Source organism: Manis javanica, chromosome 10, assembly GCF_040802235.1.
Source record: "Manis javanica isolate MJ-LG chromosome 10, MJ_LKY, whole genome shotgun sequence".
Lineage (NCBI taxonomy): Eukaryota > Metazoa > Chordata > Mammalia > Pholidota > Manidae > Manis > Manis javanica.
In genome coordinates, this window is record NC_133165.1 from 30,665,188 (window position 1) to 30,737,276 (window position 72,089).

General features: G+C 47.5%; 2 long non-coding RNA genes across 2 annotated transcripts in view; both read right to left on the reverse strand.

Annotated features, from left to right (window-relative positions):
- Positions 1 to 352: 352 nt before the first annotated feature.
- LOC140843725 (uncharacterized) lies at positions 353 to 26,672 on the reverse strand. Its single transcript, XR_012121725.1, has 3 exons — positions 26,554 to 26,672; positions 25,355 to 25,434; positions 353 to 2,460 (listed from the first exon to the last, which is right to left on the reverse strand). It is a non-coding gene; the product is annotated as an uncharacterized lncRNA (long non-coding RNA).
- A 38,435-nt stretch (positions 26,673 to 65,107) lies between these two features.
- Positions 65,108 to 72,089, reverse strand: part of LOC140843726 (uncharacterized) — an 8,366-nt gene continuing 1,384 nt past the window's right edge. Inside the window, exon 3 of the long non-coding RNA XR_012121726.1 lies at positions 65,108 to 65,700. This is a non-coding gene — a long non-coding RNA (uncharacterized lncRNA). The remainder of the gene's footprint in view (positions 65,701 to 72,089) is intronic.

Here is a 72,089-nt window from a genome sequence, read left to right on the forward strand (position 1 = left end):
GATCCCCTAGGAATAAGGGAAGGAATCACTAGGAGAAATACTTTTGAGACTATCAAAGAAATATTTGTTTTGAATATCCAGGTTCTAGAAATTTGGAGTCAAGAGGGAACAAAATCATTGACCAAAGAAAAAATGTACCTTTCTCATTATTGAAATTTTTTTTTGAAAAAAGCACCTCTACTTTCCCTTATTATAGAAATTCCTGCTCAAGTAGAATATCTGGAAAACATAGACAAGATAAAAGAAAATAAAAATCACCCACCATGTACAACATCAAGATAAAATAAACAGTTAGAATTTATTGTTTATAATAATTTAAGGTCAAATAAAATGTTGATTTCTACATAACGGCTGCTACTGTGAATATACAGTTATATATCATGCTTTGTACCTTTGGTGAAATTTTTCCACATATCATTGAAACTTGCTGAAATTTTAATTTTAAAAAATAGTTGGCCATCAGCTTATGGAGAATGGCTCCCACAAGTCAGAAAGACCAGCTTCCCTGTACAAACAGGGCTTGAAGGAAGTGTGCACCCACCTGCTAAGTGCAGAAGGCCCTCACTGGCATCACATTCTGACAAAAGGTTGGGTGGTTTTGAAGAGAGGAGTCTTGTGGGTTCTAACCCAGTGCTGATTTCTAATCTTATTTCTGCCGTAAACTGAATGCCATTGTTTCCCCTCTCTGAACCCCAGCCCTTCATCTTCCATTTGAATATTGCCAGGTACTTTCAACTCTAGAATATTATGTCTCTAGACTTAGTATCTTAGTGACCCTGGAATATACATTCATTTTTATTATTAGTAATATTATGTTTTCATTCTTTCAATGCCTTTTCATTATGTTGTTGCTATATTCCAGACACTGACATGTTTTCCCACGTAATGTTTACAATCACTGTGAGAAACAGGTGCTGCTAGTATCTTCATGTTGTAGGCAAGGTGAGTGAAGCTCAGAGGGGTGAAGGAATGAGGGTGGGTGTGCGGCCTGCACTTCCACTCTGCCTATGAGAAGGACCCTGAAAACAGACTGCTTCCTACCTACTGAGTGGTCATTACCCAGAGCTGGACCCTTCTGCCGGCAGTCTACCGGCCTAGTGTGCTGGTCACCCAGTTACTCACTTGGCTCACTGGTCATGGTAGACAGAATAAGATGTCCATGTCTTAATCCTCAGAATTCATGAATACATTATGTGGCAAAGGGAAATTACAGTTGCAGGTGGAATTAAGGTTGCAATCAGCAACCCTTAAAATAGGAATGTAGATGAAATGAAGGTTCCTGTGGCCGAGATTCTCACTTGGCCCTGGTCGGCTAGCTCACCACACACAGGTGGGCAATGCATTGTTATTGACTCTATATAAAGAGCCCTGCCCAGTGCTCTGGGTGGCACAGTGGCAGGGCTGCTGCAGGGCTGCAGGAGAGCAGAGCAGAGGCTGGAGTGGTGGCAGCATGGAGGACAGAGCCAGAGGATGGCTGTGCAGGCAGAGAGGCCCAGAGGACGGCTGTGCGGGCAGAGGGTCCCAGAGGCAAAGACCTACTTGCTGCCTGCAGACTTGCTCTGAGTGGATGGGATTTTAGTGACTGACCTGCCACCGTGGGAATACAGTTGGGTATAAACCTTTTCACCCCAAGAACATTTTACTGTCATTTCTTTGGTCTCATTGAATCCATAGTGAACTTGCCCAGGGCTGAAAACCCATAGGCAAGACAAGGCATGTATGTAGGTCCAGTATAATCACAAGGGTCTTTAAAAGTGGAAGCAGGTGAAGAAGAGTTGGTTTAGAGAGACTTGCTGTGAGAGAGACTCAACCCACTGCTCTGGCCTTGCAGATGAAGGGGGCGAGAGCCAGGAAGTGCAGGTGGCCTCCAGAAGCTGAAAAGGCGAGGCAACAGAGTCCCAAGGAAGAAGGACAGCACCCCCCGCATCCCCCCAACTTCTTGATCGTAGCCAGGTGAGTCTGTCATCAAACATCCGACCTCCAGATGGTAAGATAATAAGTCTGTGTTGTTTTATGCCACTAAGTTTACAGTGATTTCTTGTGGCAGCACAGGAAACTAATACATAGGGTGTATGCCGGCAGAATTATCAGAACCCGGAGTGTTGGGGTGCACTGCCCAGAGGCTCTGTGCCGTTGCAGGTAGGGCAGCAGGGGATTCTAACAGGTGGGACAATTTGGAGCAGGTCAGCAGCAGCCCCAAGGTTCTGTGTAGTTGCCTGATTTAGAACCAGATCTAGCCAGGCTTCGGGGCTCTGGTTGGGACCAGCCCCTAGAAAATGATTGTGCAGGGTCTCCAAAGAAGAATCAGGCAGATTCAAAGGGGAGTAGAATAATGGGGTCCAGAGCTGTGAAATCTAGAACAGTGTTGTCCGGTAGAAACATAACAGTCTATGCAAGTCAGTTTTCAGTCTTTAGAGCATACGTCTTGCACTTTTTCTCTGTCTTCCAAAGTTCAAACTTCTAAAAAAGAAAAGAGTCGTTTAAGTGTTGCTCAAGAAACATTTATTAATTGTTAGTGTGGTTGTTCACCTCAAGTTTTATTTGAGCATTTATTTAACCATATCTTTTTCAAAGACATGTTAGAATGGGTCACAGATAAGACCCAAAATATAACGCATTCATGGGAATTGTTAAACCTTCTGGTGTTTTGTTAGTTATATATAAAATTTTAGAAGGACTTTTTCAAATGGGAATTGTATTGGTGTGTTGGCTGGGGGAAAATAAGACAATTGAAATACACATTGTTTGTTTCAAGATGATGGAAACAGAAAACAATTCTCGACAATAAAACATCACCCAAAAGCAAGTTTCCAAAAGAACAATAGTGGCTAATAGGCTAACATAATAAATCTAGTCTAAATCCCTTTTGTTACATTTAAACAAAAAGGCAATAATTCTATTTCATAAGATTATCCCTGGGAGTTACAGATGAAGATTTTTCTTTTCTAGACAGTATCTGGATTTTCCTATTCTGTCATCTATTTTTGAAACAATGTAATATCTCATAATATCTACTTGATCTGCACAATCTGTATTTCATACTCAGAGTAGAACATGTGGCAGCATATAAGAACACAGTGCCACTGTCATTAAGGATTCTTTTATTTATTAACTGTACTTATAACTTTCTACTTTCCCCAAAAGAACAAAATCCAATAAAATTAAAATAAGAAGTTGGGGTAAGGAAAGGAAAGGAAATTGAGAAAGGATTCTATATAACTCCATGGATTAATATATTTGCTGTGACTGATCTTCTATCTTGGCTCTGAGCTTCCTAGCAGCAAAAGCAAAATGAAAAAGTGGAATTTATGATATATAAGGTTCCCAGTAGCAGAGAGTTAGAATAAACACTATTTTATTAGGGATTTACTCCACAACTACATAGTTTTTCTTGTATTTTTAGGTCATAAAAAGTACTTTCTTATTGCAACCAAATCTAACAATAAACAACCCATCATTATATTCTAAAGTAATAGTTTTCAAATTCTAGCACACATTGGAAATTCCTGGAGGGCCTATTAAAGAGATATCCGAGGAGGCGGAGCCAACATGGCAGCGTGAGTAGGACAGTGGGAATTTCCTCCCAAAAACATACATATTTTTGAAAATACAACAAATACAACTAATCCTGAAAGAGAGACCAGAAGATACAGGACAACAGCCAGACTACATCCACACGTGTGAGAGCCCAGAGCCTGGTGAAAGGGGTAAGATAAAACCCCCGGCCCTGCGGGACCCGGGCACACCTCCTCCCAGCTCCCAGCGGGAGGGAGAGGAAGCTCAGGACTGCTAAACACCCAGCCCCAGCCACCCGCACCAGAGCACAGACACAGTGCATGTGTGGAGGGCTGGAAACTAGGGAATAGGGCAGCAAGACCTCTGAGCGGGTTCCAAAGCTGATGCCCCTGTGACAAAGAAAAGCAAGTGCTTTTTGAAAGTCTTAAAGGGACAGGGACATAACAGCTGGACGGATACAACACAGGTCACAACCCAGTGGCTGGAAATTACAGGGAAAACCGGGCACACTAACCCCCTGGGCAACAGCTCTGAGACCCCTCACAGAGGTAAGCAGCCAAACAGCCCCCCAGGTCCATTACCCCTCCAGGAGCTGCGAAAGCAGAGAAGCACCCTAAGGCAGGCGCTGCCCACAGAAAGGGAAATTCCTCCATATCAGCCGGGCAAGACACAAAGACCCAGTCTACACGCAATTACCCAACACAAGCCACTAGGCGTCGCAGTTGTCCCAGTAAAGAAAGGCCAGTAACAAGTGAAAAGTTTGGCCCTCCCAGCTGACAGTCAATAGCACCTGTCAACATGAAAAGGCAAAAAAATATGATCCAGACAAGACTAACCCAGACAGCTTCGGCATCTGCCACATCTTCCCCTGAGAAGGAACCTGGGGAGATAGATTTAACCAGTCTTCCTGAAAAAGAATTCAAAATAAAAGTCATAACCATGCTGATGGACTTGCAGAGAAATATGCAAGAACTAAGGAGGGAGAATACAGAAATAAAACAAGCTCTGGAAGGACTTCAAAACAGAATGGACGAGATGCAAGAGACCATTAATGGACTAGAAAACAGAGAACAGGAACGCAGAGAAGCTGATGCAGAGAGAGATAAAAGGATCTCCAGGAATGAAAGAATTCTAAGAGAGCTGAGTGACCAATCGAAACGGAACAATATACGCATTATAGGGGTACCAGAAGAAGACGAGAGAGAAAAAGGGATAGAAAGTGTCTTTGAAGAAATAAGTGCCAAAAACTTCCCCAAACTAGGGGAAGAAATGGCCTCTCAGACCACAGAGGCACACAGAACTCCCATGACAAGGGATCCAAGGAGGGCAACACCAAGACACATAATAATTAAAATGGCAAAGATCAAAGACAAGGACAAAGTATTAAAGGCAGCCAGAGAGGAAAAAAAAGGTTACCTACAAAGGAAAACCCATCAAGCTATCATCAGACTTCTCAACAGAAACCCTACAGGCCAGAAGAGAATGGCATGATATACTTAATGCAATGAAACAGAAGGGCCTCGAACCAAGACTACTGTATCCAGCACGAATATCATTTAAATATGAAGGAGGGATTAAGCAATTCCCAGACAAGCAAAAGTTGAGGGAATTTGCCTCCCACAAACCACCTCTACAGGGCATCCTACAGGGACTGCTCTAGATGGGAGCACTCCTAAAAAGAGCACAGAACAAAACACACAACATATGAAGAAGGGAGGAGGAGAAATAAGAAGGGAGAGAAATAAAGAATCATCAGACCGCGTTTATAATAGCTCAACAAGTGTGTTAAGTTAGACAGTAAGATAGTAAAGAAGTGAACCCTGAACCTTTGGTAACCACAAACTTAAAGCCTGCAATGGCAATAAGTTCATACCTCTCAATAATCACCCTAAAAGTAAATGGACTGAATGCACCAATCAAAAGACACAGAGTAATAGAATGGATAAAAAAGCAAGATTCATCCATATGCTGCTTACAAGAGACTCACCTCAAACCCAAAGACATGCACAGATTTAAAGTCAAGGGATGGAAAAAGATATTTCATGCAAACAACAGAGAGAAGAAAGCAGGTGTTGTAATTCTGATATCAGACAAAACAGACTTCAAAATAAAGAAAGTAACAAAAGACAAAGAAGGACATTACATAATGATAAAGGGCTCAGTCCAACAAGAGGATATAACCATTATAAATATATATGCACCCAATATAGGAGCACCAACATATGTGAAACAAATACTAGCAGAACTAAAGGAGGAAATAGAATGCAATGCATTCATTCTAGGAGACTTCAACACACCACTCACTCCAAAGGACAGATCCACCAGACAGAAAATAAGTAAGGACACAGAGGCACTGAACAACACAGTAGAACAGATGGACCTAATAGACATCTACAGAACTCTACATCCAAAAGCAACAGGATACACATTCTTCTCAAGTACACATGGAACATTCTTCAGAATAGACCACATACTAGGCCACAAAAAGGGCCTCAGTATTTTCCAAAAGATTGAAATCCTACCAACCAACTTTTCAGACCACAAAGGCATAAAACTAGAAATAAACTGTACAAAGAAAGCAAAAAGGCTCACAAACACATGGAGGCTTCACAACACGCTCCTAAATAATCAGTGGATCAATGACCAAATCAAAATGGAGATCCAGCAATATATGGAAAAAACGACAACAACAACACTAAGCCCCAACTAGTGTGGGACACAGTAAAAGCAGTCTTAAGAGGAAAGTATATAGCAATCCAGGCATATTTAAAAAAGGAAGAACAATCCCAAATAAATGGTCTAATGTCACAATTATCGAAATTGGAAAAAGAAGAACAAATGAGGCCTAAGGTCAGCAGAAGGAGGGACATAATAAAGATCAGAGAAGAAATAAATAAAATTGAGAAGAATAAAACAATAGCAAAAATCAATGAAACCAAGAGATGGTTCTTCGAGAAAATAAACAAAATAGATAAGCCTCTAGCCAGACTTATTAAGAGGAAAAGAGAGTCAACACAAATCAACAGTATCAGAAACGAGAAAGGAAAAATCACAACGGACCTCACAGAAATACAAAGAATTATTAGTGAGTACTATGAAAACCCATATGCTAACACGCTGGGAAACCTAGGAGAAATGGACAACTTCCTAGAAAAATACAACCTTCCAAGACTGACCCAGAAAGAAACAGAAAATCTAAATAGACCAATTACCAGCAACGAAATTGAAGCAGTAATAAAAAAACTACCAAAGAACAAAACCCCTGGGCCAGATGGATTTACCTCAGAATTTTATCAGACATACAGGGAAGACATAATACCCATTCTCCTTAAAGTTTTCCAAAAAATAGAAGAGGAGGGGACACTCCCAAACTCATTCTATGAAGCTAACATCACCCTTATACAAAAACCAGGCAAAGACCCCACCAAAAAAGAAAACTACAGACTAATATCCCTGATGAATGTAGATGCAAAAATACTCAACAAAATATTAGCAAACCGAATTCAAAAATACATCAAAAGGATCATACACCATGACCAAGTGGGATTCATCCCAGGGATGCAAGGATGGTACAACATTCGAAAGTCCATCAACATCATCCACCACATCAACAAAAAGAAAGACAAAAACCACATGATCATCTCCATAGATGCTGAAAAAGCATTTGACAAAGTTCAACATCCATTCATGATAAAAACTCTCAGCAAAATGGGAATAGAGGGCAAGTACCTCAACATAATAAAGGCCATCTATGATAAACCCACAGCCAGCATTATATTGAACAGCGAGAAGCTGAAAGCTTTTCCTCTGAGATCAGGAACTAGACAGGGATGCCCACTCTCCCCACTGTTATTCAACATAGTACTGGAGGTCCTAGCCACGGCATTCAGACAAAACAAAGAAATACAAGGAATCCAGATTGGTAAAGAAGTTAAACTGTCACTATTTGCAGATGATATGATACTATACATTAAAAACCCTAAAGACCCCACCCCAAAACTACTAGGACTGATATCGGAATACGGCAAAGTTGCAGGATACAAAATCAACACACAGAAATCTGTGGCTTTCCTATACAATGAACCAACAGAAAGAGAAATCAGGAAAACAACTCCATTCATAATTGCATCAAAAAAAATAAAATACCTAGGAATAAACCTAACCAAAGAAGTGAAAGACTTATACTCTGAAAACTACAAGTCACTCTTAAGAGAAATTAAAGAGGTCACTAACAAATGGAAACTCATTCCATGCTCCTGGCTAGGAAGAATTAATATTGTCAAAATGGCCATCCTGCCCAAACCAATATACAGATTCGATGCAATCCCTATCAAATTACCAACAGCATTCTTCAATGAACTGGAACAAATAGTTCAGAAATTCATATGGAAACACCAAAGACCCCGAATAGCCAAAGCAATCCTGAGAAAGAAGAATAAAGTAGCGGGGATCTCACTCCCCAACTTCAAGCTCTACTACAAAGCCATAGTAATCAAGACAATTTGGTACTGGCACAAGAACAGAGCCACAGACCAATGGAACAGACTAGAGAATCCAGACATTAACCCAGCATATATGGTCAATTAATATTTGATAAAGGAGCCATGGACATACAATGGCAAAATGACAGTCTCTTCAACAGATGGTGCTGGCAAAACTGGACAGCTACATGTAGGAGAATGAAACTGGACCATTGTCTAACCCCATATACAAAAGTAAACTCAAAATGGATCAAAGACCTGAATGTAAGTCATGAAACCATTAAACTCTTGGAAAAAAACATAGGCAAAAAACTCTTAGACATAAACATGAGTGACCTCTTCTTGAACATATCTCCCTGGGCAAGGAAAGCAACAGCAAAAATGAACAAGTGAGACTATATTAAGCTGAAAAGCTTCTATACAGCAAAAGACACCATCAATAGAACGAAAAGGAACCCTACAGTATGAGAGAATATATTTGAAAATGACAGATCTGATAAAGGCTTGACATCCAGAATATATAAAGAGCTCACATGCCTCAACAAACAAAAAGCAAATAACCCAATTAAAAAATGGGCAGAGGAACTGAACAGACAGTTCTCTAAAAAAGAAATACAGATGGCCAACAGACACATGAAAAGATGCTCCACATCGCTAATTATCAGAGAAATGCAAATTAAAACTACAATGAGGTATCACCTCACACCAGTAAGGATGGCTGCCATCCAAAAGACAAACAACAACAAATGTTGGCGAGGCTGTGGAGAAAGGGGAACCCTGCTACACTGCTGGTGGGAATGTAAATTAGTTCAACCATTGTGGAAAGCAGTATGGAGGTACATCAAAATGCTCAAAACAGACTTACCATTTGACCCAGGAATTCCACTCCTAGGAATTTACCCTAAGAATGCAGCAATCAAGTTTGAGAAAGAAAGATGCACCCCTATGTTTATCGCAGCACTATTTGCAATAGGCAAGAATTGGAAGCAACTTAAATGTCCATTGGTAGATGAATGGATAAAGAAGATGTGGTACATATACACAATGGAATACTACTCAGCCATAAGAAGTGGAAAAATCCAACCATTTGCAGCAACATGGATGGAGCTGGAGAGTATTATGCTCAGTGAAATAAGCCAAGCGGAGAAAGAGAAATACCAAATGATTTCACTCATCTGAGGAGTATAAGAACAAAGGAAAAATTGAAGGAACAAAACAGCAGCGGAATTACAGAACCCAAAAATGGACTAACAGGTACCAAAGGGAAAGGAACTGGGGAGGATGGGAGGGCAGGGAGGGATAAGTGGGGGAGAAGTAAGGGGGTATTAAGATTAGCATGCATGGGGGGGGAGAAAGGGGAGGGCTGTACAACACAGAGAAGATAAGTAGTGATTCTACAACATTTTGCTATGCTGATGGACAGTGACTGTAAAGGGGTTTATAGGAGGGACCTGGTTATACAGAGGATCAAAGCCTAAGTTGGCTACCCCAAAAATGAACTGAGATACAATATGAAAAAGAACTTCCAACATCAGCACTCTCTGGAAGACTCATGCCAGAAGATGATCATCAAAAAACCCCAATAAAGATCCACGCGCTGCTACAGGTGTAGGTGCACTCATCCCACCGGTTCCTGGACTTGCCATGGGAATGAAGAAGGAGATATCTAAGCTGGCCTGTGCATACAGTAAAACAGATTTGACTGGATCTATACTGTTGGAACTCAACCAAGAATTAGGAGAAGTGCAAATTGTAGTGCTCCAAAATCTTACAACTACAGACTATTTACTGTTAAAAGAACATATGGGATGTGAACAGTCCCCAGGAATGGGCTGTTTTAATTTGTCCGATTTCTCTCAGACTGTTCAAGTTCAGTTGGACAATATCCACCGTATCATAGATAAGTTTTCATAAATGCCTAAGGTGCCTAACTGGTTTTCTTGGTTTCACTGGAGATGGCTGGTAATTATATATCTGCTTTGGTTATGTAACTGTACTCCTATTATGTTAATGTGTGTGTGCAATTTAATTAGTAGTTTAAAACCTCTACATGCTTATGTTACTCTACAAGAAGATATGTCAAAGAAATAATCAATCTTCCCATGTTTTCTTCCGCCTGCTACTTCTATAGCTTTTCTTCTTCTTTCCTAATTACAACCCTTAAATAGAATTCGTGCCTCATATCGAATTTACCGTGTATCATAATTCTCCCAAGTGGTAAAGATACCTCAAGACAAATGCTGGGCATAGAAGCCACAGGGCATAAATATGCAAAGAAGTAAAAAACTAACCTTTTCAAACAATAAGGCTTCTCTCTCACTTACCAACTTTACATTTCCCTGTATGGCCCCAGAAGATGACTGGTTAGCCAGAGACAGGTAAGATTCCTCAAGGGAGGAACAACCTAAGACAGGCACAGTCGCAGGGGGGCCATCAGGTGAGAAATTGGGGATCAACAGAGGTGAGGCCTAGAACCTCTCCCCCCCTGTTCTGAAAGAAATCTGCTGTATCCGTAGATGTTTTATTGCCCTTGTCTAGCTTGTATTAACACATAGTCTACAGGCACACACCTGATCAATCTACATTTGCTCTCTTACAACACTAAACTATTTTTTCTACCTTTATCTTGTATCTACCTACCACTTCAGCATTTTATTAAAAATAATAATAATAAAGAGAGAAATGTGGTATCCACATATAAATCAAGTATAAAAAAAAAAGTATGTAGTAAAGTCCAATATAGGGGACCAATTTGCAGTCATACAAAAGTATCATATTTTTCTTTAACATTCTGGATGTTGTATTTGCATCTTGTATATAATCTTATTAAAACAGATGTTATAGTTAAAAAAAAAAAAGATATCCAAGTCCCATCTGCAGAGTTTTTGAATCACTGTGACCTGGAAATTTTTATTTCTAACAGATTTCCAGGTGATACTGACACTGTTGGACTGGGACCACACTTTGAGAGCCACTGCACTAGAAATAATAGATAGATACACTTTAGGGGAGACGTTAAGTAAGTGATGGGAAAATATCTTTAAAAGAAGTTTCATTGCCATTTTGATATGGACATTTCCTAGGGAAGATCTTCAACAAACGTTAAGGATGCAATTCTGAAGGGCAATTTTACAAATGCTCAGATAACAGGGTCCAACAATACCCAACACATTTCTGATGTGCCATCTCATTTCAAGGGTAGGGCTTAAAATCCCTAAGGATTTCTAAAAGGAGGTTACTTTCTTTCCCTAACATGGTCCTAAATGTAGGCTACTTTCTTTAAATCTTGTTCTTTTTAAGCTGGGCTTTTGATTGAAGCTCCACTTTCTGACCCCTCATGTTTCTCTTAATTCAAAAGATGTATGCATGGTTTCCTAGTCAGGGTTGCTGTCTGTACACACTTGAGCACAGGAGTTCGTTTCCTCTACCTCCAGAAATCCCATTGACATGATTATAGAAGGAATGAAACCCTATTTGCCTAAGAATGGCAGAGGCCACTCTCAGTGGGTCATGAATATCTGGAGGTGGGAATGAAGGTGGAATCTCAGTGACCCCAGTTAAAAATTTTTTTTTTGTTTTGAAATAATTAGATTCATGAGAAGTTGCAAATAAAAAATGTTCAGGGAGATTCCATACAGGATCAGAGAAGGGAGTTACCCTTCACCCAGTGTCGTCCAGTGGTAACATCTTGCATAACTAGCACAACATCAAAGCCAGGAAATTGACATTGGTCTAATCCACAGAGTTTATTCAAACTTAACGAGTTTTACATGTACTCTGAGTTTGTATGTAGATGTCTAGCTTTATCATGTGTGTATCTTCAGGTAACCACTACTACAATCAAGACACAGGTGTATACATTATCACAAAGATCTTCCTCGTGCTACCTTTTGTAATCACACCCATGTCATGCTACCCCCTCCATCCCTGGCATCTGCTTATCTGTTCTCTATGTCTGTAATTTTGTCATGGAATCATACAGTATGTAGACATTGCTGGGGATTTTCTGCTTAGCGTAATTCCCTGAGATCCCTGAGTGGTTTCAGGCATCAGTAGTTTATTCCTTTTTTGTGCTGTGTAATATTCCATGACACAGATGTACCACAAGTTTATCATTTACCTATAAAAGGAGAGTTGGAGGAAGGGGCCCAGAGCACACCTAGGACAAAACAGTAACAGTTGGGTTAAATTTGGGACTTAGTCTTTCCCAGAACATCAGCGACATCCCTGGCTTGGGCTCACTAGGTTACAGAGGAAGAAGGGGTTGGAGGAGAAGCAGGAATCAGGGTGAGCACTGGAAGACCTTTACAGAGATTTGGTTTGGGTGTTAGTTCCCCTGAGTAAAGCATGTGATGATCTCCCAGTGGCTGGGAGTTCCCCAAAGAGAGAGCAGAGACCAAGGAAAGAGGATGCAATCAAAGAAGTAATAGAAAACAATTTTCTAGTGCTGAGTAAAGACACCAGGTAAAAAGCAGGATGAAAGAATAAAGACCTATAACTAGATACAATCCAGTTACATTTTAAAGCACTAAGGAGAAAGAGACTATTAAAATATTAGGAGAAATTGGGTGAGGTATATGGAAAGTCAGTTTTTGCAATTTTTCTTTAAGTCTGAATTAGTTTAAAATGAGTAATTCCAAAAAATTTCCAGTTGGTTTCCAGTTTTCTCTTTATTACAGTTAACTCCATGGAGTACAACCTTGGTAGGTTAGGTCTTGATAGCAGACAGTTTGGTTATGGATGTTTTAGCCTTTATTAATCTGATGCCATTTTATTACTCATGCCTCCGCTGACTGAAGAATTAGTGCCCAAACCCTGCTCCTTCCTTCACTGTCCCCTTAGTTGTCATGGAAAGGCATCTTAGTGATTATCTAGAGGAAGAAGCCAAGTTCCACAAAGTACAAGTTAACAATCCAAGGTCACAGAGTCAGGAAGTCTGATTCTCAAATGATGAGCATTTCACACAGTACCTGAGTCACAACAAGCCCATGGGGTGCTTGCATTTTGTCTGAATCATGCCTCTGTTAATCACGTGATGGTGCTTAAATCCATGAAGTCTTTCCTGATTTTTTTCTGTGCTCTCTCAATAAATATTTTTTTGTGCTCTGAATGCCCTTGTAGTTTTCCTGAGCATTAGAGTTATTAATGTGCATTGCAATCTAGTGAAGAATAACTTCTCATGTTGCATAGCACAACTGCACAGAGCAAATACTACAGTGCCTTATACCTCATTGGATTTGAATTAATGTTAATTCACCCAACAGGTATTTAATGAGTGCCTACTGTGTACCAGGTGCTAATTAAAGGGGTATACATTGAGCAAGATAAAGTCTTTGCCTTCAGGGAGAGACAGACAATGAACTAAAAAAGATAACTATCAGACAGGTAGAAATGCACAGAGAAAATTAAATTTGAGCAGAAGGTGATTAGCTTGCTATTTTAGATAGGGCAGGCGAGCAAGACACGGCATATCTGGCAAGAAAATCTGTGGTCGTCTTATCACCTGTGGGCCCCCTTTGCCATGAAGATTCAGAAATGTGTAATCAGTTCTCCTTACTTTATCCCTTTTAGCACTCCCTTCGGGAAAGGTAATCAGACTTGTAGAATTCCAAGACCTCTTTCAGGGCTGGAGACCCAGGACGGGTGACACTGCAGAGCGGCAGCGAGTCTTACGGGAGATGTTAGGGGCTCCTGGGAGGACTCGGATTCTCAGATAGAAAATTACCATTCTCAGGAAAGCGTCTCCATAAACTCGTTCCTTCACTCCCACTGTGGCACAGTGTGTGGGTTTGTGCATTTAGACGTTAACTGTGTGTCAAAGGTGGGGCCTGAAGGTTGGCTCACTGATTCCTATCATTTCTGGCTCAGTTTTCACCCCATGACCTTGGCTGATAAGGTCATGGGAGGAGAAGCAGTGGAAAGGAAGGAGGCAAAAGGCAGCTAGACAGTTGCTTGGGCTTTGCAGCTTGGTTTTCATTGTTTTAAAAAATGAGATGCAGGTATTCGTATCTTTCCATTCCCTTCCCTCTCCTTAGCCTGTTGATGTCTTTCCTCCCCATTGCACGTTGTTACTCGGGAGACGCTCTAAGACGTCAGCCAGCATCCCAGTAGAGTTTCCAGATGTCACCAGCCCCAACTGCCATCAGCAATGGCATGAAAGACCAGCAGAACCACCACCCTAGCCAAGCCAAGCCAACCCAACCCACAGAATCCTGAGAAAGACTACAGGAGCCATTTTAAGCTACTCAGTTTTGGAGTGACTTGTTACGTAGCCATAGGTTACCAGAATAAGCTATAAACTTCGTTTTCCCACTCCATGAGCTGCTGAGATGGAATTGTGCTTTACAGTGTTGTTCTGAAAACAACAGCAAAAGTGGTACCAGTGCTTTGTGCTGGATGTCAGCTGGCATCAGAAAGCCACAGGGCAGCCTGCAAAGGGGAGGATGCAAGGACTGCCCTTTGCCACGAGCAGGATACTCTGATGGATGTTGAAGCTAAAGCCAGTTCCAGGATGGCATATTTAGACAGCTAAGAAACCTTGTCTGGTTTGAGGAGCACCTGGGGAGAGTTGCTGGACAATGGGGCATGACTGCTTCTGCTAGAGGAAGGGTGGGGGGCAGAATACTGTCCTAGACACCATAATTAGAGGATATTGTTCCGGGAATCAGTATACCCAAATAGAGGCTAAAGAGAGTTGAGCATTCTTTGCTGAGCCCAGCTGCTACCAGGGCATTTGGCTCATAGCCTGGGACACCCCCAACCCCCATTTTCATGCTTTTTCTCTCTTCAATGTTAGATTCCTTCAGTGCAACAGCTATGCATTCTTCTTGTCTCCTTCAAATCCAAGCTGAATCATGCCTTTTTTGATGGAGCCCTGAGGTGTCAAGATTGTTATGGGATCTAATTAACTGGGAGTTGCTAGCAATGTGATCCTCCACACAGAGAAAATAGCCACCACATAACACATAACCACAGCTTTAACGAGCTATCACATGTATGATGAAATAATCTGAGGTGCTTGGGGGCATAACTCACCTCCACAGGAAAGCATGAGGCATGAGTTTCTATTTCCTCAAGTATTATCTCCCTTTGTTCTCATAATAACATCACAGGCCAACAGAGAGAGTAGAAGTCACCCTCCCTCCCTCTTTCTCTACTCACCGCTTACCAGCTTCCCCCGGTGCGTCTGGGTCTGTGCATGCACACGCCTTCATTCCCTTCATCCACACGTGTGCAGTATGCTCTCATTCATATGTATGCAACATACATGTTGTTGACTTGTCCAGCTCTCCTTTTTGGGCTCAGTGTGTTCATCCCCGCCAACTGCTGTGGATTTCGTTGCTAAGGGCTCATGGCTGGCCTCCTCCCCAGAATTATCATCACCTAAGAATGGCCTCTTTACCCAGGAGAAATCACTGCTTCCCTCCTGTATGCAGCCCAATGCCTAATAAGGGGTTTAAAACAAAAACACTGACCTTGTCTCAAGGTGGGGACTATTCTGACATACAAATCTGTGTGTTGTACTCCTGGTCTGTTTATTCTTTGGTCATGAGTCAGGCTAAGGCTAGATTTTCCTTGGACTGTATTCTTGTTCAACATTTTTCCCTTTTCTCTCTTGCTTACCAGTTTGTCTCAAAGAGAACCCCTCAGTTAATCCCATGCCTGTCACACCCTGTCTCAGGCTTTGCTTCTAGAGAACCTGATCTTTACACACACACACACACACACACACACATACACTCTCTCACTCATGCACACACCTGCACCCACAGTACACATGTCTACACACCATGACCTGGCTTTGCTTCTAGAGAACCTGATCTTTACACACACACACACACACACACACACACACACACATACACTCTCTCACTCATGCACACACCCGCACCCACAGTACACATGTCTACACACCATGACTATTTTGCAGATAAAATAAAATTGAAGCCACTGAAGGTAAAAATTACTTGACCAAGTTCACACAAAGCACTAATGTCAAAACTACAACTAGGAACCTTTTATTCTGAAGTCAAATCTTGCCTTTGTTTCAAACTAGATTGGCAGTAGCGTCTAATAGTCATCATTCATTGATTCATGGCTTTTTGGAGTTGATTGTGTATAGGGGAACCGTAGTTTAGTTTTTCAGCTCTGCCAGGTGTGTTTTAAGTAAAGAAACCTTACTCTGGTGGCTTCAGTGGGAAAGTGAATATAGGTAACCTACCCAAATGATGGGTCATAGTTTTAAGTAAACTTTGCTCTGTGGAGTGAAGTGAGAAATGTGCTGGCAAAGAGAGATGCTATCTGTCCCCAAGGTCAGACATCTCTGAACCTGCAATGCATGGAAATTGTGGAATGGGGCTGTTGGAAATCTTACACATTCATAAATATGGATAGGCTGACAAAGAATTTTAATTTTGAGATGTCTGTGTCTGATTATTTCTGAAACATATACACCTTTTAATTCTCCCCGCAGGCCAAAGATCAAGCTTTGGCTGTCACCTTTCAGATAAGGCACCTGACTGTTGGATGTAATCCGAATTTGTCCACATTTCTGCCCAGGGAAGCTGACCACTCAGCTGTCAGAGGAATGAGACACCGGCTCTTGCCTGGGGGCTTCTTGTTTATTCGGCTGTGTTATCCTCAGCCCAACCCTGGGGAGGGGGGTCTGCTCTGCCCAGGAATCTCCCACTTGGGTTGAGGTAGGTGGGGTTCTCCTGAGGAACCCTTTCCTGTCCTTTTTTGGATGAATTCTAATATTCATTTCTTTTTTTTTTCACTAAATTTTCTTTATTGTATTGTGATAAGAGCACTTAACATGAGAACTACCTTTGACAGATTTATACAGTAGTAGAATATGCTTAGCCACAGGCGCAGTGTTGTACAATAGACCTCTAGAACTTTGTCACCTTGCATTACTGAAGCTTTAAAGAGTCCCGTTCTGCTCTTTGCTTCTATGAGTTTGACTACGTTAGACGCCTCATAAAAGAGGACTCATGTTTATCAAAACAAAACAGAAGACAAGCGCCGGTGAGGATGTGGACCAATTGGAGCCCTTGTACACTGTTTATGGACATGCGAAGGGCTGCAGCTGCTGAGGAATACAACACGGAGGCGCCTCAAAAAACCAGCAGAACTCTGCTTCTCCGACACAGCACCTGAGCAGCTTCTCGCTGCGCTTGGAATGAAACCCAGCCTAGTGGCTGTGGCCGCTAACCTCGCACAGCGTCTCTCTCTCTTCTCTGTTTCACCACGCATTCTCCTTGCCCACTGCTCCAGCCCCCGAGGTCTTTGCTCCCCTAACACCCAGTCCGTTTCCTGTTTGGGGTCTTCTTGGGATGCCCTGCCCCCTAGATCTGTTCTTACTCGTAAATGAAAGCTCACCTCCTCCCAGAGGCCTTCCTGACCGTTATTGGTAGTCTGCGTCAGCGTGCTCGGCTTTCCATTTTCCCGCAGGAGTTTATCATAAAATGCAGATACTTATCTGCTTCTTTCGTTGTCATGGAAGTAAGGACCATGTCTGTCTCGTTTCCATCCTGTGTTTTCCCTTTCCTGCTTACTTTTGGGTTATTTGAACATTTAAAATAAATTATGTACCTTTTTTCCCCCACTCTTTTTTAAGCCTCGTATCTCTTTTGTCTTTGTCAAGTTTTTAGAAGTTGTAATACGTACTACATATATATTTAGCTTCCTACTATCTACTAAAAATCAACATTTTACCATCTACATGTATTGAAAACCCCAGTAGACAATGTTTTAGTTTTTCTTCCAACCTTCAAATGTACTTTAAGGGACTGAACAGAAGAATGGCCTATTGTATTTATTCTTTCCTTCACTCATTTTTCATTACCGGTATTCCAAATTTCTATCAGATATCATTTCCCTTGTCTCTGAAGAAATTCCTTTAGCAATTTGGTTAGAGCAGGTCTGTTCTAAACGATTTTTCATAATTTTTCTTCGTCTGAGAATGTCTTTATTTCACCTTTATTTCTGAAGGCTATTTTTGCTGGATATGGAATTTATATTAATAGTTCTCCTATTTCAAAACCTTAAGGATATTTTGCCACTTCCCTATGGTTCTGTGGTTTCTAATTAGAAATCTGAAGTCATTTCAGGTTTTTTTTCTTTTCTAGATAATTTATTTATTCTTTGTCTTTAGTTCTTAACTGTTGGATTCTGCTCTGTCTTGGTGTAGATTTATTTTGACTTATACTTTTTGGAATTACTCTGCCTCTTGAATCTGCAAGTTGTGTCTTTCACCAAATTTGGGACATTTTCAATCATTATTCTTTTAAATATTTTCCAGTACTATACTTTTCTCTCTTTTTTTTATCTGAGATTCTGGTCACATGAATGTTAAAACTTTTATCAATCTACATAGGTCACAGATGCCCTGTTTCATTTTTTTTTCAATCTTTTTCTCCATGATCAGATTGGATAATTTCTACTGCTCTATCCTGAAGTTCACTGAGTCTTTCTCCTGCCACCTTCATTCTGCTATTAAGTTTATCCAATGAATTTTTATTTCAGTTGTGCTTTTAAGTTCTAAAATTACTTGATTCTTCTTTGTATCTCCTATTTCTTTGCTGAGGCTTCCTTTATTTCCCTTGGTTTTGAAGTGCTTATAGTTGCTTGCTCAAGCATTTTTATACTAGCTTTTAAAGAGCCTTTTTCAGATAATTTCAACATTTGTATTAGCTCAGTATTGGTGTCTGTTGATGTTTTTTTTGCCCATTTGAGTTCAGATTTTGCTGATTTTTTAACATGCTGGGTAATTTGGGATGGTATCCTGAAACCTTCTTAATGTTATGTTGAGAGACTCCGGGTCTTTTCTAAAATCCTTGGCGAGTGTTGATGTTTTTCTTCGAGTGGTCAGTTGACCTGTTGTGGTCAGGCCCAAGTCCTATCGCACATTCTATGGGCTGGGATTCTAGTGTTCTTTGGTCTTCAAAGCCTTTTCAGGGCTGCCATTGGGCTCTGTCCTGCCTGTGCGCCACCTAATGGTCAATCTGGGCCCAGGCAGGTGGTGTGTTCATTGATCCCTGGCACACTGAAGAGGATCAGATGGAACATGCCCTGTCTAGGGGTGAGTGTGAGTTCATAAACACACGTATGGGTGCGTGTTCTTGACTTCCTCCCTCCTTGTGATCTTTTCAGCATTTTCTGGTTCACTTGGGCCCCTCCTTTTGGTCCTCTGACTAGAAAACTGAGGATTAGTCACTTCGGTCATCTGTGTCAAAGGGCAGTGGTAGGAGAAGCAGAGAGAAAAATGAAGGTTCTCTCCACTCTCTTGAGTTTGTGACACCATCAAATTGACAGAAACATTCTTCTCCCCCAGAGTTTTGGCTCTGTGGGCTCCTGTTACCTGTCACTGCCACCACCCTTACAATATTGATATTGGACGTGAGAATACAGAGAAAAGAAAGAGAAAACAAAATGGGAAATTCCATGCTCTTTTTAAGTTAGAAGTTCACTTCTCAGGGCCTCGGGCCAGAAGGAGGTGGCTTCTCCTGCACCTTTCTCTGCTCTGCTCTGGTGCCCACGGCCAGGTCTAGAGGGCTGAGTTCAAGCCAAGGTATACGGGAGGGGAAAATAGTGGGAAACCCACCACCGGTTCAGCAGTACTTCAAGTTCTGACCTTCTTCCCCAATGTGTGTGCCCAGCATTTACTTCTCAGAGTCCTCGAAGGGCTGCTTCATGCATCATGTCCGTGTTTTCTCGCTATCACCAATGGGAGAGGCAGGGTGTGGTGTGTTTCTCCCATCTTATCTGGAGCAGAAATCCTTAGTTTTTTGTTCAGGCAGGATGCACAACCTTCTGGTGTTATTTATTGGTTGTTCATCAATCCAGAGAGCTGCCCTATTTTGTCCTTGAGGAGTGGAAGGAAATGGGGTCCCCTAAAAAGACCTCTCGTCTTGGAAGCTGTGAGACCTGAGTTCTCATTTTAGGGCTTCTGTGGGATAGTCATGTCATCCCAGACAAGTTAACACGTTTGGGTCCATGTGTAAAACGTGAACACTGTCATATTCTCTCTTCGACTTGTCCCCAGCCAGGGTCATTGTGATGATCAGATAAGGTAATGGACGTGACGATACTTTGAAAAGCACCAAGTGGTATATGGGGAGAATGAAACGTCCCCCTATCACCTGTGGAAAGTGAACAGAAGTGTTTTAGAGGGTAGGGCTGTTGGCAGCCCCGCAGGGGTGGAGAATCAAGCCGCTTGTTTTTGCTGTCGGGCTGCCTCGCCAGGACCCTTATCCACCTGTGCACGCTCTGTAGCATCATTCCCAGGCTGCCGTCCTTCCTTCTTGAACTTCTGTCCTTGCTCAGATTTCTATGCAGTATAAGAAGCATTGTTGGTGATTAAAAGCTAACAGACTAGAAATCAGAAATGTGGTAGGATGTAATAAGGATAGAATAATTCTATCTAAATGGCATACTTATGCATGAATTGGAACAATGCTGACTCTCATAGATGGATAGTCTTAGATGATATACAAAACTCTCAGACTATATGCACGACTAAAAAATTAAGAGAACAGCTAGCGTTCCCAATTTCCATGTACATATTGGGAATGTATATTGTTACTCTCAAAAGTATCCTTTGAATTATCAATATTAAATCTAAGACAACTCTAATAAGAAAAAGTAAGGGAGTAGCTGTGTAAAGTCTGGCATGTATAGACCATGGAATATGGTATTATTAAATCTTAAATAAATTTGTTATATCCACATTATTAAAAACTCAATGTAATTTAGCAATCAGATTTCTGCTAAGTTTTGCAACTTTGCCAAGGTCACAGATTGTTGTACCTGATGGTGCTGATGTAGGAAATTACTTAAAAGAAATCTGGAAGAAACAGTTCTTTTTCTTTACAGAAGTTATGCCACTTCTTTGTCCCCACTCATATGTGACATCAGTAAGGAAAGTAACAAATTTGTACCACCCATGTTTCAGCACTCTGAGGCTAGTTCTATAAGAGTGACACTTCACATTGCTTTTATTGCTGTTATTTCTGTAACAGTTACTTCGAAGTTATTTACTTTAGAAGTACTTTCTCTCTTTGATGTATTCTTTTTTCTTTCTGGAACATACAGGTCATGGAAATAAATGTAACAGAATAAAGTCAATGATAATAATAACCCCTACACCTTACTGAATGCTGACATTACGCTCAATGCTGGGCCAAATGCCTTGGCAGGTGTGGCCGGTAGCAAGTGCCAAAAATAACAGTTTCAATTTTTGCACGGACTGGATAATGTCAATTCTTCCCCCAGCACAGCCCGTCACACCTAGACCCCTTCTGGAGGCAACAGTCCAGCAGGACTTGAGGCACATTGCAGAAGGCAGCCTTTTGCTTTCATTGCCCACTGAAGTTTCCAGTGAAAATTAAAGATTAACAATGCAAGTATCTAAAAGTCAGTAAAAAGAAAAGGCCAAGACTCTCAAACATTTGTCAATAGTGTAAAGCTTTGGACTGAGCAAATGGCTATGGACAGGGTAAGCTGATACCAACACAGTAAAAACCAAGGGCTAACCTTCCATGGTGCATCTGGGCTGAGCTTCCAGCACATGATGAATGACTACCTTGTGCCAGCAGGTCACTGGGGAGTGCCTGGGTCTTTCATGTGTGGCTGGGACAGCTGTGGGTGATCTGCACCTGTGGATGACCCAGCTGAGAGAAACACCCAGAAGGAAGGCAGCCGCAGCTCCGGAGGAGCCAGAACCAGTTCACGTCCTGGATGACACCTTTGTGGGATTTTCAACTCAACAGAATCAGCTCTTTGGCTTTTGATGTCTCCTTGAAATGAGGTCATTTTTGTGTCTGATTTGCTATTTACATGAGGGCAATTAGCAGTCACTGTCCATCTTCCTGTCATCAAGCCACACGAGATGGAGATGGCTGACACTGCCTTGTCCCTTTAGGGAGAGGCTCAGAGAAGCTCAGTAAGTTGTCCAAGGTGGCAGAGCTGGTAAGTGGCCGAGCTGGGCCTTGAACCCAGTTCCGTCCAATTCCAAAGCTTGTTGTCATGTGATTGGAAGTGAACCATAGCTTTTGATGAATATAACAGTTACTGCTTTCTTATATTAAAAGCAATTGCATTGTTTACTTAGGAGAGACTTTGGGGGAAGGGTCAGGTGTGTCTCTTTACTCTGAGACCCCAAAAAGGGCCCCATGCTAGCCTCTATTGCCCTTCCACTTTTGGCCCAATATCCCCAGTTGGATCAGAAATCAGTGGAATGAGTTTCCCCCCATTGTTTTGAGAGGGAAATGCCTGCTGAACTCTGACAACAGTATCAACAATTGCCAGAGACCCTCAATTTCTTCTTCTCTCTAGAGTCCTCTAAGTTTCCACTGAAAACTATCTCCTCATCAATATTAATAATCCCTTGACGTCGTGCACACTTTGGGTGGGTCAGAATGCTTTCATATGTATGAAATTTGCCTTCATATATGTACATGCCTTCATTTCATCCTTAAAATCACCACTGGAAGCTGTCTGCTTGTCAAGCAACGTGTCAAGTGCGGCAGATGTCAGGAGACTGAGAGCAACCATGCTGCCCTCCAGGGCGCAGTCTCCTCCCTAACCTGATCTCCCGAGGTGGCCGGAGGCCCTCCGTTGCCTGGAGATACTTTCTCCCCTCACCTTCTACAACTTCTGGTCACCCTTTCTCCTCTCTCAGGGCTCTTTGATTTACGTTCCCTTAACCTTTACCTGCTCATGTTCATCCGGGGCTTTCGCTCCTGCTCCATCTCTTCCTGATCTGCCTTCCTGCCACTTTTTGGCCTGCCCGAACTAGACCCATCCTTTCCAATCCAAGGAATAGTCTCCTCTCCTCCATGACAGTTATGCAAGGATTGAATATTCTGGAATCCTCTTTTCTTCTCTAAACTTTTATTGCATTTGTTGTCAACGTCTTATATTTGGTACTTGGAATATAATGCTATTAGACATAAGCACATTTTTTTCTCTGTCTATAGTTGGTTTTATGGCATGTCTATAAACGTGGAAAGGGAAAGCCCATTGATAAGTACTCCAAATCAAGATATTAAAATATTGTTCAATATGCACAGTATTTATGGGGAAGAACACTTGGAATAATGCAGAGACTCGTAACAGATTTAACACCAAAACATGTATTGTTTAGCCAGCAACATGTTGGTATACACACTTAAATTGTTCCTAAAAATCAATTGCCAATATCAAAATAGTGGGAGATTTGACATAGCAATCCAGACTTCTGGCTTCAGTTGAAAGATCAGAAGTTCTGATAGCACTTAGCCCATGGTCACCGTGCAAAAACTAAGCCGAGGTTGAGAAACAATTGCCCTGAGACTTGGGCCTCCTACTCCCCGTTCCGTACCCCCCACCCCGACCCCCTGTGTCCTCAGTAGGGAGGTAGTGAGGGCCCGTTTGCCATTCTTCTTTATGATCACCCTGAATATTTCTCACAACAATGTTAAAAGGCAAGTGAAGCATTCGTTAACTCTGACTCTGTCTGATGAAAGAGAAATTAGCCTGAAAAGGACTATGCGTTTGGAGAAAAGTGAGATGGAGAATTATTATTATTATTACTATTATTATTACTTTGGCAGACGCAGACAATATAATTGTGGGTTTAATAACCAGTGTGTCTGTGTAGAAGCAAGAACAGGCACAAGTTGCCATCACGGAATAAACCTGTCCCACTGCGCTCAGCCACCTGGCCCCTGCAGGCGTTGGAGGTGGGGAGGAAGGCCTGAAGGTCACACCTTGAATGGGTCATGTCTTTTTTCACTCCTTCTTCTGGAATAATGTCTGCAGGGCAGCGACACACTGACCGGCAGTCAGATGCGTGAGGATGGGGTTTTGTCTGTTCTCTGTGATTCTCATGCCTAGAACAGTGTATTTATTATACATGCATGGGGCTTCGTAAACACGGGATGCATGAATGCCATGTAAGAAGCACATAGCATAAAACTTGGCTTGTAGGAGGCCATTAGCAAATCTCAACATGTTTCTAGGAGTTAATCATACGTGACGTGAAGGGCAGAGCTGGTCTTTTCTTCCTACCACCTAGGCCTGCCACACACTAGGTGATTCACACTCATTTTTGAATGAATAGATAATGTCTAAAAACTCCAGCATTCAGCAATCTTTCTTAAACAGTGTGGCATCCATTTCATTGGCTGCTATTTTGATTTGGCCTTTTTTAAATTCTCCCAGGGTTGGAAGGGTTGCTCCAATCAATGCTCAGTGTGGTATAGGTCTCTTTCCTTTGGTTCTGAGAGATGGCTGGTGGAGAGTGGTATCATCTTAAAAATGTTCATTTTACTCTTTGAAGGTCTTTTTCTTTTTCCCAGCTGCCCTTGCCTTCCCCCTACAATATACCAGCTGGCAGATGTGGTATAGATAAGGTGTAGCTGTCATGGGCATCTTTGAAATGAAGGCCCAGAGTGGGCAGGTTAACCCACAGAGCCTTAGGCTTTATTTTTATAACCGAGCCCCAGTTGTGTTTCCCTGGAAAGTCAGACTTGAGCAATGCAGTCAGGCCAGCCATTATTTGGCAATCTTGGCTACTCTCTGGGTGTCCTTTCTTACTCAACATTAATAAGTGGACTTTAAAATAAAGGTTTCATTACCATGTTTGTGAAAGGGGGAAAACATGAGTCAAGATCTGCCTGAACATCTCACACTTAATACTAAGTGTGCATTAACTTACAGAGCCCCCTGAGGCCCTGTAATTACCTTCCCAACGCTCTCCAGTTCCTCTGTGCTTGGACTTTGATCTCCAGCATTTGGGGCTCGAAGGCGGCTAGTGGGCTGAGGTGTGTGGGGTGCAGGCTTTGTGCTGGAAAGTTTCACACATGCTGACTTGTTCATTCACACCAGTTGCTGGCCTCACGATGACTCGCGATAACTTTCTCCAAAACCACTTTGAGTTCCCCTCTGCACTTTGGTTGCAGCTCAGTTTTATTATCTCCCCGGAAAATGCATTCCAGACACTCACGGTTTGTGATGATGGCCTCATTGAATGGTTTAACCTCTTAAAGACGAGTAGTTACTCAATTGTTTTTATATATTATTCTCAAAGTAGGTGGTAACCGTGGTGGGGATGGTTTGCACAATTTGTGTGGCCTGGGATATTCATCAGGCATTAATTAAATATTTGTGATGAATTGTGTTCCATGCAAGGCTTCCTGGGGTAAAGGGAAAATGGTGTGGACACATAGTAGGTAGTCAATAAATACTTGGTACATATTTCTAGGTAATGTGCTTTTAAAAATTAAAACAATAATTGTATTCCTTGTGGATCATCTGACATATATAAAAATATAACCACTTATTCAATCAACAACCATTCATGGAACACTTACTATGCTCCCTGCTGTGTTCCGGGCACCGGGGATGTAACAGTGAACAGCAAAGACAGCCTGTCATGGTGTTAACATTCTTACTAGGAGAAACACAAAACAATTCGAAGTTATGATGTTATCTGCCTTTTTAAAAAAGTCTTTTTCTTCATCTAAGTGCTATGAAGGAAAAATAAACCCAAACCAAGTGATTGAGATGGAGAGAGGACGACGTAACCCCACACCCCTTAAAGAACTACTGCTAATATTCTGATGCATTTGCATCTGGTGATCTGTCTCTGGATTTCATGTGAGCGAATATATGCTAACGTCAGGATTCCATTTTGTTTCATTTTATTTCAATTAAAGACCCATGTTAGGCTGTCAAACAAGGTGAGTGCGTGAACGCCAGCTTGGGTTTTCATGCTTTCCTAGATTAGAGGAGGCAACATTCCCAGCCAAGTACCTTCTGCCCTCCCGACTTCCCCTCATTCCTCAGGCCCAGGATCCCAAAAGAAAGCCTGGCCTGGGCCCTGTGCACCTGGGACAGGCAACCTGGGGCGCGGGAGGCTGAGCCGGGCGGCACAGACACGTTCTCCCCCACTGTCCCTGATCTCCAGACTGTGGTCCTGCCATGGCTGTTTTCAGCTGAAGTGGCATGAAAAATGAGTGCTTGTGGTGTTTTCAATATAAATAGTGGAGATGCCACGGGAATTCAAGCACTCAGGGATGTGCTTTCTTTCAGGGCTTTGTATGTCCTGAGAAGACCCTTGAGTTCTGACCCCTCAGAGGAGGGAGGGGCTGGCAGTGTCCCCCAGGCAGAGGGTTCCATCCAGTGCTGCCAGCCCAGGACTCGCTGGGCCGCCCAAGCCAAGAGAGTGAACTATGGAGCAGCAGTCAGTAGACTTTTCTGTAAAGGGCTAGATCATAAATATTCTGGGCTTTGCAGACCATATGGTCTCTGTCATATCACTCAGCTCTGCTGTCGTAGCACAGGAGCAGCCATGGACAATATGCAAGCAAATGGACGTGTCTTTGTTCCAATAACACTTTATTGATAAAAAGAGGTGACACGCCAGATTTGGCCCATGCACTGTCGTTTCAGTCACCTACTCTGAGCCAAAGAGCGTATGATCCCACCTGGGTCTCCCTGCTTACCTGCTGGGATGGTAGGTGGGTGCCCAACTCTCTCATCTGTTAACTGGGTCCATCAAAGCACCTACCTCGTAGTTCTTGTGACTCTAAGGAGGGCAATAGGTGAAGGGCTCCAAATACACAGTCTCCCCTGTGGCACTCGACCAGTCCTTGCTGCATCCCGTCTCTCCCTCTGCCCAGAAGGCTCTCACCTCTGGGAAGATTACTCCTTCCAGCCTGAGAAAGCATTTTCCCAGAACTCTGACTCACTCTCTTCCAAGACGCAAGTCTTTCATACCCACACATCTTGTATTTTGTTAAGATTAAGGGCCAATCTGTCACTAAACATTTCCCGGTTTCTCTCCTGCGGGCTGTCTTCCCCTCACTTCCGTGCCTGCCTTTTCCCAGCACTTCAGCTGCCCTTTTGAATGGTACTCATTCTTTTTTATACTCACTCATTCAATCATCAAACATGGGACAGTGTCTGTTCTCCACCTGACTCAGGGCTGCTTTCAGCATGATCTTAAGCAGCACTTTTACTTAGAAATGAACACTTGTAGATCATTGGCCTGTGGAGCTCAGGGATCATCCTGCTCCATCTGTCCTGGTGCCTCAAAGCCCTGCATTTGGCTTGGCTAAAATATATGCTGGTTAAAGCATTTTATACTGAGTGACAGGGGCCCGAAGACTGTTTCTTACACTCACTGTTCTTACCATGGAGCCTTGCACACAGCAGGCATCAAGTCAGGACATGTTGGTCTAGTGTTTGTTGCCTTGGTATCTTTTACTCAGCCTATAATGGCATTTCTTTGTTTGAGGAACTTGGTTGTCAAATGATATTCGTTCCTTTCACCTTTAGCCTCATGAAAGGACTGGCTTCTGGTGGAGAAGGAGGTTCTGCCCCTGGAACAGCAAGAGCCTGAAGGGGTGCGGGCTGTGGGGCGTGGGGTGGGTGTAGAGCGTGGAGGGCAGGGAAGGTGTGGAGTTCCGCCTGGGTGGCCTGTGAAACCAGACAGGATGCTGATCTCTGCAGCCCCTGTGCTCTGAATCATTTACATTTCCCTGCACGACAGCAGATGCCTGCAATCAGTCTTGGCTGCTCTGCTTCCCCTCCGGCTGACCTGGGAGGTTTTCTGGAACTCAGAGAAGTGCCCCGTGCTTGGCGTCCATGAGCTCTGGGTTTGAATCCCAGCTCTGTGATTTTTGAAAGGTTGCTTTGTCCAGAGGGAATCTCAGTTGTCTCCCCATCTGTCCTTTGGGAGTAATAAAACACCCATCTGTTATACATCTGTTGTATAAAAAATTTTTTGAAACACCACATAAATAGGAAATGAGTTGCATATAAAGTACGGTGACCTGCATGCAGCAGGAGATCAATAAATGCTGGCCATTTCCATTCCCCTGCCTTGTTTACAAGGATTTGAATCCTTCTTATCCTTCCCCTTCAGGAACTACTGTGGGAGACACTGGCTCTTTAGGAGAAGAAGTGACGCTTGGATGAGCTGCTCACCCAGAGTTGCTCAGCCCAGGCGCTGTCGCCGTTTGGGTCCAGATCATTCTTTGTTGGGGGGGACTGTCCTGTATCTTACAGGGTGTTCAGCAGTATCTCTGGCCTGACCCAGTGGATGCCAGTGGCACCTATCATCACCGTGAGACAGCCACAGATGTCTCAGACATTTTCAGAAGCCCCCTGGGGGTACAGTCGCCACCCCCCTTCCTGTGCCCTGAGAGCCACTGGACTAGTTACCCAGGCAGCCCTGGCCTGAGTGGGAGGCGGAGCCTGTGACGGGAGTGGCCCTGGAAGCTCTTTCTCCCTCTCAAGGGAAATGTGTTCAGTAGGTCCAAGAGCTGCAGGGGGCAGAGGCTGTCCTGCAGTCAGCCTGGCCTGGAGAAGGCAGGGGGAAACAAGGTCTTCAGACACGTGGCCTGTCACTGCCAACAGGTGCTTTGTGTCGGTCGCCTTGAGGGTAGTGGTGCGCATGTAACCAGGAGCACAGGGCAGAGACTGGGCCTAGCCCGGCACGCCTGCCCCATGTTGCCTTCTCTCCCTGTGAGCTCTCCCATGGGGCTCATGCCTCTGCTCTGGTCGCTTCGGTCCATTCTCCACCCAGTGGCCAGACAGGTTCTTTTAGGAGGCAGACCTGATCATGTTTTCTCCCATTCAAAAGCTTCCAGTGGCTGCCCCAGCCTACTTAGAAGAAAACTCAACCCCTGACCAGGGCCCTTGGGGCTTTGTGGGACCCCCGGCCCTCTCCAGCTTTGCCCCATGTCACTCTCTGCCTGGCCTGCACCGACAGAACCCAGGGCTGCTTTCCCTTGCCCAAGCCCCCCAAGCTTCTTCCCGCCTCAGGGCCTGCTTGCCGGTCCCGTCTGGCTCCCACACAGCCGAGCCCCTTGCACCGCTTCCATGTCTGTTCTTCAGAAAGCGCATTCTAGCCGACACTCCCTGACCGCAGATAGTTTTGTCCTGGCACCCAGATTTTTTTCTTTCATACCACTTATCATATGCTGGGATATTTGATTTACTTACTTTTGTCTGTTTCTCCCAACAGGGCAGACAAGTTCTAGGGCTTTGTGCAGCTTCTAGTCTTGTTGGTTCTGAATCCCTCACACTTATCCCAGTGCCTAATACAAAATAGATCAGCAGCACATGTTTGCTGAATGAATGAATGAATGTCACTTCCCCAGTCTTTCAAATGTTATCAAAATAACCTCCGTAAAGTCCAGAGACTCTTTGAGAGATTGAACAGTTTTTATGGTCAAAATTATGGACTCACCAGACATGTTTTAACTTACCGTTTATTAGGTCCATGGAGTTTTAGTACACTGACTGTCTATCACCATTTGGAGTGAGTAGAATGGAAGTTTCTTTTGACGTACGTATGGATGTGTGTGTGTGTACCTGCCTGATAGTGTTTTCCTCTTAATCTCTGAACAAGCTGTGCTGAACTTTCACCTTCCTTCTAACCTTCGTTGTATGGTAAAAACTAATGGTAACAGGGACCCTATTACTACTTATAATAATAATAGCTAATATGTGCATAGTGCTTTACATTGAGAGGAATTATGGGATAAGTTCTAAAGACTGCTTACATTAGAATCCGGGGTCCACTCAGGCCTGCTGGATCAGAATCAGGGATGAGGCCCTGAAATGTCCACTTTTAACCAGCCTCCTGAGAGATTCTGATGCCCACCAAAGTTTTGAGGTCCCTGCTCCAGAGAAGAGGGCATGAGCTTTGGATTTACAACTGAGTATCAGGCCCCATCCAAACCCCAGCCTGACCAGATGTGTGATCTTACCAGATGTGTGAAAAGTTATGCTGAGCTGCCTTCCCAAAATTTCCTCTCCAGATAATCATAAAGACAAAATGACATTTTTCTGGAGCACCTGTTGTGTCGGGCACTATAGTAAGCACTTTTCAGAGGTCATTTTCGATGTGCATTTTTATGAACTTGCAGAAAGGAAGGGAGTGATCTCACTTTTCGTCACAGGGTTTTACTGTGAGGAATATCATGCCCATTTTGTAGAATAAGAAACTGAGGCCAAGTGAAGCCACTTGTGCAAGGGACCCGCAGACCTAGTCGTAGGGCTCTCGTGGGGTGTTTCACGTGCCCTGCGGATTTTCACTACTGACACTCCTTTCTGGTAGCCGGCTGGGCTTGGTTCCCACTGCCAGCCCTCACTGGGTATTCTGTACAAGGATAATACAAAGAACCTAATCAGACTTCAACAAGGGGATCTCAACTGTGAAACTAGTGCCAACTTTCCAATATGGCAGGAAAAGTTTGTTGGCATCTTTGACCATCTCTAGAAATAAGGAAAGACCCTTGGGATCAGCCAGGGAAAGGATCATGGTGTGCGCTCTCCTCTTGGGAATGGGAGGACATTATAATGATTGTCTCAGGATCCCTAGCCTCCCAACCTGATTTGCTTTTACCTAACACCAAGGTGAGGGCTTTTGCCACCGACATAAATATCCTTCCAGCTTCTCCTTTCCATGCAGGAAATAACCACTGAGGGAGGCAGAAGGCAAAGGTTGGCCCATGTCACACGAGCTCTACTCAAGTCCCTTTTTGCCTTTCCTGGGCCAATGAGCTGAAAGGGTTTGCAGGTTTCCCCCAAGTGGAGCTGATCACAATCGCTACCTGGGATCTTTCAGGAAGCCGAGGCAGGAATGAATTGATGGAAGCGGGCAGCACTTTCCTTACATTATTGGCTTTGATTGAAAACTCGGTGCAGGAAACTTGTGGGCATTATTTAATAAGTGCTTCTTGGACCTTAGACTTCCGCGGACTCATTGTGAAAACAACTAGTTGGTGAAATGGGGGAGATGATCTGAGTAAGGCAGGGCATCATGACATGTAGTTATAAATGAAACCCAAAAGTTTGCTCGAACGCATGATGTGGTTTACCTACAAACATCAGCCCTGCTGAAGGCTGTCCCTGTCTTGGTGGGGAGGCGGTGACCGTAACTCATGCGGCTATGTGGCGGTTAGAGAAAGGAACATTTGTCAATTTATTTTACAGATGTGGGGAAATCAGAAAGGCTGAATATTTGGTCCAAGATTACACAGTTGGGACTTGTATATAGAGTCATCTGGCCTTTAAAGCTATCCTCTTTCCGTTTTATCATAGACTTATTTAATGGGAACCTAGGACTCCCCCTGCCCCGCCTCCATTTAGAATTTCCTTTCTGCTCTCTGCCACCAATATATGTGCCATTTGGAGAATCAGTGAATGTTGTAAGTGTGTTTCCATGAAAACTGATTTTTCATCTTAGATCTCAGAATGCTCAGGCGGTGGTACATTTCAGAGCAGCAGAGAGCAGATCTCTAGGGTTTCCTGCTGTCCAGGCCAGCTACTAATGGACCAAGAGAACTCAATGTGGCCTTTGTCTCTTCCTCATCACTTGGATTAGCTTAGGGCTGCTTTTTAGATGATTAATGTGCTTTGAAGTCTGAGGATTTCAGGTGCTAATTTTCACTTGTAATTCTGAGGGCCATTACATGACAAGAGGGAGTCTCTAGGTGAAGGATTCGGAGCAGAAAATGCATTGATCTTTTTAGTACCCTAGAAGTTGCTATTTTCCTTCTAAATTGCCCTTTCCACTTCTTTGGGAACTCATCATTACTTGTGTGGGCTCCCAGGAACAATAAATGGTAATAGATAAAATTGTCACTGTTTAAATGGCCCTAGGAACACACACGTTCCCGAGGTATGGCGTTTTGAAAAGTGTCCACCAGGTGGCGGCCTCTCCAAGGAAACTGAGACCAAAGTCCAGTTATTAGGCATTATTTAAATGCTTACTGGGTAACTCCAGCAGGCTTGACATCCTACTGAATACTTAACAGAGTTAGCCTCTGCCTTCAAAGAGCTTACCAAGTATCTGTCTCCAAAAGTCCCTTCCATTGGACTGTTTCTCAGCCTCTCCATTCAGTTAGTTAGTATTCCTTTGGCCTGAATCCTTGAAAGAGTACAGTGGACAGAGAGAAAATAAGCTTCAGGGAGCACTACTCTGTGCTAGGAACCAGGCTAGGTGCTTTAGACAAACACCGTAATATCTGGGCCCCAGTGCCAGAGAGGTAGTGAGCAGAGGTCACATCCAAACCCGTATTTATCTGTATCTACAGTCTTTCCACTCCTCACGGCCTCTCATTGCAGGAAGTGCGTGGAACACATTCCTCCCAAGGAGCCGTCCCCAAATAGAAATAGCCACACACGCCTTTAGGTATTTTCATGGATGTCACATCCCTAGGAGGTGGTTATGAAGGGAGATTCTTATTTTTTGAGGTGTGCTCTGACCCTTTAAGAGTAATGCCAATGGAGCCAGACTGTTTTCCCACAAGTTTTCCTTTGAGAGAAGGAATCATGTTCTTTTATGCTTCTGCAGTAGACAGGCTGCAGGAAAATACTAGGCTTATAAAATCTGGGGGGATGTAGGCTGTTGAGGCAGGGGTCTCATGGCAGAGCTGTGTACTTCCTGTGCACTTACATCGGCTGCTGGGATGCAGCCTGAGAACCAGGATGCCTCCTCACCCCGAGCAAGGGAGGCCTTCCAAGGGGCTCCCTGATTGTTGGTGTGTGTGTGGGTGTGGTGCAGTGGCTTCCAGAGCTGCAGCCCAGGTTTGGGGACTTCTGGGGAGCTCACTGAGTATTTACTCACCAGCTGCTGTTGTCCTAATAAGCAGTGTTACAATTCACACATACACTGTACACCCCAGCCTCGATGACAAGGGGGCCTGGGGCAGGTATTGCCACCAGCCTGCAGTTCCAGGAGGGGCCTGACTGTCACTGTGGCTTCCTATGACCACAGAGAGTGGGGAGAAGAATAAATTTTATGTATTTTTGCCTGTACCCAATAAAAGCTGTATTTTCCTTTAAGATGCCTGACCCAGGGCTTAGTGGGGTCCCCTACCCCATCATCCTGGACATGGGTGTTTTGGAAGGACTCTGAGGGTTTACACTTGATAGGATTAAAGTGGGTTTCCAAGGAAATGGAGGTGAACACACTGGGTTGAATAGTGACTCCCCCCGAATTCATGACCCCCCCAGAATCTGTGAATGTGGCCTTATATGGAAATAGGATTTTTGCTGAAGTGATCAAGCTGATATGAGGTCATACGGGAATAGGGTGGGCCTGAAACCCAATGACTGGAGTCCTTATGAAAAGAGAAGAGACACAGAGTGACACAGGGAAGATGGCCATGTGAGAGGCAGAGGTTGGAGGGATGCAGCTACAAGCCAAGGGACACAGGACAGCACCACCCCAAAAGGAGGCAGGGAGCAGACTGGGTAGCGGTCTGCTTGGCCGCCGTTACAAGGCAGCACAGATGGGGGTGGCTGGCACAACAAATGTTACCCCCTCACGGTTCTGGAGGCCAGAAGCACACCAAGGAGTCGGCCGGGTGGGTTCCTCCGGAGGCCTCTCTCCTCAGCATGCAGAAGCCTGTCTTCTCGCTGTCCTCACGTGGTCATCTCTCTGTGCGTGTGTGTCTTAATCTCCCTAGAAGGACACCAGGCAGATGGACTAGGGCCCCCTAATGGCCTTATTTTAACTTAATCACCCCTTTAAAGGCCCTACCTCCAAATGCAGTCACATTCTGTGGTGCTAGGAGTCAGGACTTCCACATAGGAAGTGTGGAGGACACAATGCAACCCCTCGCTTGCTTTCAGACTTCTGGCCTCCAGACCTGGGAGAGCAGATTTCTGTTTGAAGCCACCCAGTTTGTGGTGCTTATTTCACCAGCTGCAGGAAAAGGATATGCTTCCCGTGTCCATTCCAGCAGCTCCATCTCTCACTCTGCCTCACCCAACAGGGAGCCTTTCCAGACAGACCCAGTGTGCAACCACTCTCCCCAGCCCCCCCGCCCCACGGCCTCCCTGGTGGGGCCTCCCGCTCCACCAACCAGCCCTGTGCCCCAGTGTGTTCTCAGCAGGGCAGCAGGACCACGTCCTCTTCTGCCCAAACCTTTCCATGTCTCCCAGCTCAGAGTCCCTCCAGTGGCCTCAAGGCCATCATGGCCTCGCCACCCTCACCCCTGCTGCTCATCCCTTCAGCTCTGCCTTCCTCAAGGCCTTGCTTTGGCTGTTCCCTCTGCTGAACACTCTTCTGTACACATGCTTGGGGTTCCCTCCTCTGCTCCAATGTCACCTGCCTGGGAGGCCAACCCGGCACTCCTTGCCTCCTGTACCCATTGCCCCCACCCCTATAGATCACCTTTTAGCATATTGTTACTCTTGCTAATTTATGTATTTAATCTCTCTTCATAGAGTAAAAACCTCAAGAAGGAAGGGACTTAACCTACTGTGCTCACTATTTATATTTCTAGCACCTGGAATAATGCCTGGCACACAGTAGGTACTCATTAAATATCATTGAGGAACTGAGGTAGGGATGAAAAATGTCCCCCTCCCCCAGTTTATGGTCTGATAATGTCTGGAATTTAGGAAGGAGGACTCTAAGGAGAGGACTTGGTGTCTCCCCAGATTGTCCAGAAGGGCAAAAAGCCTGGAAGCTCTGGCTTGGGTCCTGTGTGACAGCCAGGTGACAGGAGGCAGAAGCCTCCCCACCCGTATCCTGGACCAGGGGACTACTGCCTGTCCTTACCTTCGTGGAGGACCTGGACTTGCCCAACAGCATTTCAGAAATCACGTTATTGTCCATCATCAGAGCAGGAAGCCCCCGGGCTGCCTTTGGAGGATGATGCCTCCTTCTGTGTTGAGCGGGTAATAGGAAGCCAGGTAATGGGTGGTGTGGCAGGGCTGGAGGAGCCAGCTAGGCTGCTATGTGCTTGGCAGCTGGCCAAGGCACTGAGGAGACTCTGGGTGCACCTGTGGCTCTTAATCTGGGGTGCCTGACCCTTAGGGGAACCATGGAGAGAATTCATGAACCTGGATGGGAGAAATTACATCTTCGAGGTTACAGACCCTAAATCAAATCATGGTGTTTCCTTCCACCATGAATACATGCAAAAAAAAATTGGTAGCATTAGCACTTTCTGTGATTTTGCCATCAGTAGAATCACAAATGTTTTCATATCACATTCTAGTCGTTTTGCATCTCTCAATGTCATCTGTGCTGATCATGTCTTCAAAATTACAGTTGCTATTAGAACTGTTGCTGAATTTTATTTCACTGAGCACATATAATATAGTCACTAGTTTGATAACTGTATTTCACTGTAATTGGTTTCCTTTGCAATCCTACTATTTTATATTATGCTTTTAAAAACATCATTCTGAAGGGTTGATCTGACTGGAGAGAGGCTCATGGTGCCAAGAAAGCTGTTAGGCCCCTGTAGCTGTTCCGTGGAGAGGCTCCCAGGTACACGGGGGCTACAGGGGACTCTTCCTACATCTGGCAGAGGAAAGGATCCTCTGGAGGCCAGCAGACCAGGAAGGAGCCTTGGACATCCGACCCAGAGAGAAGGCACCAGGTCCCCACAGGCCATCTGCCTGCAGTACCCTGGGAGACCAGCAGGTGGCAGCCCCATATGGCCATGCTTCCTGCTCCATCCTCTCAGCAGAGGCCGTGGTCACCACAGGGGGAGAGGGGACACGGATGGCACAGATCCCAGCACTTGGAGACACATGCACACCTGTGCACATGTGTGAACACAAGCACACACCACATGCATATGCATGCTCACACCCACAAAAACAGAGCAGCCTACCTGGCTGGGAATCAGCTTCCAGAACATTCGGCCCCTTCCAAGACACAAGTTATGCACACCAGGACCCTCCTCCTAGGAAAGCCCTTTAGAAAAAAGGACTCACTGTGTTTTGCCTCGTCTTTCCCTTCCCTAATAGCTTTCCTGAGGGGTCCAGAGGTCAGCATGAGCCAGCAGCTCCAGCCACAAAAATGATCTAATTGCAACAGAGGTGGGAGAGGGCTAAAGAGTTCTAGCCTGGCTCCAAGACTTTTGGCAAGTGACTGAGCCTCCCTCAGCTTCTTCTTGTTGCCCATTTTGTATAAAGAGTGAACTCTTAAAACTTAACAACTAAGAGACAAACAACCCAATTTAAAAGACGGGCTAAATAAAATTGAGAAGAATAAAACAATAGAAAGAATCAATGAAAGCAAGAGCTCATTCTTCAAGAAAATAAACAAAATAGATAACCCCCTAGCCAGACTTATCAAGAAAAAAACAGAGTCTATACACATAAACAGAATCCGAAATGAGAAAGGAAAAATCACTACGGACACCACAGAAATACAAAGAATTATTAGAGAATACTATGAAAAATTATATGCTAACAAACTGGATATCCTAGAAGAAATGGATAACTTTCTAGAAAAATATAACCTTCTAAGGCTGACCATGGAAGAAACAGAAAATCTGAACAGACCAATTACCAGCAACAAAATTGAACTGGTAATCAAAAAACTACCTAAGAACAAAACCCCTGGACCAGATGGCTTCACCACTGAATTTTATCAAACATTTAGTGAAGACCTAATACCCATCTTCCTTGAAGTTTTCCAAAGAGTAGAAGAGGAGGGAATACTTCCAAACTCATTCTATGAGGCCAGCATCACTCTAATACCAAAACCAGGCAAAGACACCACAAAAAAAGAAAATTACAGACCAATAGCCCTGATGAACATAGATGCAAAAATACTCAACAAATATTAGCAAACTGAATCCAAAAATACATCAAAAGATCATCCATCATGATCAAGTAGGATTTATTCCAGGGATGCAAGGATGGTCCAACATTAAAAAATCCATCAACATCATCCACCACATCAACAAAATGAGGACAAAAACCACATGATCATCTCCATAGATGCTGAAAAAGCATTCAATAAAATTCAACATCCATTCATGATAAAAACTCTCAACAAATTGGGTATAGAGGGCAAGTACCTCAACATAATAAAGGCCATATATGACAAACCCACAGCCAACATCATACTTAATAGCGAGAAGCTGAAAGCTTTTCCTTTAAGATCGGGAACAAGACAAGGATGCCCACTTTCCCCACTTCAATACAACATAGTACTGGAGTTCCTAGCTACAGCAATCAGACAACACAAAGAAATAAAAGGCATCCAGATTGGCAAGGAAGAAGTTAAACTGTCTCTGTTTGCAGATAACATGATATTGTATGTAAAAAACCCTAAAGACTCCACTCCTAACTACTAGATCTAATATCTGAATTCAGCAATGTTGCAGGATACAAAGTTAATACACAGAAATCTGTGGCATTCCTATACACTAACAATGAACTAGCAGAGAGAGAAATCAGGAAAACAATTCCATTCACAATTGCATCAAAAAGAATAAAATATCTAGGAATAAACCTAACTAAGGATGTGAAAGACCTATACTCTGAAAACCACAAGACACTCATGAGAGAAATTAAAGAAGAAACCAATAAATGGAAACACATCCCATGCTCATGGATAGGAAGAATTAATATTGCCAAAATGGCCATTCTGCCTAAAGCATTCTATAGATTCAATGCAATTCTTATCAAAATACCAACAGCATTCTTCAATGAATGAAAGAAAATCATTCTAAAATTCATATGGAACCACAAAAGACCTCAAATAGCCAAAGCAATTCTGAGAAGGAAGAATAAAGCTGAGGGGATTATGCTCCCCAACTTCAAGCTCTACTACAAAGCCACAGTAATCAAGACAATTTGGTACTGGCACAAGAACAGACCCATAGACCAATGGAACAGACTAGAGAGCCCTGATATAAACCCAATCATATATGGTCAATTAATATATGATAAAGGAGTCATGGACATTCAATGGGGAAATGACAGCCTCTTCAACAGCTGGTGTTGGCAAAACTGGACAGCTACATGCAAGACAATGAAACTGGATTATTGTTTAACCCCATGCACAAAAGTAAACTTGAAATGTATTAAAGACTTGAATGTAAGTCATGAAACCATAAAACTCTTATAAGACAACATAAGCAAACATCTCCTGAATATAAGCATGAGCAACTTCTTCCTGAATGTGTCTCCTCAAGCAAGGGAAACAAAAGCAAAAATGAACTCATGGGACTACATCAAACTAAAAAGTTTCTGTATAGCAAAGGACACTATCAACAGAACAAAAAGGCATCCTACAGTATGGGAGAATATATTTGTGAATGACATATCTGACAAGGGGTTAACATCCAAAATATATAAAGAACTTACATACCTCAACACCCAAAAAGCAAATAACCTGATTAACAAATGGGCAGAGGATATGAAGAGACAGTTCTCCAAAGAAGAAATTCAGATGGCCAACAGACACATGAAAGGATGCTCCACATCACTAATCATCAGGGAAATGTAAATTAAAACCACAATGAGATATCACCTCACAGCAGTAAGGATGGCCAGCATCGAAAAGACTAAGAACAACAAATGCTGGCAAGGATTCGGAGAGCAGGGAACCCTCCTACACTGCTGGTGGGAATGTGAGCTAGTTCAACCTTTGTGGAAAGTGATATGGAGGTTCCTCAAAAACTCAAAATAGAAATACCATTTGACCCGGGAATCCCACTCCTTGGAATTTACCCAAATACAACTTCTCAGATTCAAAAAGACATATGCACCCCTACGTTTATCGCAGCACTTTTTACAATAGCCAAGATATGGAGGCAACCTAAGTGTCCATCAGTAGATAAATGGATAAAGATGTGGTACATATACACAATGGAATACTATTCCGCCATAACAAAGAAACAAATCCTACCATTTGCAACATGGATGGAGCTGGAGGACATTATGCTCAGTGAAATAAGCCAGGCGGAGAAAGACAAATGTCAAATGATTTCCCTCATTTGTGAAGTATAACAATGAAGTAAAACTGAAGGAACAAAATAGCAGCAGACTCAGAGACTCCAAGAATGAAATAGGGGTTACCAAAGGGGAGGGATGTGGGAGGGCGGGTGGGGAGGGAGGGAGAAGGGGATTGAGGGGTATTATGTTTAGTACACATGGTGTTGGGGGTCACCGGGGAGACAGTGTAGCACAGAGAAGGCACATAGCGGATCTGTGGCATCTTGCTGTACTGATGGACAGTGACTGCATTGGGGAATGGGTGGGGACTTGATAATACGGGTAAATGTAGTAACCACATTGTTTTTTCATGTGAAACCTTCATAAGAGTGTATCAATCATACCTTAATAAAGAAAAGAAAAGAAAAGCTATTTATAGCAGGCAACTGGAATATGATATTGATCAAGACAGTTAATTCAAATACCTAGCCTTGGACATGACAAGCCACAGAATTCACAGATGCTGAGGTTCCTAATCAAACTGACTCCAGGGCACATGCTGCTTTGCTCTCCACCAGGTGGCCCTTTGTGACAGGCCAAGTGAGTCCCCCTCCCAGTAACACACCTATTGTCCTGCATTAGGATGGGTTGGCCTCCCACTGTGCTTGAGTGGGAGGCCAACTTCTCAACTGGTCCCAAACTTGGTTTTCATGGGAATCTGCCCAACCTATCCCACGTTAGTCTACTACTCAAGGTACAGATTATAGAAAGGTGATTAAAACAATAATTCATTATCTTTTTTTATGGAAGAACACTTTCCCATTTCTTCAGTTAGGTTTATTTTGTGTTATAATAGAAGACACTGCTCACTGATTACGTGCTATCAAAAATTCTTGGAGGAAGGAGCAGGAAAGATTTCCTTCGAGTTCATTTTCCATTTAGAGCCTAAGGTGAAATAGACTCCCAGATGTCCTGCAGAAATAGACACATCTCACAGAACACGCCAGCATCCCGTTTGCTGGCTCATGTGGTAACCAGTGCCCGGAAGCTGGCAGACCTTGGTGCAGAGAGGAGGACATAGCATCTCATGGCCTGCAAGCCATGGCTACTGAAGACTAGATGCCCCAGGAAATGGGAGCAAATTTGCTGTCCATTGAACAAGGAGGATGTGCTAAAATATCAAGGAAATGTCAAGTGAAAACCAAAGGCCCAATATCCCTGTCCCACTAAAATATGAAGTCATTTGCCCAACTGCATATTCAAGTTTAGAATTCCCAAACTCCCTTACTTCCTGAATAAGAGGCCCAGCTTCAGTATCGTATAATCCCATTCTAGGTTGAGTTGAAGATTATTCTGCTAACAGGCAAAGGCATTTGGAGCAGTCAATAAACTCCATTGTTTCAATTTTTGTCTTTATGATATTAGGAGCTTTATGATATTAGGAGCTATGATATTAGGCCCCTTTACAAAGCTTTCAAGCACCTCCACCATTCCCACGGCACTGGGAAGGGGACCTCAGTGGCGGCAGTGGTGTGAGACGATGCACAGCCACCAGAGGTTTGGAATTAAGAGGGCGGAGCTTTATTCCAATTTACTGTAGGGTGATTTTCACTGATGTTTAAAGCCGATGCTCTTACTCCTCAGTAGGTGAAGATACAGAGATATTGTCTCTGCCTGTGCAGAAAGATTCATTGCCATAAAGCTGATGAAATCCATGCTGACCAGAGTTGTATGGAAGTCCATACAATTCATACGAGGCTGTATGGTTGCGTTCTTCCCCCTGGTCATTTTGCCGTCCCAGCACATTTGCATGCTTCTGGAAGCTGGCTCTGGAATCCCAAAATGATGTATGTTTTTCCAAAAATAAGTAATAAGACCTCACAAATAAATAAATAAATAAATAAAAATAATGAAAAATAAAAGATGGGCAAAGGGCCTGAATAGACCTTTCTCCAAAGAAGACATACAAATCGCCACTGAGCACAGGAGAAGACTCTCAACACCATTAGTCATTAGGAAATGCAAATCAAAACCACAATGAGATGCCACTTCAGTCCCACTTGAACAGCTACAAGAAACACAACACAGTAAAAATGGAAAGTAGTAGTATGGAGAAATTGGCAAAGCTGTGGAGAAATAGGAACCCTCATACACTGCTGGTGAGAACATAAAATGGAGAACAGTTAGGTGGTTCCTCAAACAGGTAAACCTAGAATTGCCATGTGACCCAGCACTTGCACTCCTAGGTATTTACTGAAAAGAGCCGAAAACAGATGCTCAGATATGTGTTCATGAAAGTTTGTAGCAGCACTGTTCACAAACAACAAAAGGTGGGAATAGCCCTAGTGTCAAACAACAGAAGAATGGATAAACAAAGTATGCTGTTTGCACATGGTGGAATACTGTTCAGCCACAAAAAGGAATGACGTATTGATACATGCCACAACATGGATGAACCTTGAACATGTGATGCTCAGTGAAGGAAGCCAATCACAGAAGACCACGGATGAAATGATTCTATTGATATGCAGTGTGCAGAAGAGGCGGATGCACAGGGACAGAAAGGAGAATTGGTGGCTGCCAGGGGACTGGGTGCAGGAAGGGAGGTATCGGGTGTGATGGATCAGGTGGTAGTGGGTGGTCTTCCGGGGTGATGAAAAGGTTTTGAAACTAGATGGGAGGCAGTTGTATAACATTCTGAATGCCCTGAATGGGGCTGAATTGTTCACTTAAAAATGGTCAGTTGTATATGAATTTCATCAATTTGTTTTTCAATAAAGAAAAAAGAGAGCGAATGGGTGCATTCCCCAGGCATTCATTCAGAGAACATTCTGGCAGCATCGATGAGCCCAGCACTTGGGGACACGAGCCCTTCTTCCCAGCTTGCTGCCTCATGGCAAAGGGCTGTTGTGGAGACAAAGATGGAAGATTCTGAAGGAACAGGCGAGCGGCCCAGAATCTTTCCCAGGTTCTGCCCCAGCCTGTGTCACAGATGCACAGCCCAGCACTGGTGCACCGAGGTGAGTTTCTCCCTGGTGAGGGGAGTTTCTTAAGTGAGCCCCTCGCTTAGTGGACATCTTTCTAACCTTCTATGTTCCTGCTGGTGGGACACTGTGGCCTGAGGTGGGAAGGTCCTCTATGCTTCCCTGGCAGTGTCCCTCATCTGCCCATCAGGACATTCACCCCCTCTACTAGGTAATAAGCAGAAGGCTGCCCAGGTCCCCCGGTGCAGAGCTGGGGTAGGGAGAAGGAGTGAGGCCGCAGAGGCCACAGACTGGACCCCTGCACGCAGGCCCTGGGGAGAACAGGGAGGCCTTAAGGGAGCCGGAGCATGCTAACCTTTGGCTCCACTGCCTCTTCCTCGGCACCAGTCAGCTGCTGCTCCCTCCTGAGGTCTGATTTCCACCACTGTGACAGAGCTTGCTCCACATCTATTTCTCCTGCCTCTACTGACCAGCTTGTGTCTCTCTCCTGCGTAAATGGCATGCACATGTATGCATGCGTGTGCACGCAAGGGTGCGTGTGCACACACCATATATATAGATGGTGCATTGGGCACACTGTGAGCCTCAGGAGTGTTGGGATTAAGCACCAGTGGAGACCTTCAGAACCAGCAGGTGCTGGGGTCCAGCTTGAAGCAGGGATGTGACCCAGTAGTTCCAGGACTTCGAAAAGGAGAGAGGGTGAGTGAGGACAAAGCTGGGGAAGGTGGCTCTGCCTCAGGTTTTGCCAGGGCAGCTAGAGTACAGCGCATCCCCCTCGGTCTCCCTGTCTACAATATGAACAGATCCGGTCACCTGCGAGGCTCAGGGCTATTCAAACCTTCTGTGGCTCAGCCTTTGCCTCAAAGCTTAGAAGACATGTGTCTGGTTAGGTCTGCATCTTAGGGGATGCGAGATTCCCCTTTCAAAGAGCGTGTTGAGTCCCATGGTTCTACATTCCACCTGAACAACCCCTGATCTTTGTCTCCCACTCGGATGGCACCCTGAGCCCTGGTGCATGTGCCCTGCTCCCTCGCATGCAGCTTCTTGCCTGTCCCACACTGGCCTGTCCTTGAGCCGGAACCTCCCCCATATAGTAGCAACCTTATCTCCCACCCACTGGCCGCTCAGGCTGAACACTTAGATTGAGATTCTTAATCTTTCACACTCCCACATCCAATCCCTTGGCGAGTCCTGTCTGCTCTATTTCTAGAATATGCCCTGAGTCCACACTGGCCTGTCTCCCTGCCGGCACCATCCCTCACCTGGTGGCTGCTCCGGGTCCCCACACTCTGCCCTCTGTGCGGTAAGGGTGCGCCTCCCTGGCCCTCTGAGGCTCCACCGCCCTATGAATACACCAGGGTCCTGGGCTTCCACCAGCCGCTCCCTGCCATGTGCCTGCTCCACAGGTCTTCTCTCAGGACCTGAACAGTTTCCTGTGGCTGCTGTACTGAAGTACCACAAACTGGGTGACTTGAACAGCAAACATTTCTCTCTCATAGTTCTGGAGGGCAAGAGTCCGGACCAAGGTTGTCCCTCCTGAAGGCTCCGAAGCAGGGCTGTTCCAGGCCTCTCCCCTGGCGGCTGGCGGCTCCTGGCAGTTCTGGGCTCCTCGTCTTGTGTGCAGCGGCCCAGTCTCTGCCCCCTCACCCTGCCGCCTTCCCCTGTGTACGGCTCCCGCCTCCTGCTCTCACATAGGCACCAATCACAGGTTTAGGGCCCATCTTAAATCCAGGATGATCTCTCCTCGAGATCTTAACTAATTACATCAGCAAAGACCCTATTTTCAAACAAGCTTGTATTCTGAGGTTCCAGGTAGACATGGTTTGAGGAGGACACTACTCAAGCCACTACCCAGGCCAAACCTGGAGTCTTCCAGAGCCTGATGAGAAGTGGGTGGGACCCAGACCCTCCTGAGTGAGGCGGGTGGGGCTGGAGCTTTGCTTCCTTCTTCATTGTCCTCCCCCAAAGCCCCGGTGTGCTTCCAGGAACGGGCAGCAGGTGGCGCCCCAGGCTCTCCTGAGCAGAAGCCGGCTGCAGAACACGGGGTGGGAGGCCAGGGTGTCTGGCCAGCCCCCTACTCCCAGTTCGCCACTGGGTGTTTGACTGGGTGCCAGAACACCCCTAGCCTGGTCCCCGAGGCCAGAGAGGTGTGGCAGGTGCTGCATCTTCTCTAAAACAGCACCTGCAACCTCTGGCCCCAAGGAGAGGTCCGATCAGCTCACTCTCCTGCTCAGAACCCTCAGCGGGTTCCCATAACCTTTGGCACCAAGTCCTCACTCTCTGTCTGGCATTCAAGCTACTCCTGCTTTCCAGCCCTAGTTACTATAGCAGTCACCCTTCTGCCATGGCGCACGTGGTCTTGTGAGAAACATACTCACTGGTCAAAATTCAATAAGTGGACACGGAGACAAAGAGAACAGCGGAGCGAGGCTTTAATGACGGTCTTGCAAGATCAGGTGTCTGGTGGGCAGGCACACTTGGGAAGTTTGGCGCCAATAATTTATCACCTAGTGCGCCAGTCCCCCCCACCCCCCGCCCCGGTTCCTCATTGGCTAAGTACTACAGGGTTCACATTCTTTCCCAGACGTCGCCTAAGCCAGTTATATCTTTCCCTTACATTTGTCTTAATCTTATTGGTAGGTTTAAAAAAAACTCAAACAGGTATAGCTAGGCCCTTATCAATTCTCCCACCCCACCCCCACCCTCAGCCCAAGCAGCTTCCACCACGTGGCCCTTTGTTAATACCTTACTGCTAAAATGTTTTAAACCTCCTGGTGGGAATAAATCACATTTAGGTCTTAGGCTGTTTTCTAACAGCCTGACAGCACCCCCTGGCTGTCAGGGCTTGCCCTTCATTCATTCAGCAGATGTGCGCTGTGCCAAGGGCCTGGATTGTAGCCATGAATGAAGCAAGTCCCGCCGCCCGGGGCTCCCTGTCCCAGGGATAACCGACATCAGGCCAGGAACCATAGAAACAGCCAACTGTCAGGGGCTGTTTCCTGTGTACTACTGATTCTTCCTGTCCTGCCTGCAGAATGGGCCTGAAATCTGGCCAGTGCCCCAGCACAGGGCATGTGCCAACGAGGCCAGTTTCTAACTCCAGCCCAGACTACAGTGATGTGAATGCTGATGACCACATTGGTTCTCCTGGCAGAAAACCCAGAGGCGGCCCAGGCTCAGGCTAACCGGGGAGACGCTCTAGGATTCTGAGTTCAAGGGACAGCAAATAGCCGAGCAGGTGCCTTATTACAAGTGCCAACACCAGCTCTACCCAGGGCAACATACATACCTCTGCCAGATTTGAACATTTATTAGGAAAAAGATTATTGCCTGTGATGTATTAATTTCTATATTTCACTCTGGACACAATTAACATTCTTGCCTTCCTCAGATTCAACCCACTAATGAGAACAATGTTCTCGCCCTTGACAACATTGAATTTTACCTGGGCCCTGCGCTCCTGGGAAACAGAAGAGGTTAAGGAACCTCCCACCGTTTGCATTCTGGGAAAGATTTATTGCAGAGCACCACCCTTCACCACATGACTCATGGCAGCCCCCTGACAAGGCCTGACACAGACCCTTAAACTCTCTTTTGCCTCATAAATGATTATCTGAACTGCTTGTCTCCACTGGTCAATAGGAACAAAGTTCTTGTTAACCAGACTCTCATTAATCTTCTCTTCTTCCTTCGGTCCCTTAGCCTGGGCGAGCAGCCCCTCTTGGACAAAATGTTCTCTGATCTTCTATCCCATGCCACCCTTCACCCCAGTTCCCCACACCAGATTCTTCCTACCTTTGCTTACTCCTTTCCATAGAAGATGCACTCTTTTTGCCTGGCTCTCCAGACTCCTGCAGACCTGATGGTCACAGCTCTCCCCAATGTGACAATCCTTGGAATACAGTCTCTGACTGAGTCTGGATTTGTTTTGATGTGATGCTCCCGAGAGGTTGCTGAGGACTCAGTGTAAGTTTTAGGAGGTCCAAGCAGGTGAAATCAGAAGCCTGCCCACCTGCCTGAAGTTCTAAACAGAGGTTCACAGTTGTTGGGGAAAATTGCTTTTCTATCCAAACACAATTCCTAGGAACAGAGCACAGTTGAGCTGTAGCCCATCAGGTTACAAACCAACAAGGTGCTTTTCCTCTGCACGAGGCCCAGCAGCCTGCTCCCACCCCATCTCCTCAACCACCTGGCCCAGGGCAATCCCCTCTAGTTCAGCATTCACCGTAAAAGTCGGGAAGCTGTGATGATCTGATACAAAGACTTGGGTGGCAAAGGAACACAGAAACCTGCTCTCTTCTTGGAACCTGGAAGGGGAAAATGCAACAAATAAAAAAAAACTTATTGCTCAGTGATTTCTCCTGCCTGAGCGGCTTGTCTGAAGTCGCAGAACTGGGGGTGGGGTGACAGCCGGGATTCAACTTACTGGCTTGCTGGCCACACCCTCACCGGCTTTCCAGCTCCTCAGGCCTTCAGGAGGACCCACCTGTCCTGGGAGTGACCAGGAGGCTGGAGGCAGAGCCGCAGGGGCTGCTCTGACCACCAGGGGGCGCCCAGGCTCAGGATGGCCCGGAAATGGTTTATTGCAAAGAACCACCTGCCCCAATCAGGGGCTGAGAGGAGAGAGAGTTCAAGGCCACATGCTTGCATTCTGCTTAAAAACAAAACTCAACCAAGTAAATTTGAGGCTCTAATTGCTTTATTGAGTGATTCCTGAATCCGGCAGCATCACTTTAGCAGCACAGTTGTATGGAACAGAAGGCTTTTATACAGGCAGGAGGGTGGGGCAAAAAGTTATTAACAAAAGAAGGGATTGTTTCAGGCAAGGCCGGCCTTGGAGGGAAGAGCAGGAGGTCAAAAGAAGACGACCTCATCACCTTGGAGGTGGAAGGGGGTGGTGCCGCGGAGGGAAGGAGCGATAGAGAGGGCTCCTGACAGGTTATCTCATTGGTGCTGACCAGAAAATTCATGATTAGTAAGGTCGCATTCCTGGACGAGGCTGAAACTGTCATCAAGTCTTGGTTTGCTGTCATGGGGGGGCAAATGGCTCCATTTTGGTTCATTGTTTCTCCTTTTAATAATCTTCTTCCCCACAGCCCAGGGTGAGCTAGGAAGTGCTGGCTGGGCTCAAATGCATGCCCTGTGACCTTGGACAAGTTATTTCGCTCTTCTGGGTTTCAGTTTCCTTGTTTCAATAGGGGAAATAACTGCTACCCAGGGGCCTCTGTGTCACATGCCCCATAGCAGGGACCCAGTAAATAGAACGCCAACTACTGTTAGTAACAACCCAACCAACCTACAGCCCAGGAGTCTGAGGCCCCAAGACAGGGCTACTGACACGCAAAAGCTGTAGTGAAACTTCCCCACCCAATGCTGACTAAAAATCCAGGGGCAGCAGCTCCCAGGCATGCTTTCACACAAACTACTAGAATCTTCCAAGCCTTCTGAACCAGAGATCTATTGTGGGAGAAGGAGCTCCCTGCAGTGTATAAGGAAGGCTGGAACCATGGAGACAGAAAGAGCCTCAGGTCTGAGCCCCAGCTAGGCCACATGCAGCCACCAAGCTCTCTGAGCCTCAGTTTCCCTGGAGATGATTCCTTGGAAGTGACTGGGAATTAGGCATGGGGGTATGTGTGAAACCTCTTTGTTCCCAGGAATGTTGGCCCCATCTTGGAGCTCCTTGAGGGCAGGTCTGCAGTCTTGGCTCCCAGAGTGGAGCAGGGTACATGTGCGTCTTGCATACAGGCAGCATGTCCATGGGGGACATGCAGGGGTGGGTTGATAAAAATAGTCACCTGTGGGCAGGGAGACGGGAAGCTGAAGGAGGAAGCAATGTGCAGGGGCAGTGGGGGGTGGGGAGACAGCTATGGCATCTTCCTTGGAAAGCGTGCAGCCCAGAGTCCTACAGAGTCCCGAGTAAGGGGACCCGGGCCTGTGGTTCACAGAATCCCTTGGTCCAAGGGACTGGGCAAGGGACACTGCAGAGGATGGAGGGCCACATGGGCAAATGACCCAGGCGCACCAGGGCAGGATGGAGCTGTGTCCGAGGCATTGCATCCAGGACATCCGCCTGCTGATGGGGCTATGAGATGCCCCACCAGCTCTGGATTGTTCCCAAAATACGGGATGACCTTCAGAAGATTGCTCTCTTGTGATTTTCCTCACAGCCTAGCCTGCAGCTCCATCTTTAAAAATAGTTGCAGAGAAGTCCATTGCTTATTCAATGAGCTCTTTTGTTAAAAAAAAAAAAAAAAAAACCTACAGCTTTGGTTTGTTTAGTTCATAGAAGGGCCACTGTGATTATCAAAGAGACCCCTCATTAAAGATAATAGGATGCTGGGAAGTAGTGGAAAAGGGCAGGGGCGGGAGGGTGAAGGAGTCAGGCCTGGCTGAGCTGGGCCAGGCTGGGCAGAGGTGCCAGGGCATGGTTCCTCCCCTCTGGAAGCCTGGGGTAATCAGTTCCCCTGGGGAGCCTGATTTTTCCCTTTGCACATCAGGGATGATGCTAATACTGCCAGGGCCTGGGATTCAGCACTAACAACACTATGCCTTCCTTTACACCATGGCCCTCCCCAGCCAAACTTCTGGGAAGAACTGTGCCCACTGTGCTCTAGCTTCCTCTCACCCCATTGCTCAGTGCAGCCTGGTTCCCTGCCATCTCTGAACTGCTCTTCCCAAGGTTACCTGTAATGCTCACATGGCAAAACCCACATTAGTCAGCATTTCTCTAGCACTTCCTGGGAGCCAGGTGTGGTCCCTGCCGCGTTTGGCCATCACCCTGCCTGACACTCAGAAGTGTTGGGTCCTGGGCAGCAGCCTATCCTCCCAGAAGCCTGCAGTCCCTAGGCTCGGCTTGGTGGCCTCCCACCCTGCTGGCTGTGTCTCTTCTCTCTCTCTTTCCTTGACTTTCCGAGGGGGTGGCTGGTGGCCCACCCCAGCCTCTGTTCTTTCCATTTTCCTTAGGATGGGGTACCAATTCTTTTATGGACCACCATGAGCCCAACCAAATGACTACATTTTCCAGTGCCTCGTACAGCTGGTGGTGGCTGATGAGATAAGAGCAGTTTTGGGTGAACCATCTACAAATCCCCTTAAGAGGGAGATAGGCAGCTTCTCTCCATCCCTTCAGCCACTGTCCTGTGGCTAATCCAAGTCCCTGTTGTGCCTGATGAGCTTGAGGACAATGGCTTTCCATCTGGCGACCTGCTCCCCTCATTCCCTAAAGACCCGGGGTCACTTCTGGACCAAGTCACCAAACTGGGGATATAATGCCCAAACTAACTGAAGCTCAGCCTCTCCCAGGAGTGGAATTTTAAACCAATCAGTCTGGAACTTCCCAGTCGTGAGGGGGTAATCTGCAAAGACCCCATCCTCTTCCTTCTAAAGGACAGTGACCTTACCTAAAACAATTTCAGATCTCCCCTTCTGACTATAAAAACCCTCCATTTTGAGCAACTCTTCAGAGCATCTCTCTACTTCCTGGGTGGGATTACTGCCTGATTCATGAATTACTTGATAAAACCAATGCGATCTTCAAATTTACATGGTTGAATTTTGCTTTTTAACACTTCAGAGGCATCAGTATCTGATGCTGCCATTGCTCTGCTCAAACACCAGCTCTGGTCCCCCTTTACCCCAGAAGCAATTCAACTCTGTATTGAGTGTTGACAAGCCCTCCATGCCTTCTGCAGCCCTCTCAGCTCACTGCCTAACCCTCTTGGCCCTAGTTCCGTGTTGACCCATAGAAACAAATTTGAGCTGTGTATGTAATTAAAAATTTTCTAATGGCCACATTAAAAAAATTGGAAAGAAATGACTGGATTATTTTAATAGTGCCTTTTCTTTAATACAATATATCCAAAATATTATCACCCCAACATGTAATCAATATAGTTCACTGATGAGATGGTTTACCTTTGTTTCTATACATCTTTGCCATTTGGTTGTGTATACTTTCCTCTTACAGCATATTTCAACATGATCTGTATTTAGATTTTATAAAATGTAGAGTTGGAAAAGTAGATTCGTGTACCTGAGTTGTTCCAAATACAAGGGCAGTCTTCCAATGACTGCATTAAAGGTCCGTTTTTCAGCAATTTTAACTAATTAAATTTGAAATTCAGTTCTTCCATGGCATTAGCTACATTTCAAGCCACCTGTGGCCAGTGGTTGTCACACAGGACAGAACAGCTTGGGGTCTTCCCCAGTACCAACTCAGGAACTTTTCAGAAGAAGAAATTGTTCTAGACACTCTGCCCCTGGGCTGTCAATGCAGCGTGGCTTGTGAGAACCCAGGAACTGAATCATTCATTGTTCAGCTTTCATTGATTTAAATGTAAAAGCCACACGTGGCCAGCGGATACCTGTTAAAAAGAAAGACACAGGCTCAGCCTGGTGTCACTCCCACCAGGCCAAGTCACCAAACTGGGGCTTCATACCTAATTGTAGTTCCGAACCCTCCCAGAAATGTAGCCAGTCAAGAACTTTCTGGTTAGCATCGATGACGTCACACAAGCCCTCTCCATCCCCAAAGGAAGATGAGGTAATACACCTAAAAAGATCCTTATCCTTGCCTCCTCTCACACACGTGGGTAGTACTAGAATGTGCACAGCACAACCCCTTGGGACACTAACTAGATGCATCCAGGCCACACTACTGCTTAACGTATTGGTAAATGTAACCTCCCTCTCTGTGCGTGTCCCCTCTGTAGAGAAAGTATTTAAGAAGTCTCCAAACAAAGGGGCTTTAGAGCAATTGATCAGAGCACACTGACTAGAAGCTCTCAGGTTATGGTCCTCGCAGTAAGACTATCAATAAACTCTTTCTTAAGTGTAACAGTCGTGTTGATTTCTGGGGACACACTGCTGGGAAGTGGCTGTCATTCCTGGCGCCTCCCAGTTTGGGCCTCGCTGCTTTCTCTGCCTCACTCACAGAGTCTCCTGTTCGCCAAGTTTTAAACATCAAGTCATTGTCAGGTTACTGCTCCTATTCTGTGGTGCCCTGTCACCCTGTTTTCTTCCCCACCCCTATGATGATGTTTTTATCACAGTTATTTAATTTTTCTCCCAGATAAGAGGCTGAGCTCCAGGAGAGCAGGACCATCTCTCTCTTGGTCACCACTCCATGCCTAGTGCCTTGGGGCTGGTCCCCAGTGCACATTCCGTAATGCCACTGAATGAATGTCCATAAGTGAATGACGACTACACTACCCGGAATTCCACCATTATTCACTTCACAGTGTTAAAAAAGAATAAAAGAAATAAAAGGCCCAGGGAGGAGTCACTTGCCCCGAGGACAGCAAACCAAAATTTAATTAAAGTTTCAGCTTCTCCCAGGAGTGGATTTTACACCAATTAGTCTGGACCTTCCTCATTAGCTCTAGAGAGATGATCTGCCTGATAAGATCCCAGGCTTTCCCCTAAAGGAAGGTAACCTTGCCTAAAATAATCCTTTCTGTCCTTTGGCTAATCATTTCCCTGTCCCACCCCACTGCCTAGAAAGGCCTCTGGGACGCCAGTCGGCTTGATGAAGATGCTCTCAGTCCTTGAGTAAAACCCATTCGATCTTCAGATTTACTCAGTCGAATTTTTATTATTAATAAAGGTTAAGCATGGCCTTACAAAAGACACATCCTCCCTTTCCAGGCCAACAAATTCCTGACACTATAGTAATATATACAATATATATGTTAGAGACACTTTAGTTTTATATGTGTGTGTGTGTGTGTGTGTGTGTGTGTGTGTGTGTGTGTGTGAGAGAGAGAGAGAGACAGACACTATGGTAGTAGTTACTACCTATTGATCACTTACCATGTGTTAGGGGAACTGTTGGAAGCACTTCACATCTGTTAGCTCACTTAATCCTCACAACAGTCCTATGATGGGGTAGTCTTATTAGCCACACTGAGGCACAGAGAAGTTTAATTACTTGCTCATGGTCACAAAGCTAGGAAGTGGCAGAACGAGAACCCAGGCCATCTGATTGCAGAGGCCACAGTCAAACTAACTATGAGAAATCACTTTCTAGCTCTTTTGATTGTGACCCATAGTAAGAAGTACATTTTACATTCAGACCCAGTTTGCACACAAATATTATACAGGATGCATTCTGGGATGTTCTAGTCTGTTCTCTTTCTCATTTTATAAAATGCTGGCTATGACTCAACAAATTGATTTCATGACCCACTCCACTGTACTTTTTTTTTACAAACCATTAGAGAACATTTCAAACACATGAAAGAAAATGACCACCCTCCCCATCATGAGCCTATCACCCAGCTTTAACAATCATCAGCTATAGCCAAGCCATTTCATCTCTACCCCTGCCCACCTCCTCTTCCCTATTATTTTGAAGCAACTCTTAAGCCTCAATTTCATTTAATCTGTAAATATTTTAGTTCTTATCTTAAACTGCTAGGACCACCATAACAAAATACCAAAGACTGGGTGGCTGAAACAACAGAAACTTATTCTCACAGTTCTGGAAGCTGGAATCCAAGATTAAAGTTCTGGTGGGTTTGTTTCTGGGGAGCCCTCTCCTTGGCTTGCAGGGGGCTGCTTTCCTGTCCTCACAGAGCCCTTCCTCATGAAGGTATGCAGAGAGTGATCTAGTTAGTGTTCCTTCTGCAGATAAAATGAAGGTTCCTGTGGCCAGGATTCTCACGTGGCTCTGGTTGGCTAACTCACTACACACATGTGGGCAGTGTATTCGACTCTATGTTATCAACTCTATATAAAGATCTCTACCCAGTGCTCTGTGCGATAGAGTGGCACGGCTGCAAGGCAGAGGCCCAGAGGATGGCTATGGCTGTGCAGACAGAAAGGCCCAGAGGATGGCTGTGCAGACAGAGAGGCCCAGAGGCAGAGAACAGCTTGTTGCATGCAGACTTGCTCTGAGTGAATGGGATTTAGTCATTGACCTGCCACCATAGGAATAAAGTTGGGTATAACCCTTTCACCCCAAGAACATTTTACTGTCATTTCTTTGGTCACACTGAATCCATAGTGACCTTGCCCAGGGCTGAAACCCATTGACAGGACACTTCTAATAAGAACACTAGTCCTGTTGGATCAGGACCTCACTCTACGACCTCATGTAACCATGGTCACCTCCTTAGAGGCCCTATCTCCTAGGCATATCGGGGATCAGGGCTTCAGCATTTGAATTTTAGGGGGACACAGACATCCAGTCTCTGACAGTTCTGTGATGGTTTTAGTGAAAATGTCCCCCTTTGAGGAGGAGGAGACTGGGGAAGGACAGTACTGTGGAGGCTGGAGTGGAAAGGAGGAGATAGGAAGGTGCTAGCCTCTGCCCACCTCATGGTCTGGCACCCCTGACCCCGGAGGGGGAATGTAGTTTAGAGGAGGCACCCAGGTCCTGCTTGTGACACAGATTTGGCTGCATCAGACACCCCCGCTATCACAGCCAGGAAAAGCTGCTTGTTCAGAGAGCTGTCCTATGAGGATTCTGAGTTGTTTAGGGAACTCCCCTCCCAAACAGCTCTGTGCTTGGGAGGTGTTGGGGGGATTGAGTTTATTTCCCTTTGTTCTTGTCCCTGCTGCAACAAAGAATTGAAGGGCAGAGACACAGTAGTGAAATGGAGTAACTAGAAGTTTTACTTAAATGCACTCCGAGAGGAGCGGGCCTGAGTTAAGGTAAATAAAGGCAGGCTTACTTGAATAATGAAGAGAGGAAGGAAAAACGGAGGAAAGGGAAGCTCACTGAACGGCTTAAGGGCATAATCCCCTGGTCCAGGGATCACCTGGCGTCCAGGGTCCACTTGGACCTACCACCCCAGGATTTGGGGGAGCCGCAGAGCACTGGATGGAGTGAGATTGTGTTCTGAGAACTTCCCAAAGGCAAAGAAAAGAGATTTTCAGGCAGGCTACTAAGGAGCATGGTCGTACAGCTGCAGTCCTGTCTGGGTCACCCAGGTGGTGGGAACTTGCAGCCCAAGTCAGAGCTCTCAGCAGCCCGTCCCTACTTACCTGAAGTAGGACAGAGAGGGTGACACACTTGAAGAAAGGGGAGTGTGGGAAAGCTCAGAGAGGAGGCACGCTTAAGGGTCTGGGATTTTATAGGGCCTTTTGCGTAGGGGGAAGCATTAGGCATGATGCATACAGGTGATTCATAATTCCTTTGAAGTGTTGTCATAAGAATATGGTTATTTAGGGGACTGTGTTGGTTTGGGACTTCAGGATTCTTTGTCTACATAGCTTTATTTACATTTCCAAGGTCTGCCTTCTGCCCTGATTACAAAGTTATTTGATTAGGGGCTGGAGGAAGAGGAAAAAACTGCATATAGATTAAGTTAAAGAATAAGCTGGGCCTTTTTGCAGGCTGAAGTCAATTTTACAACGGCATCATCTACTTGATACAATGAATGGGCTGTGCTCAGATACTTTCCTTTATCTGGGGAATATCTGGACATTCCAAGTTGCTCCCAGACTTTGGAGCTTCAACTGACTAACTCATTAACTCAGTGAGACTTTTCTGGCTCTCTAGTATCATCTGGTTAACTCTTTGAGTCCCTTTTAGTGGGTTTTACTGGCCTTATTCTCCCTCCACCCACTAATATCTATTCTTCTGCTTAACAGGAGGGCCTGCTACCCTGCAGGCTGGCATAAAGACCTCATACCAAGTCAGGAGACCTGGGCCCCCGTCCCTGGGACCTCGGTTCACAGCATGGCCCAGGTAAGCTGATCCTGATGCTGGGTTTCTTGTTTGCGGAGTCAAAGAATGAACTTAGCGAACACCCAAGGTAGGTGAGCCAGGGCAGAGGCTTTTATTTAGAAATAAAGTGAAAGGAAAGAGTTCCTGCCTCACTCCACGAGGGGACAAGAGAGCCTGGGGTGGTGCGTCGTCTAGGGGATTTATAGGCAGTTGAGGATTTTGGGGAACTGAAGGCTTAGGGTGTGGACTTGTACCACCTGCCCTGCCCTCAAGCTGGGTTGGGTTGTTGTCTGTTTGCTAGGGCTGTTTACAGTGAAGTCATGGGTTATGTGAGATACCCTTGCGGAACACTCAAACATTCCAGGCAAAGTTGCCCCTGGCCTTTTGACCTTTAACTGATTTCACTGAAGATGTCTATATTCCTAGTCTGGTATCTTTATCCTAGAGAATTAGTGTGACCTGACTTGAACGCAGAGTTTCGATAGGGACTTTACATTGTTACATTGCTTTGACTGTAAATATCCTGCCTTGCTTTTTCCAGAGACCCTCACCCTACTCTTGACTATACCCACTGTTCCTGTCTCAATCCTTTCTCTAGTCTCAGTTTCCCCTGGCAGACAGGGTTTCAGACCAGGTTGCCCAGCCAACATGGCCCTAGATTCCCACCACTGCAGGTCAAGTTTGGGGCAAACACCAGCAGGCCTCTTCAGGTCATCTTTCTAGAGGAACCAAGGGATCAACTGCCTCCAGGAGGGCTGGGAGGCCCCCAGCTCCCCAGTGGGGCTGGAAGAGGGTATGTTCCTGCCCAAGTGGCATGCAAAGCTTATAGTGGCTGTCTTTGTTTAGCAGCCCCCTGACAGGCCATTCTGATGAAAGAGGAGCCTTGGCAGTCTGCACAGGGGGAGGTGAGGGCCTTTGGCCAGGTCGGCTCCCAGCAGGGGAGTGATCAGGGGCCTCCTCGGGCCAGGGTTGCCTTGTTTCAGTGTAAGGATGTTGGAGGCTGTGACGAGGCCCGGAGAAAGCCGCCTACGGCAGCAAGTCCCTGAAGCTCTGTGAATGTGTTGCCTGGAGGAAAGGGACGGCTGGCACAGGGGAGGATGTGGTGTAGACAGATGGAAAAATTCAGTGAAAGCCAGAACTCGGTGCCAGGTGGGGCTGGAGCCAGGTCAGCCTGCAGAGAGTCTCTGGGGAGCAACAAGAGGTTGGCATCCCTTCCAGGCCCTGGACAGGGACAAGGGCCAATTCTATTGATATGTAACAGGACAAGTTGACCCCAGCTGGCTGGGGACATGGAGGCAATGTGAGAGGCTGGCAGCTGGGCAAACAGTCGAAGGAAGCCTTTGCTGTGTCTTCGCTGGGTTCCCCACACTTGCCCGCACGCACACAAGGCCAGCAGGTGTGCCCACCTGTGCAGGTGAGCACACAGTGGGCATGTCTGCAGACACACAGACACACTCAGAGGCAGGCTCATTCCCTGTCTCCCCTCAAGCTTTGTCACTGAACACGTTCTGTTCCTAGAGGTGTGTTGTCCTGGAAATCCCTTTCCATTCAAGGATTTCTTAGATGCTGCGGCCAATTTCACTCCTGCTATGGAGTTCCTCTGCAGACCCTGCCAGCAAAGTCTCTTTTCCATTTATTTCAGGCGCCTCAGCGGCATTGAGGGGAGAGCCCAGCAGCCGTCTCTGTGGTATTTTCATCAGCACAATCGCTTCCCAAGCATGTACAGCCTGGGAGCCCGGGCCCAGCTCCAGAACTGGGTCCTTCTTGTTCCGGCGGAACAGCAGGCACAGAGCCCTTCCCTGGGAGGCAGGGCAGCAGGAGGTATCCCAGCACACAGCGCACCTCTGACCCCGGCCTGATCCTCCCCTGTGCCCCATGCCCACATTTTATGTCCCACAGGCCACTGACTGCACCTGGGTGTCCCCCTTTGTAGCTCCAGCACCTAGCACGGCACCTGGCCCACAGAGGGTGTTAGTGCTGGCCCACTGGCTGTCCTCAGACCTCAAGCCACGTGCACCCAGACCTCAGAATGTGACCTTATTTGTAATAGCGTGTGGGCATGCGTAATTAGTTAAGGGCCTCAAGATGACATCACCCTGGATTTAGAAAGACCCTAAATCTAATGACTGGGGTCCTTATGAAGAAACCACACAGAGACACAGAGAGAGGGACAGAGCCAAGGACGGCTAGAAGCCACCAGAAGCTTGGAGATGCAGGGATGGTCTCTCCCTTAGAGCCTCCAAAAGGAACCAACCCTGCTGATACCTTGACCTTGGACTGTGCACTTGTGACCTGTGAAAAAATGCGTTTTTGTTGTGCAAAGCCACCGGTCTGTGGTGATTAGTCATGGTAGCCGCAGGAAACTTACAGGGCCGAATGAGAGAAAACTGGGAGGAAGCGAGCAAAGGCTGGGGGTGTGGGTCAGCACGGCTGCTAGGGGTGCTCTCATGGCCTCACGGGGGCCCAGGGAGTGCTGGACAACGAGGGGAGCTGCCACTGGCCCAGGAGAGACTAGGCCCTTTTGGAGCAGGGCCCTGGAACAAAAGCGAGCCACCGCTGCAGAAGCCATCACAGGGGAGGCCTGTGTGTGTTCCCTGGCCGCACTGACGCACAGCTGGTGAGCTGCACAGATGCTGAGGTCCTAGGCCTGAGCTTCTATTGACTTAAAATAACAGAAATGTTTTCTCTCTCAGCCCCAGAGACCACTGAGGAGATGGGTCACAAAGTCCTCCCCTCTGACCCCAACAGTGGAGGCCAGAGGTCTCCAAGACCCTCTCATTTCTGACACAATTGCAAATTTGAGGGTCCCCAAGACTACCCTCAGGTTCAAGAATTCACGGAAGGACTCAGAGAACTCTGGGAGCTATTGTACTCGAGATTATGGCACATGATGGTTTAAGGTCAGCCAAGGGCTGGGGCTCACAGGGCAGGTCCCAGAAGGCTCCACACCCAGAGCTTCTGGTTGGCTTCTCCTGGTGAAGGTGTGGATGGCACGGACATTTCCCAATGACATGTGAAACACACATGCAGTCATGCCCACTGCTCATCTGAGCCTTGATGCCCAGGGTCTTTCTTGGGGTTCAGTCATATAGACATGGTTGACTGCCAATGTGGCCGGCCCTAACCTCCAGGCCCTCTGGAAGGCCAGCTGGTATTGTGTGGCCCAAAGCCTCCCTTCTAAGTCACAGTTAGGCTTTCTGGCATGGCCCAAAGTCCCCAGGGAAATAAAACCACTGTTAGCAGGCAGGACATTCCAGAGGCCAAGAGCACCTCCCAGGAGCCAAGGGTACAGACCAGACCTCTCTGAGGTCAAGGTTGATCCTTTACTCCACAACTGCCAAGGAACCTCAGATAAGACACTAAGCCTCGTGGTTCCTTGGTTCTCACATCTTCAAAATGGGCATCTGGGCACCTTCCTTCCAGCATCGTCAGAAGATTAGTGAGGTGGCATCTATGAAAGCCCCCAGCCAGGCCCCCTTGCGCATGGCTGGTCCTCAGGAAGAGGGCAGTGCTGGCCCAGCCCAATGCCTGATTCACAGGTGACTCATCAAGGCCCCAAAGGACATGATCTAAGGCCAGGTTGTGGGGCCCTTAAAAGATGAGCTGACAGCCCTGGCTGCAAAGTAAGAGGAGAGCTCATTTAAGTGTGGCCTTTTCGATGAATTATAAAGAGCTCGAGCCTCATGTTCAGAATGGATGGAGAGATGTGAGGCTACAGGAAAACAGAGACCTTTTATTTCTGAAGTGAGAGGAGTGGTGGTTCTTTCCCAGGAGTGCTGCACCTTTGTGCAGAACAACCTGGCAGGGTCAGGGCAGAGAGATGCTGAGCCAGGAGCCAGCAAGAAGGTGGCAGTGCCCAGGGCCGGCTGTCCCTTTCAGAAGCTCGGGGTGTGCTTTCTGCTGGCAGTGGGGAGTGGTACTGCCTGCCTCTCCCAAGGTGGTCTATTTCTCCCTGGAGACAGGCATGGGCCCTTGCCCCAGTGGGAGGCCCTGCTTTCGCCTGAATGCTGGAAAGCAGATGGTGGGCTGTGGGCAGGGGGTGGTCCTTGGCTGCCCACTTCCTTGCCCTTCACAACTCTTCCTGAAACAGGCTCCCAGGCCCCTCTATCTGCTCCTCCCAGTCTTCCCATCTCAGCCAATGGCAGCTCCACCCCTCTCATGTCTCGGGCCAAAATTTGGGGTTGCCCTGGACCTCTTTTTTATTTTCAAATGGCACATCCATTTGTCAAAAAATTCCACTGGCAACCTTCCAAACCCATCTGCCTGTTCTCACTTTTGCCCCTGTCCTGGTCCAGAACATCACCACCTCTTGCCCAGATCACCACTGTTGCTTCTGCCCCACCCCCTTGTGGTTTCGTCTCAGCCCCTTAAAACCTGAATGCATTATGCCTCACCCCCATCCCTGACCCTCCATGTCTCCCAGTCTTGCTCAGAGCTCCTGACCTGCTCTCTCTGGACTCCCTGTTCTGCAGCAAGGGGACCTCAAGAGCAGCATGGGGTCAGAGGTGCAGGAAGGGACACCCAGGTGCTCTCATGCTGGGATCACCCACCCTGTAATCAGGCACCAGAGTAGGACCTGGGTTCAAGAGGTATACAGGCTCCACCTGGGGCCTTCACCTCTCTCTACAACCTCCACCCATGTGGGAAACACCCCAGAAACCAGTGATCTGCCCACGGGAAATGTGTTAGCTGCTATTTTGTTTCATGATGGCAGCCAGAGTCCCAAAGAAAACTCTCTAAGTATGTGCATGAACCTGCACATGTGTACACACACACACACAGCAACTTTGCCACCCTCAAACACTTGCCCATCGTGGGGCACTACTGGAATTATAATACTAACAACTGACTTGCATTCTGGGCTTGCTATGTGCCAGGCCCACAGCTAAATGCTTTGCAAGATCTGCTGCTTTAATCCTGCCAACAACTCCACATCATGGTGGGTGTGAGCTCCATTGCTCTATGCCACTCAATGGCAAAGTCTGCAGAGCTGGGCCTGATCCTGGGGGATTCACTCTGATCCCCATCCCCATTCGTCCCCACAAGGGATTTTTATCCAACACAGAGAAGACCTGCAAGCTCAGAGCTAAGTCAGGGGTGGCTGCTCCCTCTGTGAGGGCTCTTCACCCTGACTTGCCTCTCCTGAGCAGCTCTTGTCAGTGTCTCAGCTTCATGTGTCTCTTCCCCTCCACATTTGTCACACCTACCAAGCCCTGTGCCAGCAGGGCTGGCCGTCATAGTTTTCTAGCAGTCTGGCCACCCCTTATCCAGATTCTGCAGGCTCTACCCTGGGACCAGTTTTCAAAAACAACACTGGCTCCAACGCATGGCTTAAGGGCAGGGTGGCTGGGAACTGGGCGTGTGGCCGGGGGGCCAGCACTGTGTGAGGGCCAGCCGGTGGCTCTCTGGGATGGAAATGGCACTCTAGATGCCAAGTCCCATGCATGGGGACAGTGTCCCTAGTATCTCACTCCATCCACCCCAGCAATGGTGAGGGGACGCTTTCCCATTGTGGAGGCAGATCTATGTGTGGGGCCATAAAACCTAATGCATTTGCCACCAGGAAGACATTTTAATAAAAGCCACTGTCCACCCTTTTCAAGACAGGCTTGTGTGATGAATAGCTCGGATGAGCCTAATAAAGTTATAGGTGAATGGAAATTAGGCCTTTAATGGGTCCAGAGGCAGCTAAGGATGGTTCACACTGCCTTTTTATGAAACCAGCACAGAACTCCCCCTCCTTCTTCATTCCCTCCATTCTGCCTTGGCGCGGAGGTCCTCACAGCTGAGAACTAGAACTTTCTGTTAAGCCCCCCAAACTTCTGATCTTCTAGCTCCTTTTGACCAACTGCGCAGAGGGGGCATACAGGTTCTCTGGCTGCCTCTGAGTGACCCTCCTGGGTTGAACAGCCACCCAGCTCTGTGCTCACAGCCTCCTCTGCTGATGACCAGGCCAGCAGCGAGAGGGGCGTGGGCGTGCCGCACACAAAGGAGCAAGCCTGTAGCTGGGAAGCGGTGTGGCGAACTTGTCCTGAGTCTCCACTACATTTCCGGCTGGGCCACATGCTCCTTGATGGGCACGGGGAGAAGACTGCCTAGAGAGGAAGGTGCACGCCTGTGGACACAGTGGGGCCAGAGGGTGAGGGCTCGGCCGTGGACTCAGAGGCGCCACCACTGAGTGTCAGCTCTGAGGCAGGCACAGGAAGAGTCCATGCCACACATATGTACATGGAGGATGCCGCCTACCTTCAGAAGCCCGCTGGGCTTCCCATGACAGTCCAGGCCCCCAGGGCTCTCCTTTGCCTCCACTTCTCATTCTCCCACAGACAGCAGGACTGGCCTGTGCAACTGGCTGGTTGGAACTTCATGCACCATGACAGAGCTCCCCTATGTGGCTGTTGTTCCACATGGGTCCCCAACTGCTTGTGGAGTCATTGCACATGGAGACCCCGCCCCAGAATCCCAGGCAGCCTGAGATGAGGGTGGGCATCCGTGCATGTGTGTGTGTGCGTGCATATAGAGGAGGTACCCATGACCTCAGAGCTGGGAAGCTGCACCACCAGATCAGGACCTGGACCTCTGAGCTTTTTCCACCCTACTGCACTGTCGCTTGCCTTGCAAACTGTCTTTTTGTAACCACATGGAAAGCCCCCTTTTGATGAAGCCTCTTAGACTCCTCTTGGACAAGTCCCTTAATTATTATTATTATTTTTTTATTAGTTTTATTTTGGTATCATTAATCTATAACTACATGAAGGACATTCACCAAGTCCCCCCCACATACCCGTTCACAGTCACTGTCCATCAACATAGTATGATGCTGTAAAATCACTACTTGTCTTCTCTGTGTTGCACAGCCCTCCCTGTGCCCCCCCCACTATACATGCTAATCGTAATGCCCCCTTTCTTTTTTCCCGCCCTTATCCCTCCCTTCCCACCTGTCCTCTCCAGTCCCTTTGGTAACTGTTAGTCCATTCTTGGGTTCTGTGCTTCTGCTGCTGTTTTGTTCCTTCAGTTTTCTTTTGTTCTTATACTTCACATATGAGTGAAATCATTTGGTAACAAGTCCCTTAATTATGACCCAGAGTGTGGGAATCAGACTGAGGAATCAAGAGATTAAAGAAAATGGGAGTTTGCAAAGCAGGTACAACAAACCAGAGAGACACAGGACCCCTGGTTCCCCCTCAAGGCTATAGATAAACTCTGATCTCATGTACCCTTGAGATGTTTTACAGGAACTTAGTCCCCACCAGATGGGCCACCTCCTGAAATAAGCACATAGACCCAGACTGGATGGAGCCAGAAGACTGATAACTAAGATTCCTGAAACAATCCCTCACCTCACCACCGACCAATCAGAAGAATGGACACGAGCTGGTCACACACGCTGCAGGCCTTTCCCATGTGGGCAGGGATGGGGGAGTGCAGATGAGCTGCCCGAGTTAGTGCTGAGGAGGGAGGTGATGTGGCTAGCTTGCTGGGCGCCCAGGATGGGCAGGACAGCTGGGGGCGGGGGCCTGGGGCCATGCAGAGGACAGAGAGATTAAACCTCAGGAGGGAGGCTGTGTGTGAATGAGGGATGACTCAGCAAAGGTTTCCCAGAGAAGGGGAAGTTGAATATTCTCCACTTGTTGAGAACTTCTGGTCATTTAGGTTTGACCTTGGAATCATCTGTGAAGAGGCTGTCTGCTATAGGCAGATTGCAGAGACAAGACTGCAGGACAAAGGCCCGTTGGGTTTTCTAAGGCCCTTTAGGAAGACAGTGTCTTAACTTAGCTGTCAGGCCGAGCCAGCCGGGGAGCTGGCCGGAGAGCAGGTAGAGCACAGCACGCCTGGCCGGGCCAAGGTGTGGCCTGGGCTCTGACGGAATCCCAGGGCTGCTGGCGGACAGTCAGGCCTCACTGGCCTGGGGCAGGGCCTAGGTGTTGGGATTTCTAGAAACCTTCCTCGATGACAGCACTGGCAAAGTAGAAAGAGGCTGGTCTGGAATTCAGCTGCGCTCTGCTTCCAGCTCCGTCCCTGCCTTGCTGGGTGATGCTGAGGCCAGCTGGTGTCCTTTCTGAGCCTATTTCCCTCTACTTCCCCACACTGAGGCAGAGCTACATATGCTGTCATTTGTTCCATGTCCTCGGAGACACTGCTGGTCAGTTATGCCCTGGTCCACCGAGAGGCACATTCAAGTCTCCCTTGAGTGAGAGCCACCCAGGAGGTGGGGTTTCCTCCCTCTTCCTCCACCTGGAGGTGGAACTTCCCTGTGACTCCACAGGGCCCCTTGGCTGTTCCCCGCTCCTCATCCCTGCCAGCAGCATAGCTCACAGCTGGCTCCACGCAAGGCCTGAGACCGCTTAGGGTTCACCTTTAAGAGCCCTTACAGAGCATGAGAAAAGGGAAGACAGGCTGTCCCTGGCCTACTTTCCCAGCTTGATCCAGCTTCACAGCTGCCCAGGGGCCTAGAGAGCCTGTGATCCAGTGCAACAAGCCTTTGGTCTGTGTCCCAGTTTCTCCAGCTTGGGGGTTTTGGCTGACCTCCCGTGGCCCTTTGGGGGGCGGGTTGGGTTGTCAGAGATGTTTTTACCTCTCAGCCTGCTGATGACTAACTCTGCCCCTGCATCCTCCCAGGACAGGCCCGCCCTGCTGGGCAGAGTTCACTGCTCAGCTGTGGGCCCTGCCAGGGAAGCGGGTGAGCCACACAGCACAGAAGGGAGTCAAGCTTTGCCCCAGCAGCAGCCCCAGTCCCAGCCACTCAGATGGGTGCTGAGTGTACCCCCAGGCTGGGCCCTCTGTAAGTACCTCCATGAACTGCCCATGTGCTCCCCCGCCATCTTGGGGGGTGGGGGCCACTGGAAGGCAAGGCTGTAGCCAGGCCCAGGCCAGTCACCTCTGCAGACATCTGGGGGCACTGCCCCCAAGCATGTTGCAGAACCCAGGGGATGCCCTGCCAGTGACTGCTCAAGTGACACGGTCCTGGAAGCAGTTAGACAGCCCTGAGCCCAGGCCTAGCCACTGTATTGGCCAGAAACGGCCACAGTGGAGCCGCATAGTAAACCACGTGGGATGTGGACTCGCAGTCGGAAATGTTTATGCTCACACTCGTGGGTCTGCAGATGGGTGGTGGGCCCTGCAGCCAGGCTGGGCTCAGCAGGGCCGCTCTCTGCTCCAGGATGTGTGCCCTGAGTGTGTTCACTCTGGGGCTCAGGCTGAAGGGGCCACAGCTCCTTGGGAGGAGGGCTCCTCATGGCAATGGCAGAAGTGGTGGGGGGCAAATTTTAAGTGTCTGTCTGTCTAGCATCTGCTTATATTCCTCGGCCGAGTCACCTGGTTGAGCCACCCGGTTGAGCCTGACACCAGTGGGTGGGGAGTAGTAACTGTGCTCAGTCACCCTCCTGAGCCCGGGAGCGGGGGCACATCCCTGTCTGGGGTCCACCTTCCATTCACCTCTGAGGCAGGGACACATGCACAACCTGAGCTGGTGTGAGCATGAGCCCAGATAAGGCCCAAGGGTGCTGCCCAAGGCCCACTTGGAGTGTCTGCTTACCTGGGGCCGGTGGCACGGCTGCCAGGGCCGGGCTTCCTGTAAACCTCAGGATTTGTGCTCCATTTGTGGGGGTGGGGGCCTTCTTCATGTTCTAAATAATTAGATGTCGGTGCGGCCAGCTAAGGCCCTGGTGGTCCACATGGGCCTGCAACTGGGGCACAAGGGCCAAGTCCTGACAGCAAGCTTTCTGAGAGGCGTGGGAGGAACGTTCCCAGGATGCCCCTGGCCCTGACTTCTGGTTCACATCCCCGAGGGTAGTTCCTCACCTTTATTTCCTCCCTGTGGTGAACTCCATGAATCCTGACTCTGGTTTTTATTTTCTGAGAAATGGGCTCTCTGCTCTCTGGTCCTATGTGGAAATTCTCCGTGCAGGCTGCGCCAGGACTCTCCTCGCCACCCCACCGTCCCCCACACCAACCGCCTGTTGGCGGTTCTGGACACACCCACAGCACCTTCATTCTCTCCTCCAAGAGTGTTGGGAAGTCAGTATTGAGTCACCAGAGGCTCATTCAACATGTCTGCAGCTGGGGACCTAAAAGCATGGATGCCTGATGTTTACAGGCCCTGGGAGCAGGGGATGCTCAGCTCTGATGCTCAGCTACCTGAACTTCTTGGGGAGGCCTCTGTCCTGGTTTGTGTCACATTGCTGAAGCCCTCTGGGGACACTCCTGTACCTCTGGCCAGTGAGCAGGGGACGTCTTATTCATCCTTCTTGTATTCCAGGCAAATAGCTGGCATTGTGAATGGACGCAGGCTGGGACTGAGTCTCTCATACAGCTGCCACCTCCAGGGAAAGTCCTAGGTCCTTGGTGGCCTCGTCAGCATCAAGGAAACCTGTTTCATAACCAGTGTGGCCACCAGGCAGCCAGCTCCCACGCCGCGCAGGCCTCAGTATTCTCCGTCTGGAGAACTAGAAGTCGGCTTTTTTTTTTTTTAAACTTCTGCTGACAGCCTGAGAATCCCGTGATTTATACGATTAATATGAGAAGTAACATCATTATTCTGTTAATATATTATTCATTTCACTAGTGATCTATTCTCTTCACACCCAGCTTGGAGAGTCAATTTTCCCTCCCTGCTATTTTAACAGAGCTGCATTTTAAATGTACTGAGAACAGTACATTAAACATGTATAAGATGTAATCTCATTTAGAATGCGCTCTTCCAGCGGACCTACCTCATAAGCATAAAGACAACAGTGCTGCCTGGGCTTCCTGGGGCCCTCATGGGTGGGCAGCTGAGAACAAAGCCGGGCTCTAATTAAGGAGTATGTTAAAAATTCTGATTTGGGCCTTAGGCTCATGGACACCTGGAATCAGATCTTTACCAAGGCCTAGACAGCAGGGGCCCCGCCCCCTCCATGCATTCCACCCCCCACCCTTGCCTTCTGTGCCTCTAATAACATGATATTTCATGGAAGAGGGAAGGAGGGGCTCCTAAGATGAGGAACCCTCATCTTTCACTTAATTAACAAGCACTTGGGATGACTGCAGCCTTCTTGATGAGCTCTGTCCCCTCCCTCAGAAGCCATCAGTCAAACCATAAATTCAGCCCTGGGGCTGCACAGGAGCCCCATCCAGGCCGGCAGAACCAGCCTGTGTAGGTGGAGATGTGTTCTCCATGCAAGGTCAGAGGAGAGGACATGGGAACTTTGAAATGTTCCAGAAGTGCCAGGTCATTGCTGTCACTGTTGTTGTCGGCAGGGATTCGGAGGTGCCTAGGCAATGGTTCTTGACCTTGGGGAGCTTCTCGTTGACCCACACCCCAGTTTGGAGGAGGGAGGTGCTCTGAAGTCTGACAATGGTGCTCCTGGGGCACAAAGATGAGAGCCGTTATTTTGAGGCCATCACTCAAGGCTTCATGGAGGAAAGGGTGTTTTGATTGGCACAGAACAATTTGGGAAGGGCTGGGGAGGGCAGCTGGGCAGTCGCACTGACATGAGTAAAAGCATGGAAGCAGGTGGAGTCAGTTCACAGAGGGCCTCAAACCATAAGCCAAAACAGCAGCTTGGACTGCTGCTGGCAACTGGGAGCTGAGGAGTGACCAGTCAGAGCTGCACAGGTTCCTATTTCAGAATTCCACAGCTGAGTGATGGGTGCTGATGTCCAGGTACATTCTACAAATGGCTCAAGGAGAAGATGGGGGAGGCAGTGGTATTCCTGGGCTCCCTTCTCCATAGGCAAACTCCTATCTACCCTGCAAAACCTTGCTCAAGTAGCCCCTCATCTGCTAAGCCTCCCTAACTCTGTTCTTTGCTGCCCCTGAGCTTTGTCCAGCCCTTTGCAGATAGTGACCAAAATTCAATGCTGGCTCTCAGAGTGTGATTCACAAATCAACAGGTAATGGCTGAGATCAAATGACTGGCTCAGAATGAGGCAGGATGGAAACCTGTCTCGGTCTGAGTCTTGATGAAGCAGACCCTAAGATAAGGAGTCGAATGCAAGTGATTTATTTGGGAGGTGTCCTAGGAAACACCTGTGGGGACACTTGTGAGGCAGGGATTAGAAGGCAGCCAATAAAAGGTGAAGAATCAAGCAAGTTTACACTTCCTGCAGTTGAAGCTGGAAGCTTCTGGGAGGTGGCGGGAGACAGTGTGGAGCACACACTTGGGGTTACTGGCCTGGTAGTGGGGCAGCTGCCGTTCAGATGCACCAATACGATCAGCAGTCATTGGCTGAAGACTGCCCCTTGGAGATTTGTGACCAGCTGCGCACCAAGGGAAAGCCCTCAGGCCATGAGACAGGAGGCTGACAGCTGGAGGCGAGGTGGCCTGCACAGAGGCAGTGAGACCTGAGGCAGAACTGGCAGCATCTGCCACGCTGCCTGTCTGCAGGAAGCACAAGTGTGGGGCCACAAAGCTGCAACATCAGAAGAGACTCGAGCAGGGGGCGCACGTGCAGCCCTGTCCTGCCCTGTCTGTGGCTTGGTCACCACAATACTGTCCTCTGCTAGGAGACTGGCCCAGAACGCCTGCAGCCAGGACAACTTGGCCTGCCCCTTCCAGTGCCAGTGCCCGCTCCCTCCTGCCCTGAGCCTGCACTGGAAAAGGCCCTGGGTGGTATACACAAGAGGCACGTGCTCGTCAGAGAACCATCTGGGGAGGGTCTCACACCTCCCTTCTGAGGGTCAGAAAAACAGGGTCCCCTCTGACAGTTCCCAGTGTTTGGGCCACACTCTGGGGACCAGCCACCTGTTCCTGAAGGACACTCCTTTGCCCCCTTTCAGGCAGGAGCAGCCTGCAAGCGGCTCCCATCACCCTACCTCCTAATTCCCTCCTCCCCAGCCTGCTACCCCCAGTGGAAGGAGCACCTTGGGGCATGGACTAGACATAAGGAGAGTCTGGTCACTATGCCCAGGGCAGGGGCCCAACACGGAGTGCCAGACAGGCAAATGAATGGCACTCCTCTCCCAGCGGGGCACACCAACGCATTGATGACCACACATTCTCAACGGGCAACACACCCCCAAGGAGTAAAGTCAGTCCTGGGAGGAGGGTGCAGTCAGCTGTTACAGTGATTTGTGTCCATCCAGAGTACAGTGCTACCTGCTACTAGATAAAAATGTATTCCTTACTATTTCATTTCATGAGGGATCAAGTGAACAGTTGGAGAACAGTTGCAAAAAAGGCTAGGCAGGGAGGCCCCAGCATTGGAGTGGGCCAGCCCCCCAGCGCCAGGAGTCCCCACAGTGCCAAGGCTGAAGTGCCACCCGGGAGCTGAAGGGGACTCCACAACGTGTGGCAACAGTTTGCCAGACTAGCCGGGAACCTGACCAACCACGTGTCACCGTGGATCTGGGGGATGGGCTGTTTTCTGCTGGGCCCAGGCCATGGCAGGGGACCCTGGGCAAGTCCGCCAAACCTCCCTGCTCCCCTGGGAAATGAATAGTGCCCCTCCGCACCCCCGATTCCCCATAGCTGCTAAAAGGCTGCCTTTGTGGGGTGCAGCCTTGGGCTCTGCTCCCTGGGAATCTGGCCTCTGGGCTTTGGTAGGTGGCAGATTTGGCTACTTGGCAGAAGGGACCCCTGGCCCTTATGGTCTGGGCTTGCCAGCCCTCAAGCCCATCCTCAAGGTGGGCTGCACTGTTACCCCACCTCTGTCCCCCACTCTCTCTCCCTCCTTTCCTCCTGCCTGCTCCCTCACCTGCCCCCTCCGTTACCCCCACTCTGCCCTGTTAATGAGCCCCAAGGAGATGCCATGTGCCGGTACCGCCTTTCCCACTGGCTTCCGTGGCTCCTGAGGGCAGATGAGAGGCCCTGAGAGCCCCTGGCATGCCTGGCTCTGCTAAGTGCTGCCCTGACTCACGGTTTCCATGGCAATGGCACTCACAGTAACAGCCCTGGCTTGCTGCCAGAGCAGATGACAACCACAACAGCTGGTCAGACCACGTCTAGCTGTGCTCACAGCCAGAGGAGACAGGACCCAGAGTGGGGTGGCTCTCCTGCCCCTCTCCCTGCCTGCCCACAGTCCAGCCTGGAGTGCTGTGTTCTGGAGGGCCATCCTCTGGCCTGGACAACCTTGGCTGGGGTGTGAGTGTGCAGAAGGAGCCCTTGATGGACCAGGACCTGGGAGCAAGCCCGACCATGCCACTGCCTTGCTGTGCAAACTTGGGCAGGACTGCGTCCTCTCTGTGCCCTGTCTGGAAGGCTGGGCAGGACCACCGAGCTGCAGGCCCCTGACTCTCCCAGGAACAGATGTCTGCTTGGTATGAGGGATCATCTGCTCCCAGGGCAGCTGTGGGTACTGTCCCTGCCTGTAGCCCTTTTTTCTTCACAGTCCGAAGACCGGGGTAGCCTACCAGCCCTACCTGAGGCCCCAAGAGTGCCTGGACCCAGGTGACTGGGCTAAGTGGCCTCTGGTGGTACAGCTCTACTTGGTGCTACCCTTCTTGAAGAAGCCTCTTTGTTCTGACCCAGCCCAGTGTCCCTGCGGATCCTCATCAGAAGGGCCACCTTGGGGTCACTAAATCCCCTAAGCTTACAGTCATTTTGCGCCCTGCTGCGTCCGACAATTGCACAGTTCTTAGCTCCAAGTATTGAAGGAGGGACAGAGGAAGAGGTGGCTGGAAAGGGAGCTCCCCCAAACACCTCCTACACCGGTGTCTTGCTAGTGGTGGACATGCAAGCACATGCTTCCTGAAGCCACCTCTGCTCACATCATGTAGGAGATTCTTCAGATTTCAGCCCTTTGGGAAGCACAAACCACTGCTATTTCCCGTAGCCACTGCTAAGTAGGAGGCTACCTGTAAATGAATGTCCTACTCTCTCATGGTCCTGTGGGCTGGCTGGGTTCGGTGAGCAGTTCAGATCCCATGTGTTGTCATCACTGTGGCTAGGCTGCCATCACGTACAGGTTGGACTGGTGGACCCTGGGACAGCTGGGTTGCCCTCTGCTCCCACAGTCTGCCTCTCCAGGTTGTCTTCCTGGACTTTCCAGATGGTGGTTCCAAGCTCCCCAAAGTGCAGGATCCAAGAGGGAAGAAGGTGAAGCTGGCAGCCTCTGACAAGCCAGACCTGGAAGTGGCACACTTCTGTCACATTCTGGTCTCAGGCTGGTTCAGTGCAGGAAGGACCCATATGAGGGCCTGGCTCCGGGGCCATCTTAGGAGACTGCCCCATTGCCCAGCCCATGGGGAGAACTGGGTGCAGATAACTCCCTCTGGAAGCTCTCCGGAGGAGCCTTCCCTGCCTCCGCCAGTTTCCGGTGGCTTCACTCCTGACGAGCCTTGGTGCTCCTTGGCAGGCACCTGTCACTCCAGGCCCTACCTCTGTCTTCACATGGCTTTTCCCTTGTGTATGTGCATCTCTTCCTCTAAAGACACTAGTCATTGGATTTAGGAGTCTCGCTATTCTGTACAACCTCATCTTAACTTAGTTACATTGACAACCGCCCTATTTCCAAAGAAGGTCACCTTTGGAGGTTTTGGGTAGGCGTGAATGTGTGGGGAGGCACTATTCAACCCACTACAGGAGACGGTGCCCCAGCCGCGCCCCAGACCCCAGACCAGCTGCTGCAGTTTCCAAACCTTGCCTGTCCAATTTCCTCCCTGATGCCCCCAACACAGCTTCCACCAGCTCACCCCAGAGGCTAGAGGCTCCTAAGCCCCCCAGCCAGACTCGAGCCTGACCCCTCCCCACTTCAAACAAGAATAGAGTTAAATTCCTGCTGCCCCCCTGGAATCAGCTGGCATCTAGTTCTGGATATGAGCCCTGGTCTGCATGCGTAGTGTGGGGGCTGGAAATGAGCATTTATCACCAAATAATATCAACAGCAACATAGTCAAAACCAAGCCAGGGCCCACTGAGAGCTTTCAGTGCCTCCCTGAGAGATATGGAAACTGGGCCGAGACTTGTGGGAAGAACTGAGCAGCTCCAAGGGGCGGACACACCCCAGCCCAGGGAAATGGAGGAGGCATGGGCAGGGGCAGCTGAGGGATGCACTGGGCCAGGGCCCTCGGGGCTCACCTTCCACCACTGGCTGTCAGGGAGGAGTGGAGGCCCAGGAGCTGGCACCTCGCTGGCTGCAGGCCTGCCCAGCTGGCTGGACAGCGTGGCTCAGGGATGCTGAGAGCAGAGTCTGTGTCCACTGTAGCCAGTTTCTGTGGAGAGGCAGCTCCTGGGGTTTCAAAGCAGCTGCATTTGCTAAGCCCAGTGACTGAGATCTGCCCAGGAGGGCCCTGCCACAATCACTGGGGTCTCCCAGCTCCTGTCATCTACCATGCTCAGGGCATCACTTCAGTTCTGACCTCAGGGGCTGTATGATGTGGGGGGACTGATGAAGGTTCAAATCCTGGCCCTACCTCTTCCCTGCTGTGACCCTGAGCCTCAATTTTCTCATCCATAAAGTGGCGATAGTAACAAATACCTTGAAAGACTGTCTTGGGGGATTAGAGATCATATGTAAAGCATCAGTGCCTGGAGTGCCTCTAGAGGGCGTAGCTGGTGTTGTCATGGTGATGATAGAGAGGACAGGGATGGCTCCCAGATTCAGTCCCTGCTATGCTCCCCCACCTCCCACCTGGCTTGCCCAGCTGGATCCTAAGAAACGATGGCAACAGGACCTGCCTCTGCCAGGTTATTCATTTTCAGAAAGCCTTCCCTGGTGCCAGACTCATCTTCCCTGGGTCTCACCTGTGAAGTGGATGGCAGGCGCCACACTGGCCTCAGCGGCGGTGGGTGGTCTTTACCAGTTGTCAGAGAGCCTTGAGTGAAGACAGGAGCAGCGCCTGCCACACAGACCCCAGGGCTGACTCTTCTAATTTGACCAGCCCTCCAGGTCACATGGAACCATCAGCCAGGTGACAGCCCAGGTGTCTCCAACACCCCTCCAGCTGTGATGCTCCACACCTTCAGGATGCGTTGGTCCCTCAAATGGAGCAGGCGGTCACTGCCCTGGGAGAGCCCTTACTGGCCACCACACCCTCAGTTTACAGAGGAGCAAAAAGGCCCAGGGGAGGGGAGGGACAAGCTTGGGCTGCAGCTTTTCTGAGGCTCCTGGGAGCCTGTGTCCTTTCCTCACAGCCCTCACCAGCCCCGGTCCCCATCCTGCCCCTCTCTGTCCCTCCCCGGGCACTGATGGCTCTGCACTGCTCATGCCCTTTGCCAGCCTCAGACACAGCCTCACATAAAGAACAGACGCAGCAACCGGGCCTCCTTGTGTGGCATCAGCCCCAGGGCCCTTATCTCTGCATCTAATCTCCTGTGTCAGGTGCCCAGAGCCATCTCTGCCTGGCAGTTCATTGAGACAAAGCAGGTCTTCTTGCAAACTCTTGGGTGGGCTGCCTCAGCACCAGGACACCTGGGACAACCAGGTCTGGGTTTGCTCGGAGGGGGTGCCCTCTGGGCCGTCTTGCTCAGCCCAGGGAGAGCACAGAGCCTAGCCTCTGTGAAACTGCTTTATTTTCACTCACTCATTTTAACTCTGGTAAGATACACATACAATTTGCCATTTAACCATTTTTAAGCACACAATTCAAGGGCATTAAGCACATTCTCACTGCTGTACAACCATCAGCACCCTCATCTCCAGAACTTTACCACCCTCCCAAACTGAAACTCTGTCCCCATTAAACACTCACTATCCCCGCTGACCTCACCCCCAAAGCCCCAGGTGCCCTATCCTACTTTCTGTCTCTATTTGACTCCTCCAGGGACCTCATATGAGTGGAAACAGACAGTGTTTGTCTTTTGTGACCAGCTT